We start from the raw sequence: 72,089 nt of genomic DNA, 5'->3' as shown, positions 1-72,089 counted from the left end.
GCGTTAACCCTTTCCGCCTCTGCTGTCTTCGCAGAATGTGGGTCGTGTTCGAGAGTGGCGGGGCGTGTTGTAGACGCTTATGTGAGGACGAGCTCTGGGGCGAGCAACACAAAACCAACTGAGGAGAAAAATGCTCTGTTTTTGATCGGCTTCTTTCCGGACGGCAGTCCCCCAGGACCCAGTTTCTTGCATCATATACTGGAGGATTTGTGCCATGGACTCTTGTGATGCACCACCGGTTCTGGTCCATGAGACACAGGCTGGTGAGGTAGGAAGTGGTTCATAGCCTTAGAGCTCTTCACCGCTTCCGAGAAATGCTCCGTGATTGTGCCCACCGTGTCACCAAACAGGCCGGATGGAGAAACAGGCGTGACTGTGCATGACCACCATGAGTGGTCTTCTTGGCCCTTAGCGTGAAATCCGTAGCCATTCTCAGATCCCTGAAGGTATTTAGATCCGTGCTGCCCTCATCTAGAGCCTTAAGCACCTGCGCCTAAAAGATCTGTAGGACCGCCATAGTGTGCAATGCAGACAGAGCCTCTCTCGGCGCGGGTATGCTTTTTCGGACTGGTGTGCTGTCATGAGGCTTCACTACCCTCAAAGCTGTGCCACACCATCCAAGGAAGTGGACAAGGGGCAGAGGTGAGCAGCCACAGCGTCCTTGATGGGGGGAATACACAGGTAGCCTACCTAAGAAAAAAAATGGGGGGAGGGGTAGCCCACGCTTTGGTGACTTTCCTCCAAGCATCAGCGGGGCGGCCTGAGTGAAGAAAACAAAAGTCAAGCTTGCTTCTCTGGGGTTCTTGTGGGGTGCTCCACTCAATCTCCAAGTCCTGCACGGCTTTGAAGAGAATGCGCACCAGTTCCTTGTAGAAGGATGGCTGTGTGTCTGATGCACCACGTGGAGCCTGGTCCCAGTCTCCATCCAACGCTGTCAGAGACATCTCATCTTCCTCCGCCGGAAACCCAAAGGAAACAGACCTGGCGGCTCCTGGTTCAGGACACAGGCTCTCGGCGACAAACTGAACCGGTTGAGCGAGGGGAGGACGACCACCAGCGGCTCTTTGCCGGCAGAGCTCGTGTGAATTGGGTGGGTCGATCAGACCTCCGCACCACAAGCAGATTTGCGACATCCCGGAACACAGAGAGGGCTGCTTACATTTCAACCTGAATTCAATTTTGCTGCCTATGAAGTCTGTCCTAAAGCATTTCTCGGAGCTGCCATTATGCAGCCAAAGTCATTGTCTCATAAGGCAGCTAGGGAACAAGTCAGCTGTCTAAAGTTTCGGATACAGCCTCTCTCTCTCTCTCTCTCTCTCTCTCTCTCTCTCTCTAATCGAAACAGATACAGAATGGTAAAAGGTCATCATATCCAGCAAGGAAATATTTTTCATCTAATTTACACAAATGTTTTGTGATATCCAGCTGACATTAGCTGGCCATTTCTCAATCTGATGGCTGCAGCCTTCAGAGCTCGCATTTGTAGGCAGCATATGTCATCAAGACCATCTTATTTCAGTATGTTAAATGCATAAATGGGGACTTAAATATGACATAAAGGAATATTAATATAAGCCTTCCTGTTCTAATGTTTTTTCTTTAATATTTTTTTCAAAGACTACATAATAAAACAGTTTTGAACTTGAACGCATGATGCTGTAAATATTATCAGACTTTCTACTTTAAAATTTGTTTTTAACAAAATCTCAGGCTAGTATACGTATTCTCATTACCGAAATAATTAACCTCATTTCCGAAACCTATGTATCATTACCGCAACAGATGCTTATTAAATGTTAATTTTATTAATAGAAGCATAATACTTTGATTTTAAATGCATGTGCAGAATCTCTAAATTATGTTCTTTCAGGTTTGTCATGTCATTTTGAAAATGTGTCAGGTTTCTTCGAAATATAAAAAAAAAATAGTTGTAAATTGTGGAAGGTGTTGCGGTATATGAGCTAAATAAAACAAAATAAAAAAACGTTAAATTTAAAATAAATATTATTTCAGAATTTCAATTTACTGTGCATGACTATTAATAATCAATTTTTTAAAATGTGAAAATTAGGGCCGGGACTCGATTAAAAAAATTAATCTAATTAATTAGAGGCTTTGTAATTAATTAATCTAAATTAATCGCATTTTAATCTCATATAAATATTTGACCTGAGAACATTAAGAAGTATTTTTACATGGATTTTTATGAATAATGACTGAATACATAAGCTTAACAAAATATTGTTTATTTTTGTTCAACCAAGTCGTTGTACCCGGAGTGGGGCTAATGTCCACGCTAGCTGCTGTATGTTTTGCATTGAGATGATACTTGAGGCTCGATGTGCTGCGGTGATATGTGAATTCCTTGTTGCATATCTTACACACAACCATGCTCTTATCGACGCTTACCAGTGATGCGCGGGTCAATGTATAAACAACCCGCCCGCAACTCGGACCGAAAAGAAAAAAAATATATATATTATACCCGACCCGCTTCCTGGCCCGCATTTCTTAAAGTAGTCATTTGTTTAATAATTGCAGGGTTCGGGACTTCTCAGGTTTTGACTGTCTGTGTTCTGGTACCTATGTGCGCGGATGCCCCACCTCGCGTATAAAAACAACAAAACATAATATACTATATAGCCTATATTAAAATTAAAATATATAAAAATGTGCATAATATATTTTTTAAGTTGGTTGCACATCGTTTATAAGTTTCTTAAGTGGGATTCGGATGTGAAAAGCGCTGCATAATGTACGCGCCTTTAGTGTTACCATTGAAACTTAACTAAATAAAAAAAATAAGAGGTGATATATAGCTTTAGCCTACATAAATGCTTATTGCTTTAATGTTGCGAGTTACTCTTCAGCTTTTCTTGCTGTTATGTTTATAATAGTTCATTGTTCAGAGTTCATATTGATGATCTTATAGTCAATTTAAAAATGTTCTTACAAACTGACTCTATTCGTTTAACTTTTTTCCTTTACCTGCCGTCGCTGTTCTCTGTGCATGTCCTCCGTCAAAGTAGCCTATTAAAATTAATATGAAGTTGATTTTTAAAAGTCTTAAGCACACCGCAAATCAAACGTGCTGCTACATTATGCTCTTGCGCGTGTAAATTTAACTTCTGGGCACTGCCAGGCTGATTTTTTGAAAAGTAAGTGATATAGGCTACTCACTGCATGTTTTGGCATTCGGTAGCATATGCATCAATGAGATGCACGGTGTTGCTTTTAATGTTCTTTTTAATTTATATTCACAAAACCTAACAACAAAACATTGTTTATAATTACGAGACAAATTATTTGAAACGAAATTCGTTTTAAAGTAGCAAACAAAACTTAAATTAAACTCGTAATAAACTAATTAAATTGAAACAAAACAACATTACAACAATATTTAAACCCAACAATACTCAAACATTAACATATAACAGACATTAGGATACATGTTAAAATAATCTGTAGTTTGTTGGTAGATGTTTATTGGGCAAAACCTCCGTTGCAAACCTCCATTTACCAGAATAAATCATTTTTACTTTGAAATTGATGCGTTGTCACGTTAAAATCAGCTGTTCGTTTAGGTTCCGTCTACTTTAATTTACACTGCATCACAACCCCGGAGTTCTCGAACTAAAACAGGGTCTGCAGCATTTACGAATGACTCTATTAATAAGTGCGATTAAAATGCGTTAAAATGTTTAACGCGTTATTTTTTGTGTAATTAATTAATCTTAATTAACGCGTTAAAGTCCCGGCCCTAGTGAAAATATATTAGCTTTTCTAACAGTGTTGATGTTTTCTGACTGTTGCGGTAATGAGATTTTTTAGGACTTATTTTTGAAATTATGTTACAAAAAGTGTTAAATGATAAGTAAAAGTTTTTAAATTAATGTTCCCATATACTTCAGACTTTGTTTCTAATGTCTGGTGGGAAAAAAAGTAAATTTAAGCAATTTTTACATTTTCATGCTTGACATTTCTACAACCAAGTTTTCGTGAGAATCACCCATATAATAAAACATGAAGATATATTGGGCTTGTCTAAACCAAAGTTCTTATTTAAGGAGTTTAACCAAATAAAAAATTGACTTCGGACAATGCACCAGAAGGGCTAAAATGCTAAATCGCTTCCGGGTTTTGCCTACAAAAATACATCATTGCTGCTGCACTGTATTAAACTCTGTATTAAACTCGTCTCTGTTGTAAGTGAGAATCACTTATAGCTTGTAATGCTTTTGTGCACATGACTTTTGTTTTGTTTGTTTTGTTTCCAATATAGGGTTAATCTCTTCCCTTAAAACTGCCAAGAATTCAAGTTATATATATATATATATATATATATATATATATATATATATATATATATATATATATATATATATGAAGAGTTTGGTTCCAAAACGCAATAAACGCCATTTTTGAAAAAAATGAGTTCCTGCCAGAATCAGTATTATATCAGGTCAGTATTAAAAAGTAAATTCTTAATTTTACGCAAAATCCATTATCCGCCGTGTTATTCTGTCATCTTTTCTCCCTTTTTTTCCAAAATGCAATAAACGCCACTCCTCCTTTTCTACAGAATGCCATAAATCCACTCCACAGATTGCAGCGCACCATTCACGCAATGTAAACAAACAATGAGTACACGGAATCCTAGTTATCCTCATCTACTATGTACTTCGTGAACAAACAAACAAAAACAAAATAATACTTTAATGGCATTGATAAACCTGTGATGGTTTTCTGTGACGGGAAAGAAACGTAAGCCATCAACATCTAATAATTTACGCAAGAGACGGGTGCTTGTTTCCCCGGGCCGACAGCATCAAGCTTCTGTCATGCTAACACTTTGACCCCAGGGGATCTTATGAAAAACTTTCCATAATTTTACTCAAAGTCAACGAAAATCGAGCAGGACCAAAACATTTTACAGCTGATCGCTGTGAAAAACGTTAAGCCACGAGGTCAAGTATAACCGCAGCAATGACAGTGTTCTTAATATGACAAAGTAAGTGTTTTGATTAATGACATTAATGTTTATATTTTTAATTAGTGTGTACAACTAGACAACTAAATGAATATAACATGGCAAAGATGAATGCACATTTATATAGGCGATTGATTCAATAGATTTATAGCACTTTGAATAAAAACTTGTCATGGATTTATTGCATTTTGTGGAAAAAATAATCAGTTTTTATAATAAATCTTTGAAAATCAAGTTATAGATTTGAATTTTTTATGTTTTTATAACCTAAAGATGCTATGTGAAAGTTTGTAACAGAAAATAGTGGTTTTCATCTTGTCACTTTCTTGGTATAGAAAACATGTTTTTACCAAAATTTGTCAAAATGGATTTATTGCGTTTTGGAACCAAACTCTTCATATATATTGTTCTATTTGTGTGTGTAAAGTTATTTATAATAAGTGAAATTTACTGTTTAGTGCATTGATTTCAGACTCATTTCAGATAAATCAAGTTTATTGTTGAATTGTTAAACACCCTGCCTATATTAAATATCTTTGTCACGTCATTATAAGTGTTTGATCACAACATTTGAGTGATCAGTGCAAAACATTTATTTATTTATATACAGTATATTCTGGTTATGTATAGACCGTTTCAGCAGAAACAACATAAACAAGCGGCTGTCGCGGTCCGCACGTAACTTCCGGTAAACTCCGTTAAGAATAAATAACAACAAAGTTCTTTAAACATAGTTTATTTATATAACAAGCAAAAAAAACAACACATAGATTACCTAGGAAACCAAAACATTTGTTATTTTCGACGAGGCATTCGTTCAAGAGATCAGTTTAGTAACTAGTCAGACCATTAAAAAAACGAAACCGGAAGTAAGGTTCGGATCCAGACGTGTATCACGTGCGTCCGATGAAACCGTCTATAAAGTGTATTCAATGTACAGTACTGAATTATAATATACACATAAAGAACATTGGATAACAACATTGGTCGTTATCTGCCTTTATTACACGGCTCTCTGGAATGCTTGATTCTGATTGGTCAGTTGAGACATTTGCAGGTTCGTTCTTTCCAAATAATAACCGCTCCAAAATAATAACGCATAGCCGGTACTACTTGTAAAATCGCTCCACGCCAATAAAGATCAATAAAGATTACTGTTTGGCGCTATCTTGTGACAAACACTCGACAACCACGACAAGACACAGACAGCTTACTGAGACTGAACTTGACAAAATAGAGCATGACAGCTACGAAGCCAACACAAAAAAATACAGAATGGGCATTAAAACTTCTCAAAGACTGGCTAAAAGAGAAAAAATGGAGACAAGTATGAAGCAGAGGATCTTAATAAGGTATTACGATAATTTTATGCATCTGTGCAAGTTTCGCGGAAGGATAAAAATGTTAATTTAAAACAAATATGCCAATAAAATGTTTCAAATTCATATTCATGTCCAGTTTTTTTTCTTATGTGGCAAGTAGCCGTGTAATAAGCGGGATAATGTAGAGGCAGCCGGTATAGTTATTGGGAAATAAGCCCCTTCAGTGTGATACAAGACCCTCCGCTTCGCATCGGGTCCTGATCACACTGTCGGGGCTTATTTCCCAATAACTACCGGCTGCCTCTACATTATCCCTTACTTAATTACTCCCTCATATCTGTATCACCCCCCCCCCAATTTTTTTTTTTTGCATAACGGTCGGGCTCTACTCCGGGTCACTGTATTATTGCTTGTGGTGTTTCTTCAGTTTAAAAAACTTATCATACTTATCACCCTCTATCAGTTTTTAAAGGCAACAAAAACTGAGTCAACACATCCGAATGCCATCCATTCTGTGAAGCTGATCTTTCTCCTGCAAGGCCTGTTGGATTTCACAGTACTGTTTACTGACTGACTGCATCATCGCAACTTTATTATTTCATTGGGTTTGCATTCCTGTGTCACAGCGTTTGGGAGCTGTACCACATTGCCAGTTTTTTATCTCGTATCTCACAAGACTTTTGCACTCTTTTAGTGATATCACTCATGTTACACATGTATGTTGTTGGTGTTGGTGTGTTCTCTTTAACATCAAACATGTGTTTGAGAGCGATGTTAATGACATGACCTGTGCAAGGCATCCACTTGTAGCAGCGAAGGGCAGCTGGTCACTTACAAACATTACTTTAGATATGCGTGCAGTGTCAAAACCAAAGTCATGCAACTCCTTAATGATTTGGTTGTGGATATTGTGCACAGTCTTTTTGAGAATAGAGTGAATTTCGGCTACAGTATGGTAATGACATGGCTCTCCAATTTCCAGTCATCATTAATGAAGTGACCAGTAAACGCTGTCAGAATGCCGTTTTTTGAACTCATCAGTCCATGTCAGTGGTAATAGCTATGCCACAATCCAGAGTTTTATTTGTCTTCTTTGAGAGGGTTTATTTTTTTCTTTGGCTCTGTTTCAAACTGTTTGCCTGAACACTGATGGCATCCACACACCCGTAATGTGAACCTACGTTAATTAGACACTGGGCTTCGGTATGAAATCCATCTGCAGATACTATGTCGAAGGACCGCAGATCTTGACAGCACAATTCAACACAAACGTCTGTCACCACGGACTTGACATGTGCTGGTACTTTACTTTTGAAGAAAGCGGTAATTTTTGAGACGTCGTCCTTTTTCTTAGACCCCCTACAAATATGCCTTGACATGCTGGAAGTGCCTGTTTTGTGGCTCTAGTGTTTGTATATTTTTTGTTGCATTTAATGTAGACTATACTGCTGTCATGCCATGCCAATTCAGGTCAATGTTCTGGTTTATGTTTTTGTTAATAAAACTGCACTTGGGTCCATTTTACTTGCCTATCAGTGGATTATTATTACAAGTATATGTCTAAAACATCTCTTTAAATGTCCAGTAATGAGTGCAGAGGCGAAAACTACAGGAGGTGTTAGTAGTTGAGAAAAGAACTTAGGGCGGCACAGTGGCTCAGTGGGTAGCACTGTTACCAGTTCCCAGGTTCACAGCAAGGTTCCCAGTTCCCAGGTGGCCTTTCTGTGTGGAGTTTCTGCATGTTCTCCCTGCGTGGATTTACTCCGGGCACTCCGGTTTCCTCCTACAGGCCAAAAACATGCATGTTAGGCAAATTGGAGATATCAAATTGTCCCTCCCCCAACTTGTGTATGAATTAACTTGTCTGAATAAAACTTGTGTATGGATTACCTGGTTCTCGCCATGAATATAGCCGTAGATGCTGGAATGGCGTTAAGAAATAAAGGAAGAAGAAAAGAAATTATACTGGACACGGGCTTCACTTCTCGTCTGGCTACACAGAGTAAACATGGCATCAGTGCAAATTAACTAAGGGTATGTTTACACAAAAGAAAGTTTTATTCTTTGCAATCTTGTTTACATTGATCTGTGAAAATGACTAAGATGCTGTACATTGCATGCCAGGTCAGTAGTTAGCAATGTCATGTGCTGTCTTGAGTGTATAATAATACATTTTTGTCATGTACACACAGGCACTTTTTAAAAACGTGTGAATAAATGAATAAAACATTCCTGGTTTTATTTGAAAACCATGTCATGTAAACGGCCCCTAAATTCTGTACAGTCATTTATTATCTTGAAAAGATAAATAATGCACATGAGGATAATTTATCCTCCTTAAGTCTGTGTTACAGTTCCATTACTGATGGTGAATGTTGTGTTAGTGTGTACTGTGTGTGTCTGTATGAGAATTGATCTGCTTGTGTAATTGGGTTACTGTGATGTCTTGCTAAAGATAGTGTGTCAGTTTGTTACAGTGATGGACCATAGGCAGAGATCTGCAATAAATGTCACTTACAGATCAATTCATTCAAATTCAATCATATGGATGATGATAACATTATGCTCTTCAGTGTAACGGGTCGCTTCAACTACTCATAATGTATATCACAAATACTTATGTGCTGTCAATAAAATATTATTATTATTATTATTATTCCATGTTTGTTTCACATTGTGTTTTGTACAGCTGCTTTGCAACAATGAAAAATATCATAATGTCATGGATCATAATGGAGTAATGTCACTTCAAATACGCTTATATATGGACATCATGTCATAAGATGTGTGGGTAACTCGACTTTTTTCTTTTTAATTTTATGGAAAACTGAATATTACTACACCAAATGTAACAGAAATAACAGATTTATTTAATTCTAACAAATAAAGCATAAATATATGTGTGGTAGCAAAATAAATAAAGGAAGAAATTATATATAAATACTGGAAAAAATAAAAAAAGAATATTAATTGGCTAACTTGTTTTCATTATTGCAAAAACAAGTGCAAACACGAAGGCTGCAGGTGATAAGAAAATAGTCCTACTCGCAATAGCATGTAAGGATAAAACCTTTAAAATGTCTTCAAATAAAATATCCGAACATCCATATGGTTTGGTAACCATGGTATAAGTGGAATAATTGACTCTGGTTCTTTAAATTATCTAAGGAATAATTGATAACAGGCCATTGAATTATAAGAAAATAACACACCCAAGGTGGTAATGTGGCACAACGCGAAATGGGTGTGCATTATTTTCCAATCATTCAAAGGATCGGAGTCAATTATTCCGCTTATACCACGGTTACCAAAAACATTGCTCTGGTGTCTATTTTTAAGACATTTGACAAGTTATGTGTGCGATTTACAGAAAAATAATCTCAGCCAATCAGAATAAAGCATTCGCACCTCGTGCAGAGCCGGCGCCAGACCATAACTAACAGGGGGGCACTTGGCTTCCAACGGGGGGGGGGGGGGGTGGCACGCAATAGCAACAATAACTTGCAAAAACAAAACATTAAAACAACAAATACAGTGCAAGCACACACTCATACAACTTGTACAGACTGTCAGCTCATTTCCCGTATAAAGTGCAAAAGGCCACAAACTACAAAAAGCGTACAAATGACACGCAGTGTGATTATCGTGCAATAGATACGCCAAATTCCGATTTTGCGTGCACATGATACGCCAGTCCTTCCCATTCACTTATATGGCGAATCGTTTCGTGACGTTTTATTTATTGTTTTCTCATTTGTTTTCTGTTTTTATACCATTTTCGCTTGGGTTTAGGGTTAGAACAACTTTTTGTTATATAAAAATGACATCCTAACCCAAACCCCAACTCTAACCCCAACTCCAAGCGACCATGGCTTAAATATAGTTAAAAACTTAGAGAAACCTGTATATTAAATAACCTGCTTAAACAAATGTGAAATCTAACCCTAAACCCAAGCGAAAATGGTTTAAAAAACAGAAAACAAATGAGAAAACAATAAATAAAACGTCACGAAACGATTCGCCATATAAGTGAATGGGAAGGACTGGCGTATCATATGCACGCAAAATCGGAATTTGGCGTATCTATTGCACGATAATCACACTGCGTGTCATTTGTACGCATCTTGGTGAGAACGGGTAGCGCAAAACTATTGAACTTCGACCGCGGCGTGAGCGCAAGCGGAGCTCCGCTGGGCTCGCGCTTTGTTCGCCGCAACAACAAACCGCCCTCGCGCGGCGCAAGCCATTGAAATGAATGGGTTTCATAGCGCAGCGCACACCGCGTCCTAGCTTTAAAAAGACCGCTTTACCACAATCACGTCGTAATGCTGTTAACGGTCAATAGCACACTTCACATGTAAGCTTATGTAATTTAAAACAACACTAACTTACCTTTAAAATAGCTGAAGACGGCGTGTACAAACATTAAACTTCCTTAAAACAGTGTCCTGTAGATTTGTAAATTCCACCTCGACCTCTTATCTCTGAGTTTGAGCAAATGGGTGTTTGCATGAAGTCAGATGAAGCAGGCGGTGCTGGTTCGTTGTAAATGTTCTAATATCCATATTTTACACGATCCATAAAATGCAGCGAAAAAACACGTTGCTAGTATCAAGTCACAAATATGCTAAAGACGTAAGACGGGCAATACATCCAATCAGAGAAACTGGTCTATTTTAATTAAAGAAAACATATATCAACTATATTTTCCTCATTTGATTACATTGCAAGTCATGAAACATTTAATGTTTAATTGTTTAATTTATTTTAATTATTCTTGATATATATTAAATTAATAAAAAACCTTGTAGGGGGCACAACAACCTGTTTGGGGGGGGGGGCACTGCCCGCGAATGCCCCCCCCCTTGACGCCGGCTCTGACCTCGGTTGTGCAATATTTATAAATAAATTTAACGGCCCGTCGTCAATTATTCCTTATAGTAGGCTATCCTTAATGAGTTAAATGAGGGTGATTTGACTTGTGTTCATGAGAGAAAGAGAGAGGTATATTGAAAACCCACTGAGATTAAGAGCTGAAATAAATGACCAAGGCCATAAATAAATTCATTCATTCGTCACAGAACAGAGTATCACTATTGCATCACTATTTATTGGTGAGTCTAATACACATCAAGATATTTTTACACAATTCTGAAAACAAAAACTTAAATGAGTTTTCACTATAAACCTGTAACTATACATTACTATCCTATGCTAAACCCACTGATCTATATAAATGACTGGATTGCGCATAGAACACTTAACGTAACAGCGTGAGGTGAAGCCAGTGCAGAGTTCGAGCGGCCATCTTGGTATACCCAACCGGCAGAGGGCGTCATTGACTTCCATTCAAAAACACGATCTAATTTCATACACAAGGTTAATTTTTCGGATATGTGTACGTAAAAGAATAGTTAATTTTGGTGTTATTTGCAATGTTTATGTTTAAATCGGGCAGGATAATGGATTTATAAAAAAACGTTAAGGTGAGTGTGTCTGCTGCATTCTGTTAATGACACGGGTATAAATAAAGGTTTTTTTAACATTCAGCTACACGGTCAGCGTTATTTCTCTAAATATGTTTAGGTAACTTGTAAAAATAACATTATTACAAAACCAGCAAATTATGGTGTGCAATGTCAGTAACTATGTACATGCTTAGGAAGTTTGTGTGTAATAATGTACAGTGAGACTTTAGATATAAAAACAGAGACAAGTAAATTGATGTTTTATCATTAAAATCTAATAACGTCCATTGAATTAATAGAATGGTTGGGTATACCAACATGGCGGCGCGGTGGCTTCACAGTTGTGACTTCATGCGCAATCCAGTAATTTATATAGATCAGTGGCCAAACCCCAGATCATTTTAGCAAATTAATTGTAAAGGTCTCTTTAAAATCGCACTTAAAGTTCAATAGTGTTACAATGAGTCAATTCAATCACTCATAGCCACAACTCACAGGACCCCAACAACTTATTTGGAGGCCAAAGCTGACTGAATGAGGACTTAAATGGTTAATAATGTATCTTTTCATTCTTCACACAAAAGCTATCACATGGCTTCATGTCACCAATGTTATGTTATTAGCCTGTAACCCCTTGCTCACCATTGACTTCCATTGTAAAAAGTTTGGTCAGTATCGCTATTTCAAGACAAAGACAGCGGTTTCCTCCTTGTTTGAAAATATTCAGCTGCACACAAGCGGGTTGGAAAGCTTACCACTGACCTCAGTGTACATTTCGAGCAGAGCTTCTATTGTAAAGGAGGCTTATATCAGACTATACCGAAATAGATGCTATTGTCTCTGAAAATAACACTAATATATTTCCAAAACTCAATATACCATCCCTAGTGTTTAAAAGCAGTCAACAATCTGCTAAAGGTTTACACATGAAGGACAGTCATACACATATGGAACACACAAACGTAAGTAAGTGCAGACCAAATATAGATAGACACAATTTCTTTAATATGGTCTGTTATGGTCTGAAATGTATAATTTATAATGCATGACAACAGATTAAGATTTTTCTTTACTCTGTACATGAGTTATGCTGTTGAACGTGAGTGCTTGCAGACCAAACTAAAACACAGGGACGATTTTAACCACACTGTGAATCACAGCACAGAGCCGTGTGTGTTTGGATATGTTGTTTGAGATGTCCTGACATAATGTTTCTTTTCTGTGGACACCAGTCATATTTATTCATGCGTTACTGCTAAATTATGTACTGGATTTACCTTTAACGTCTACATGGCAGATATAATGCCAAATACAAGGTAGGGCAGGATGGTAACAACACCCGCCAGCAAGGTTAAATATAAACCTGATTTGAGTAACCCACTTCTAACCAAACAAAAATTGAATTATTGTTTTTGCCAAAATAATTTGTGAGATGTTTGATATATAATGCAAGCAAAGTCAACAGTGATTATCAGCTGTTTTTCTTTTTTAATTTACAGGTGAGTTATGGTTAGACATCTAATAAATTTTCCCTGACAGTCCAAATTTTGCCTTGTTTTAGCCTATAGACATCTGGGCTGTGTTTGGATGGCTATTAGATGTCTTTTAAGCACAAAATTGCTTGCTGGGGCAGGGTCTTGTGTTCGATTCCCAAGGAACACATGATTTGATAAACACCTGAATGTACTGTAAGTCACTTCGTATAAAAGCGCTTCCCAAATGTGTAACTGACAGATGGGGTCCACGTGGTTTACAACAAGAGTTCATCTTGTTTGTGGAAATTACTGCACCATAAAAATTATCTTTCGATCTGATAACATCATTGTGACGTTTGTCCGCTTTGTGTGAATGCGTGTGTCTGGAGAATTGACAATAGAGAGAAGGTAATGGGCTGCTGTCCCCACATCACTGCACAAATCCTGATGGATTGTACTTTTATGCACCCGTGTAGATGACAACATTACCATAGCAACCAGTTTGCTTCTGTTACGGCCGTGAGGTTCAGGTTCACACACACCTCGTCCTTGTCTAGTGAGAATAATCTTATCAAGTCAATAAAAAGGCACCTCATTGATCAAAGACAGATAGCCCGTCAGTTTACATAAGAAGCAGTGGACATTTAATCTATAGACTTCCGCATACTGCAGGCCTGATTGTGTTTGTGTGTGCGCTGTGACCTGGGAAGAGTAAGAGTCTGTCGACAAAAAACCAATGAAAGACGCACAGTGCGATCAATCAGTAGTCTTGCTTCTATAGAGTTACTCATTACAGAGCATCACGAATAGCACTGGGTATTGTTGTCCTGCCTGAACAAACATCTTTATATGATGATCTTTATAAAAGATGATTCATGTATCTGTTGTGAAGACACCGGCTCGATGAAACATCAGCTCAACATCGCACAGATGAACAGTGTAATTTACCGGCTCTCTCTGAATAGTGTACGGCAGAGTTTCATTACAGGCGGTAAACCATAATAAGGGTTTTATCTTTGTTTAAGATTTCATTGTATAAATAATTGCGTACAGTTATTTAAAAGCACTTGTACAGTGTGTGGTTCATCACATGCTGCACAGAAACGAAATACGGCATTAATAGTAGTGTTGTAGTCGAGACCAAGACAAGACCTAGACTAGATGGTGTTGAGACCAAGACTCTAACTGTGGGTTCACACGAGATGCAAGTTCAACGATTTGCACGAGTAGATTACATACAAAGTCAATGCAATGACCTGATCCGACGCGTCCTTGTGTGGGGAGATGCGAATGACACAATATGGGTCGTATATTGCCGCAAAACACGCGCTTTTCGCCTCAAACCCGTCTTCGCCCAAGTTGAAAATATTCAATTTGAGCGAAAAATTTGCATGACACGAAGTTAAAACCCGCGAGTAATCTAGAGCAAGTAACGCGATGCCCCGCGTTTGGTGTGTACGTAGCATTAGGTGCAAATACCAAGACCGAGACCAAAGACAGTCGAGACCGAGACTTTCCAAATGTATGAAATTACATTTTGGATATTTTTTCAACAGATTTCTTTTTGGACAACACCCCCATTCATCTCTTACCAGTAGAACACTATCAAAATAAATCAATATTGAGAGCAATACAGAGTTTGAATGAGGATTTCAAATAACCTAGGAAAACCTAGATTTCAGATATAAAATGCAACAGATATCAAAAAAATAATCTATGTTCTCGTCCACTGCAATCGTTCCTCTCTTATTGAGAATCATGGAACGCTAGGTTTCTGAAGAAAAAATGTGAGTGGTGCTTGCTGTGGCAAATCTTGGGACTCGATGGGCTCTATCTTACACCCGGCGCAATGCGCGACGCAAGTGTCTTTCGCTAGTTTCCACCCTAATTTTCACGTTTAGCGCCGCGTTGTTTAAATAGCAAATGCATTTGCGCCCCCTTTTGCGCCCATGGGCGTTCTGGTCTGAAAATGAGGTGTGTTCAGGCGCATTGTTGGCGCGTTGCTATTTTGAGGCAACTAAAATAGACTACGCCATTGACCAACAAAAACCTGGTCTAAAGTCTAAAGTCAATGGCACAATATGTTTTTTGTTATTTAAAGAGTGCATTAGTAAAATGCGCCTATACACGGGAGGACAACGCGGGTTTGCTTATCACAAGGTACATGAATGCGCAGCAGCACAAAAATGCTTTTAAATATGAAAGCCCAAAATACTCCCATTACAATAGGACCTACCCTTTTCAACCATGCGCTCGGCGAAAAAAACATTTTTCCCGTCGTTAAATTTGCAAAAGTGGATTCGGACACGCCCATTTAGACGTTGCGCTGTGCGCTTTAGACAATGCGCTTAGATCGTTAAAATAGGACCCGATATGTTACAATAAGGTTAATGAGCCAGAAGAGCCTACTCCCATGTGATGTTCTGATGCAGAGATATACATCTTGCAAAATGGTTGCTAGGGTATTCTCACTGGTTGCTAGGAAGTGAATTGGCATTCACCAATGATTATACTTCAAGCCATGAAAGGAATAATCCATGATGACTCATGATTTTAGATGACAGTTTGCAGTAGTTTTAAGCAAAAATACTGTAACCTTTTTCCTATCGCAAGACCCCTAGGTGGCGCTTTGACGTCTTGACTATGATTACATCTAGTTTCATACTATACACTTAAGTTTAGTGAAGAAACAGTTGTATTTTTTCAATTATAAGGTCAACTAGTGGTGCAAGCATACCATCTTTTTTTGTGTGGCCCCAGACTTTGCCCATATATCAGCTTATCAAATCTTGTGAAAAAAATCTAATTTGGTTGCAGCGTTACAATACACACAAAATAACGAATGTAAGCTTGTATTATCTTTTCTATGGTGAGTCGATTAGAATCATGCTCGCAGATGTATTTGCAATGTTTTTTTAAGCGCTATTTTGCAGGGGCGTAATGCAAAACCTGGCATGTTTGATATAACTGGACTCGGCAACAATTCAGGACTCCAAGGAAACATGTCTTATAAAAATATGTTTACCGCAGCTAAAGTTATAAACATGTAATCCATGCGCTGTGATGGAACAATGCATTCACCCTCAGTTCCTGACTGCCATCACAAGTGTCATGCCAATAAGCATAAGTTTGGCAAGGACACAGCCTCAAATCTATTTTTTCTCCCTCTACGTAAAATTTCTTGACGCAATATTCGAAAAAGTATTGGCTAATGAACACAAATTCCATAACGTTTTGCCTTTAATGTCTCTAGATGCTACACACCGATTTTTACACAAATCAGAAAAAAGTTCTGGGAGAAGTTCAAAAAGAAAGGGTTTTTTCGAAACATTTAAAATGGCAGAAACAAATTGTATTATGGAAAGTGACGTCATGAGCCAAGGATTTTGTTTCTACGACCTGCGCATCAGAAGTTATAAGCAAAAACGTAAGCGAAACTGTGGACTGTTGATAGCACTAGGTTTTAGACAGAGACTCCCTTCAGGGCTTGTCTCCTAAGAATAAGTCAGTGATGGTTTTTAAAGCCAGGAGTTTTTTATCCAATTATATTAATGATTTTACACATACTTTACCTCATCTGTCAACATGATTTATCGTTCCCATCTGATTGATGGCCATCAAGACAACAAATCCCATCACAATTATTGTTTTGATCATGCGCCCTCTAGCAGCAGATTCTACAAATTGCACCTTTAATTCAAAGAAAATGTTCTTACCCAATTGGCAGATTTTTTTATTTTAAGCACAAGTTCACTAAAATGTTATCTTTTTGTCTAAAAACTAGACTTATTTTCTAGAAGGGGTCATATTATGATATTTTGTGTAAAATAAATATTTGTGGTCCCCAGAGTACATATGTGACGTTTTAGCTCAAAATACCACATAGATAATTCATTATAAAATTGCCACTTTGTAGGTGTGAGCAAAAATGTGCAGTTTTTGGGTGTGTCCTTTACAATGCAAATGAGCTGATGAAACCACCATGATGGTTGTTTGTTAAAATTGAAACTCAATTGTGTTGTCAATTATTATTTTTCTCTCTCTTTCTCTCTGCACTAAATGGCTGTGCCATGGTTGGATAGTGCAGATCAAGGGGCGGTATTATTATAATAAGATCCCCTTCTGACATCACAAGGGGAGTCAAATTTCAATGATCTATTTTTTCAAATGCTTGCAGAGAATGGTTTACTAAACTAAGTTACTGGGTTGTTCTTTATCACATTTTTTTTAGGTTGATAGAAGTACTGGGGACACATTATAGGACTTTAACATGCAAAAAGTCCGATTTTCACGCTATGACCCCGCAAGAAAATGCATCTTAATTTAAGAGTTTTTAGATATTTGTACTGAAAACAACACAAAAATACTAAGAAAGTTATTTTTTGAATGTTTCACATGATGATGGTTTATGTTCTGGTTTATTTTCTTTCCTAGTTGATCAGTATTTGATTTGATGACTTTTCTGTACTTGATTCACGTTCCAATCCTGTAGCGATAAATAATCTTACAGTTTTCTTATTTGATGATCGTATTCTTTGTCAACTAAACTGAGAGCAGCAAATTCTTATTATTGTAAGACAGCTGTTTCCGAGTCAGTGTGACAGACAGCTGTTTCCGAGTCAGTGTGACAGACAGCTGTTTCAGGGTCAGTGTGACAGACAGCTGTTTCAGAGTCAGTGTGACAGACTGTTTCAGAGTCAGTGTGTGACAGACTGTTTTAAATGTGAGCGCGCGCACACTCTGTCGCGCGCACACTCACCTATCAGTGCGCTCGTGCGTATGTGATGCTCGGGATGAGATGAAAGTTTTCTTCAGATCAGCTGAACTCCGGCAGTGAACACACAGACAGAAAGTACTCATCGTTTTCCTCGGACAGATATTCACGGGTTAAAATGAGGATTTCCGTTGCTCTCGCGGCTTTACTGCACTTCACATCTCACGTGAGTTAACACGCAGCAGTGGGAAGTCTGCAGATATTAAGCTTCTGTCAAACTTTATTTGTTATGTTTGTTATATAGTTACCATATGCAGTTAATGTTAATGCATTTGTGGACTTTTTGTTGTTCTCTAAATTCCATTTTTCAGCTGCACTGACGATTATTGTCATGGTCTTGAGTGTAAAAAAGCTTTGAGCATTTGCAGAAAACGTTTTTAACGATTAACAGCTGGGCATGTTGTCTCATTTTGAAGCATTCAAAGCCTTATTCAGTAACATTTATATGTGTTAAACAGCAAAAAACAGGGCAGTCAAAATATTAACGGCGATTAACCACATACAAAATAAAAGTTTGTTTTTGCATAATGTGTGTATATTGTATGTAATTATATACAGAAACATATGTAAATGTTTATTAAATACATACATGCATGTGTGTGTGTATTACAAAATAATTACACACAGTACACACACATATATTATTCAAAAACAAACTTTTATTTTGAATGCGATTAATCTCATTAATCTTTTGACAGCTCTAGAAATTACACGTGACCTCTTACCACAACTTTATTTATAAGCACTATCTTTGTCTGAACAGTTGTATAAATTGAACATCGCCTTATATCCCGGTGTAGATTTATTGTGTTCACTAGATAATCCAAAAGCTATAAGGCTACAATTCAATTAAAGAAAATACAACTCACAACATGTTTATGTTTTAAGACAGCTTGACAAGAATTTGTAGAACTGACTCAAAACACGATAGTTACAAATGTACAACATTCCTATTGTGACAGCTAACCCTGTTCTTCCCTAAACAGACTAGTTTGTTCACTTTAAATATAATATAAATAATATAAATATAAATATATCAATGAGTATAAATCTAATATCATATATATATATATATCATACAATCTCTCTGTTTGTGGATTAAGGTGGGTGCCATTCCTCCAGAATGTGATCCAGATTTTGTGTTGCTCAAAGAGGAGGAGAGTTGCTACAATATCATCCATCAAGAGAACCTGACAGAGATCACTTCCACACACACAGGCAAGCCATTAGAGATGCTCTCTCTCTCTCTCTCTCTCTCTCTCTCTCTCTCTCTCTCTCTCTCTCTCTCTCTCTCTCTCTCTCTCTCTCTCTCTCTCTCTCTCTCTCTCTCTCTCTGTCTCTCTCTCTCTCTCTCTCAAACGCACACACACACGGCAGATTGAGTTCACATAGAGGGCAATGATTTTGTGGTGCCCTAAATGAGTTCTGTAAGCCATTCACATTTGTGCACCTGTGTGTATGTGTGATAAGTGTTTACTGTATGTGTGTTTCTAAGTGTTGTAATGTAATATCAGGGGGAAGTTTGGAGAAAGGCTTTCATAATTCAGATTCCATAAATCACACACTTATCAGATTATAAATAAAACACCCTGTACAGGGAGGGAGTTCACAAACACACACACACACACACACACACATAAACACACACACACACACACACACACACACACACACACACGCATGCACGCGCACAGGTGAGAAACACTACAAAAATTTAGACATTACGCAACTAACACAACTCAGTGGAGCAACTCAATGTAGAAACAACCAATAGGAATGAGGAGAGCAAGTGTGATGCGTTTCCTGTGTAAGAAACATGGAGAAGTAAATGTTTCTCTGATCAGAGGTATAACAGCCGGGTCATGCTGTCTGACTGAAAAATGAATGATCGTAATTTAAAAGCAGATGTTTACCTCATCAGCAGTATCATGGGCAAGGGTTAAATTCCCAGGGAACACAGATTAATAAAGGAACTAGCTTGAATGCATTATAAGCATTTAAATTGTTAAATACCCAAATGTAAAAGTAAAGCTGCACTAATAAATAACTGTGACTGTATATACAGTAGAGGGCTTCCCACTTCTTTCTCTAAATGTTGTCAATCGTTGTCACACACAGGAAAGAGTCAGATGAGAATAGCACTGTACAGATCTCCTGTGATTCTCTCTTCCACTCAACCTCTCTCACCTCTCTCATCAGTCTTTCATTGGAGAAAACCAGAAACACAGAGACAAACATTTACAAACCTGCAGCACTTTTCCTGCCGTTCATCAGACCGACCGAGAGTCTGAGAGACAAAACACTGTGCCGTTTATCAAAGAGAAAAAGAATAAAATACGACCAGAGATCTGCACTTCTCTGACATTATCCTTAGGGGGCGTGCACACCAAAACTTTAAAACATGTCTGAAAACGCCTAGAGGACACCAATTGCGAGCTGTTTATTCAGCTGAGCAGCAGCTTTCTTCAGCTGAGCGTATTGGTAGCTGTGATTCTTGAGCTGTGAACTGGTTGGTGGTTGTGATATTTGTCCCGCCCTTCCTCCACTGTGATTTGACGGCCGTGTGAGAAGTGAAATTGACAAGTGGGGCTTTTCACTCAAAGTTGAATCTCTTTCAACTCTCGGCGCTCAGTGCGAAAAAAACGCAAGGGCCAGATTTCAGTGCGGAAAAAAAACACTAGCTGCCGGCTTAATTTGAAAAAAGGCGAGCTTCCATTGGAAACAATTTAAAACATGCGGCGATCGTGGGCGTAAAAGCTTTGGTGTGCACGCCCCCTTAGGGTTTGTTAAAGCAATAAGCCCCAAGAAGCAGTGGGTTACCAGTGCATTTTATAACAAGCCACGAAGCAGAGTGCCTAAAACCCCCTTAGCTGTTATAAAATGCACTGTAACACCACTGCTTTGCGGGGCTTATTGCTTTTATAAAACAGTTATTTCAAATGCATAGCAGGATTTTATAAATTAAAACACAGGAAATAAGTTGTAATTATAGTACAAATATTACTCTTCCCCCAAACAAAGTAGTTCCTCAGAATCAAGTGTGGTTGCAACAGAGCGCGGTTCCCAAGAAACACAGACAGAACAAAGACACAATGAAAATATGATTAAAGACTGTGGTGTTTATTTTCCTAAATCAACATTCATCTATTTTATACATTACCTTTTATATCGTGCAACTGTAGTCCTGATGAAAAAAGAAATTTGCATCTCCATAAAGTTGGTCAGCAGCAGGAAGCATGAAGTGCTCTAAAACTTCCTGGTGTACGGCTGCGTTGACCTTGGACCTCAGAAAACACAGTGGACCAACACCAACAGATGACACGGCACCCCAAACTATCATTGACTGTGGAAACTTTACACTGGACCTCAAGCAATGTGGATTGTGTGCCTCTCTTCTCTTCCTCCAGACTTTGGGACCCTGATTTCCAAAGGAAATGCAAAATTTACTTTCATCAGAGAACATAACTTTGGACCACTCAGCAGCAGTCCAGTCCTTTTTGTCTTTAGCCCAGGCGAGACCCTTCTGACGCTGTTTGTTGTTCAAGAGTAGCTAAACACAAGGACCAACTTCATGAAGGCGCAGATTTCATTTTCCAACAGGACTTGGCACCTGCACACAGTGCCAAAGCTACCAGTTCCTGCTTTAAGGACCATGGTATCTCTGTTCTTAATTGGCCAGCAAACTCGCCTGACCTTAACCCCATAGAAAATCTATGAAATATATCGGTCTGTGTGAAATGAATGAATATAATATACAAGTTTCACTTTTTGAATGGAATTAGTGAAATAAATCAACTTTTTGATAAAATTCTAATTAAATGACCAGAACCTGTATCACATGATTCTCGTCACAGAAACACGCAATGCAATGGCCTCACACATTATTAAAGGGGTCATAGTGTGAAAATATGACTTTATTCATGTTTAATGGGGGAATGAACCTGTCGATTTTAATGTTTTAATGTTGTCTGGGGTCTACTTATGATGTTTGCGTGTTTTTTACATTCAAAAACATCAAAAGCAATAAGTAAAGGTATATATTGTAATATTAGTGGCTCTCTGGAGAACAGTGTTAATTTTGTTGACGAAGACGATGACGAATAATATTCGTCAACGAACCTTTTTCACGGACGAAACTAAATAAAAACTAAATAAAAGTCAGATATGATGACAAAGACTGTAACGAAATATAACTGACACTTTAGTCAACGAATAAAAATAAGATGAAAATGTTAGGGAGGGACGAAAGGAGAAGAGATCCAATCAGAGCTACTCATTTTGTGGGGCAAGTTGTGAAGAAATCAAATCGGAGCCAATCTTTGAGGGTAGGTTGATCTATGCAGGCAGCAGAGGCATTTTAAAAACCTGTGGCAAAGTTCGTTTTCACAACAGGTTGTTTACATCATATTTAGTACAGTCTTAGTTACCCACCCACCAAACATGGAACGTCTGGGAGACATTCAGATCATGTCTGTATAACGTCCGTTAGTTCAGACCCACTTTTAAACGTCTGCTGGACGTGCAATAGAGGGTCAGTGTCTGGACGTCACTCTTGCACCCCTTTTGGATGTCTGTGAACATACCAAAAAGGTTCAGTGTATGAACGTCAGACTATGACTCCTTATGGATGTCTGTGGACGTGCAAACAGGGTCAGTGTCTGGACGTCACTCTTGCACCCCTTTTGGATGTCTGTGAACGTACCAAAAAGGTTCAGTGTATGAACGTCAGACTATGACTCCTTATGGATGTCTGTGGACGTGCAAACAGGGTCAGTGTCTGGACGTCACTCTTGCACCCCTCTTGAATGTCTGTGGACGTGCCAAAAAGGTTCAGTGTATGAACGTCAGACTACGACCCCTTATGGATGTCTGTGGACGTGCAAAACAGGGTCATTGTCTGGACGTCACTCTTGCACCCCTCTTGAATGTCTGTGGACGTGCCAAAAAGGTTCAGTGTATGAACGTCAGACTACGACCCCTTATGGATGTCTGTGGACGTGCAAAACAGGGTCATTGTCTGGACGTCACTCTTGCACCCCTCTTGAATGTCTGTGGACGTGCCAAAAAGGTTCAGTGTATGAACGTCAGACTACGATCCCTTATGGATGTCTGTGGACGTGCAAAACAGGGTCATTGTCTGGACGTCACTCTTGCACCCCTCTTGAATGTCTGTGGACGTGCCAAAAAGGTTCAGTGTATGAACGTCAGACTACGACCCCTTATGGATGTCTGTGGACGTGCAAAACAGGGTCATTGTCTGGACGTCACTCTTGCACCCCTCTTGAATGTCTGTGGACGTGCCAAAAAGGTTCAGTGTATGAACGTCAGACTACAACCCCTTATGGATGTCTGTGGACGTACAAAACAGGGTCATTGTCTGGACGTCACTCTTGCACCCTTCTTGGATGTCTGTGGACGTGCCAAAAAGGTTCAGTGTATGAACTTCAGACTATGACCCCTTATGGATGTCTGTGGACATGCAAAACAGGGTCAGTGTCTAGACGTCACTCTTGCACCCCTTTTGGATGTCTGCGGACGTGCCAAAAAGGTTCAGTGTATGAACGTCAGACTATGACTCCTTATGGATGTCTCTGGACGTGCAAAACAGGGTCAATGTCTGGACGTCACTCTTGCACCCCTCTTGAATGTCTGTGGACGTGCCAAAAAGGTTCAGTGTATGAACGTCAGACTACGACCCCTTATGGATGTCTGTGGACGTACAAAACAGGGTCATTGTCTGGACGTCACTCTTGCACCCTTGTTGGATGTCTGTGGACGTGCCAAAAAGGTTCAGTGTATGAACGTCAGACTATGACCCCTTATGGATGTCTCTGGACGTGTAAAACAGGGTCAGTGTCTGGACGTCACTCTTGCACCCCTTTTGGATGTCTGTGAACGTACCAAAAAGGTTCAGTGTATGAACGTCAGACTATGACTCCTTATGGATGTCTGTGGACATGCAAACCCACATGGAAAGAACCTATATGAGGATATATGCACATATATGAAACCTGCAGCTTATATGCACATACAGTATATGCTGCATATACATGTAGGCAAAATTGAGGTGCATATATGTGCATATACGGGCCATATTGGTCTCATGTATTGCTTATAAATATCCACATATAAGCCCTATACATACAAGATATGTCTCCTATATTGCTCATGGCAGGATCTGTTCATTTTGTAGCTAATACCTCACATTGGCATCTGTCATACATGATGCCTAGTTCATATTTTCTATTATCAAGGCAATAACGAGGAACTAACAAAAAAATTATGTAAGAACTTATGTATGAGCCAACACGTGAAATTGGTATCACATAATTGGCATGTTATGGAATTTAACCTATGATGTCTACACGTTTTCCTGAAACATTTACAAGGCCAATTCTTTCTTGTATGAAGATAGTAGATGTCTATGGCTGTGCCAAAAATATTAATTATCTGAACATCTGACCAGACACCGATATGAACTCATATGGAATTTTTTTTGTAAATCAAGAATTTATTGTCAGATAGTCTGGAGAACTGCTATTTAAAAACAAGAAATCACATGAAATTGGCACATGTTTATATATATATATATATATATATATATTTTTTTTTTTTTTTGCATTTTTTGCATTTATTCATCATTTCTACATTTGTGTCCATATTAGTCCATTGTCTGTTGGCAAGCAAACCTCAGGACTGACATAAACTAACAGCAATGAAAGTATGGGAGCATGACACATGAAACGTGATAAAAATAAGGTTATTCCATCAAGTACAATTGTTCCTAAAATACATCTAAAAACATTGTTTATAAATGAATATGACACCAAACACCAAGGGTTTTTTTTGCTCATCCACTGTATTTTTTCTGCCTGCTTTAGCATAGAGCCTATCTTTAGATTCATATCCTTTCCCTTAAAAATGGCCACTTGTAAAACTGATTTTGGAACCAGTTGTACTTCCCACTACCTGTTGTTGTAGGTGTGGCTCTTATTACACTCAAGTCCAAATATTGCCTCCCAGCTCCCCTTGGAACATCACAGAACATCTTTTAAACGTTAGACAAAGACATTGTGACTACTTGTTTTAGACGTGTTTTTGCTCAGTGGGTTCTCTGGACAAATGCAGATGATATTTCTGACTGCTACAGTCTGTCTGGAAGCTAAAGGGAAACAAAGTATTTTGCCTTCTTTTTTCGTTTCAGTTTTCTGCAAAGACATGTATAGAAAAACATATACTTTTTCTATGTACACAAAAGGCCTATTTCTCATAAATATTGTTCAGAAATCTGTGTAAATCTGTGTAAGTGAGCACTTCTCCTTTGACAAGATAATCCAACTCACAGGTGTGGCACATCCACATGCTGATTAGACAGCATGATTATTGCACAGGTGTGACTTAAGCTGGCCACAATAAAAGCCTTGGCTCTCCAGCACCTTGTTTCCAGCCGGGCTCTGTGTCTGTCTGGTTACATCTCAGGCTCTTCCGCCACCGTCTGCAGCTCTGTGTCCATCAGTCGGCACCCTGGTCTCCTCCATGATGGTTCCTTCCACTCCTCCATGGCTTCTCATGCTCATGTGTCACCTTGCTCAAGGCCCCATCCTGGACTGCATCTTTCTTCCTCCTCCTGGCAATCCATCTGCCTCCAGACCCTCCTCCTACTCTTCATTGCTCTCCACGGCGCAAGTTTGCAGGGATCGTCTGCTCTCGCTCACTGGACTACATTACCCATAATCATTTGCACCCCCTCAACCACCATCTTTAATTGTTTTATACACACACATGCTTACCATTGTCTTTATTCATTGTCGGTTCTTGTCTATGTTATGGGTATTTACCCATAGTCTGTCAAATAAAGTTCTGTTTAGTGTTACCTGTCATCGTCCTTCTCCTTCTTACATACTGAGACCCATATTACAAAATGGCTCTGCCCACCTAAAGTTCTTGGATAGGTACATGTCAGCCAAGGGGATGGGTATTTAATATTTTAAAGCAGTAGGTGTGCACACGGTCAACATCCAGTACCTGAAAAAGTGTTAATGTCCAAACCCTTGTGTAGCATATTTGGTGATAAGACCATTTTGAACTGTGGCCTTAAGAAGTAAAATTGTACACCTGGTTTAAATGGAGGTCAACAGGGATGTCTGAAATTAAACATAATTAAAAATTGTATGAATGTCTTTTAGAGGTCTGCAAAGACATCGAAAAACCCTGTAAGGATGTCACCTGGATTTCAATAATGAACATTTAAAAAACATCCTTTAAAAGATGTCTTTTAAACGTTTAGCAAGCATGTCAGTAGGATGTCTAATTTCAACACAAAAAAGACGTTTAGAAAAGACGTTGCAAAAACTTTCATTCTGGATACTCCATGGACTTCTTTTGAACGTTCAACAAACATGTCAGTAGGACGTCTAATTTCAACACAAAAAAGACGTCTAAAAAAGACATTAAATGAACGTTGTCTCTGGCTCCCCACTGGACGTCTTTTAAACATTCAACAAGTATGTCAGTAGGACGTCTAATTTCAACACAAAAAAGACGTTTAAAAAAGACGTTGAATGAACGTTGTCACTGACTCCCCACTGGACTTCTTTTAAATGTTCAACAAGCATGTCAGTAGGACGTCTAATTTCAACACAAAAAAGACGTCTAAAAAAGACATTAAATGAACATTGTCTCTGGCTCCCCACTGGACGTCTTTTAAACATTCAACAAGCATGTCAGTAGGACGTCTAATTTCAACACAAAAAAGACGTCTAAAAAAGACGTTGCAAAAACTTTCATTCTGGCTACTCAGTGGACGTCTTTTAAACGGTAGACAAAGACGTTATAATGACGTCTTCTGGACGTGTTTTTGTTTAGTGGGCAGCTTTGGCTGATGTCAGTTGACTTCGCTCGTTAGCAACACGCTAACGTTTTGCAGTACAGATTTTGCATGAATCTGAATGTGCTGTTCTCTCATTATTTTAACTTGTTTGTTTCTCAAGGATGTTCATTTCTGTAAATTTTCCTGACAGACAACTGTAGCTTGTTAACCGAACATTAACCGTTAAAGGAAAACCCCACCATTTTCAATATTTTACTATGTTCTTACCTCAACTTAGATGAATTAATACATCCCTATCTTTTTTTCAATGCGTTCACTTCATCTTTTTACAGCGCGTCATGAATATGTTAGCATTTAGCCTAGCCCCATTCATTCCTTATGATCCAAAAAGGGATGAATTAGAAGCCACCTTTCATGTTTTCCCTATTAAAGACTGTTACATGAGTATTTACACGAATAAATATAGTGGCATAAAATAAAACGTGGAAATGTTTTTAATGGATAAAAAATTAGAACTATATTGTATGGCGGAAGCGCACTTAGTTTGCAGCATTTCGACCTTGGCACGCAGTAACATCATTACTCCTGCCTACTCCTCCTCTCTATCAAACTTTGATAATATTACTGCGCCCGAGGTCGAAACGAAGTGGTCTTCCACCCTAATGATGACACAAATTATGACTTTACCAGGGCAGCAATGCTTTACTTAATTTACAGGCCATTCACAAATGAAGGATATAAAAGTGGCGACACGTTTGTAGGCACGTGTTGACGCACCGTGTTTCTTTTAACTGATAATATTAATCTGTCATAAATTCTTACCTTCAGTTAACAGTTAACTGATCAATATCTCATGGACAAAATATAAATATTTATTAATGTTCATATTTACCAATAGTGAAATAAGTATTGTTTCAGGCTATTGTTGTAGGTAAGGCAGTCTTTTATAAATACCAATAGTTATCATCAACATTTAATGCCAGTTATTGTTAAATAAAGATTAAGAAATGAATAATGATTTACCATTGGCGAACAAGAAGCTCTGTATAGTGCACTGTTATTGTGTTTTCCCATTTGTAATCGGTTTTGTAATTTGATATTTTGTTTGGTATGTTTTTCGGGCTCCCCACAATCCACAGCAGACTTACATTCATCTCTGACTTCATTCTGATGTGAAACGCACAAAATACATCCTTATTCATGATCAATCTTTTTTCACACTTTAGTGCGGGATATTAGTGTTTAATGAATCTGATTGAAAATGTTTATTGATCGAGGTGCTGCTGATGCAGTGTTGAGAACAGCAGTGAAAATTGCAATTATTTAACAAAAATACCTTGTTTTATAATCTACAATTTTGCATAACTTAGGCTACATTCACACTGCAGGGCTTAATGCTCAATTCCGATTTTTTAAAAAATTAGATTTTTTTTTGCAAGGCCGTTCACATTTCCAATTAAATGCGACCTTTTGTGATCTCCTGTGTGAACGTGAAATAACCCAGAACTGACCCGCATGCGCAGAAGAGTACTAAACGGTCAACGAAGTCACTTGTTGTTTGCGGAAGTATCTAACATGGATGTCAACAACAGTGTAGTCAACAGCGGAGCTCTTTTTGCAATATTAAATTTATTTTGCCAACAGAGCCAGCACAATTACAATCTTCTCGTTTTAAGAAGAAAATTAGAAAGAAGGAGGAGAGCAAGGTTTTTGGCCATGGCGTTTTGTGGAGCAGTGTAAACCGCCCTGTTCCGATAAGAGCCCTCGAGTTTGGCCTGAATAGAGCTGTCACCCCAAATATTAATTAAATCTGTGACCTGGCTTCCCTTCCATTGACTGGTCTCAGCAGCATCGTCCGCCACGGTTGTTGTTTATCTTCTCGTTCCCGCCTACTTCAATGCAGAATTATGACGTTTGTAGCATATCAATGACGTACGGGTCCGATACATGTGGCCTGGCTGTTCAGACGGAGGTCGCATTTCAAAAGATCAGATACGAATCAGATTCAGGACCACATACCCAAGTGGCCTGGGTCACATTTGAAAAGATCGGATTTGGGTCGTTTCAGCCTGCAGTGTGAACGTAGCCTTACAGATTCTTCCATCTCACACAGGTTGCAGTGTATTATGGGACCATCTGAATTGTTGGCCTGCTGCTCAGGTGGGAGAGACCGTATCCCAGCCATGCCCCAAAATCCTTAGGGTCAAAGGTCAGGCAGACCCCAAGCTTTAACATTGAAAGCTTCTTTAATTTTCATTTTATTTAGTGCATAGCTAATCCGATAATGGGTATCTTTTCACGTATCTTTTAATTGTATAGTACCATGACAACAATTGAAATAAATGTTATTTTCTGATATTTTTTATGTTTGGTTGTACTTCTGTTAGAAATGCTGTTATTTCAGTATGAGGTCCTCAGATGTAATGTTGTAATGCTGTGTGAAGGCAGTAATTTCATTCTTGTGTTTCTCGCCTGCAGCAGTTGTAATGAGAAACTGTTCTGAGAGCGGCTGGTCAGAAACATTTCCTCCGTATGAACTGGCCTGTGGCCATACACTCAACGACAGCTTTCATTCTCACAGTGACTTGGTAATATTGATAATCAGGTTTCATTTCTGTATTACAAAACAACATGACATTTCACATTAGGAATGAACAGATTAACAAACTAAAGACAGAAAGAAAACAACCAAGGGTTACTCCAGCATTATATTTAACCCATGATTAACTCACCCTCAAGCCATCCAAGATACATATGACCATCTTCTTTTAGACAAACACAATTGAAGTTATATAAAAAAATCTTTGCTATTTCAAGCTTTCTAACGCTAGTCATATAGGATCAGGGAACAACTTCTTTTTAAGACCAGCTATTATGAAGCTATTATTATAGTTTATAAAGTTTTAAATATGGATATTTTTCTTACAAAATCACATGAATTATCCTCAGAAGTCCTTTATTAAGCCACTGGAGCCATGTGGATTACTTCTGTGAAGGATGGATGGACGTTTTTTGGGCTTCAAACTTATAAAGCTTGAAATAGCAAAGACATTTAAAAAATATATATAACTTTGATTGTGTTTGTCTAAAATAAGATGGTTACTTTGATTGTATCTCGGATGGGTTGAGGGTAAGTATGATATTTGGCTGAAGTATCTTTTTAAAAACATCAGTAGATACACAAAGTAAAAAAAGCAAAATAATAAATTTATTAAATATAAATACACTTTAATCCATATAACAGAATGAGTTATATCATAATGTGCTTATCTCTGTTTTCAGCAGGTGTTCGTTTCACACGAGTATTTCTTTTACGTGAGGATCATGTATTCTGTTGGATACACCATCTCTCTTGTGTCACTCAGCATTGCTCTCACAGTGCTCTGTGTGTTCAGGTAACAGATCACCTGTTTGTGTGAGTTATGTGATTTACTGGGACATGAATAGTGTTTAATGACATGTTTATTATGCTATAAACATGGTTTACAGGGACACAGGCAGTGTACTAATTGATACTTTTTCATTGATTAAAGACGGCCAGTGTGTGTCAGATGACCCTTTCATCTTTTACCTTGAGGCATCAGCTAATGAATTTCACCTTAATATAAGAATGATCTAAATAGATCATTTATCAAATAAGAAAATATGTAAGTTGGAGGGAGTTTGTCATTTAATTTATCTGAAGCATTTTGTGAGATTCTGGCTAACTTTAACCTTTAACTGTATTATCAACACAAGGAAGACACCGTTGTAATAAAATGGAATTTATTAACAAAAGATAAACAAGAATAACTAAAACACTCCTAAATGATACTAAAATACTAAAGAATAATTAAGATGGAGTTGAATTTATGGCAGAAAGTTTTCTGTTTCTAATTAGATGACAACCGTATTTCTCATAAAACAAATAATTAAAGAATTATCTGTTAAACATTTCAAAATCAGTTATGCAATATTGAGAATCATCTATGGTAAATAGTTACTGAATCAATACACCGATGCCAAGGTCTCCGGAAAGAGGTTTGGTAAGTGCTATTTACGTTCTCTGCAATCGAATGAGCAGTCTGGTGGTGGCATGTCTGCCATGGGTCAGGCTTTTCCATGTTGCAAATGGGAAAAGAGTCAGGTTTAGTTTAACAGCCTTGAACATCCTGGCAATCTAGAACACAGGTGAGCCGGTGCCGAAGGTCCATAACAATCTGGAACAAGCAGATGAAGGTCCCATGATGTAAAGGTTTGCTCTCCTGAACTTTACCTTGTTGCAGATGTCGGTGGTTGCCTTTCTGGTCGAGAAGCTTGTAACGTTGTTTGATCTGCTTAGTCTCTGGACGTACTACTTACCATAGATTCATAACGTGCATAAAATTTTAAAATGTTTAAAAGATCATTCTTTAAATATTTGTGTTATGAGAAAAAAGGTTGACACCTTATTAGAAACAGAAAACATTCTGCCTTAAATTCAACTCAGTCACCACAATTTTCTATTCTTTGCACTTTAGTTTTCATCTTTATTATCCTTTATTATTTAAGTATCATTTAGTAGTGTTTTAGTTATTTCTTGATTATCTTTTGTTAGAAGAAAAGATTGGGTCTCATTCACTAAGCATGCGTACCCACAAATTTGTGCGTGAGATGTGTGTACGGATGTTTTCACAAACAAAAACGTTTGTATCAAAAAAATTCTAAATATACGCAAAAGTTCAAATGCAGTAATCACGTATAATCAAATACTATGCTATAATTATAATGTCTATAATAATGTTGATATATAAAATTTTACATAATTATATTTTATATTATAATATTTAAATTTCTGTTAAAATGCACAAACACTGCTAGTGAAATCAAGTATTTGTTTATTTGCATTTTTGCCTCCCTTTGACTCTTTAAAGTTACTAAAATAGCAGTTTTGACAATTTCTACAATTTTGCAAAAGTTTACAATGAAAAACCTGTGTAAATCTGTGTAAATGCTCGTTCAGTGCAGGAGAGCGCAGTTGTTTTCTGTCAGATCAGGAGCAGAGAAACTCTGCTCTGGTGCTTGTTCGGTTAATAATAACAATCATAAATCTTCTGAAAAGACCTTAAAATTAAAATAACCGTAATTCTAAATGGGAGATGGAGAGTGTGTATAAATGTTATGAAGGTTACACTACACTGTGCCTAAACCATAGCCCTGCTGCACTGCATGACATCAATTCAGCCATTCCAAGTTTTATGTGGCAGTATCTATTCATGCTGAGTTTGTAAAAATACAAGTGATTAAATTTTTTGTAGCTCTATTTATAAATTCAAAAGGGCCGATTTCATCAAGCACTTTTGAGTTATATTTTTTTATAATAAGGTTATAATCCATTCTTTAACTCTTTCTCTGTCTTAAACCTCCAGGAAGCTGCACTGCACACGTAATTTTATTCATATGCAACTTTTTACATCTTTCATCCTACGAGCCATCTTTATCTTCATCCGAGATGCTGCACTGCATTACTCACAGGAATATTACCACTGCAATTCCCATCCGGTACACACGGTCAACACACATACACACAAACACAAGAACACGCACACACAAACATGCATGCACACACTCAGACACATTATTTTAAGTGATAGCAATAATAACAAATAAAAAACATCTTAGGTATGTATGGGAATTACTCAAAATGAGAAACAAATTAAAGCACTTATAGTTTAGCTTCTTTAAAATAGCCTTGCTAGCACTCTTGATCCACTGTTTTATTACAACAGTATTGAATGAGTTACCACGTATGCTGGTCATTTATTGGCTGCTTTAAAGGTGCAGTGTGTAATTTTTAGAAGGATCTCTTGACAGAAATGCAAAATGATATACAAAACTATATTATCAGGGGTGTATAAAGACCTTTCAAAATGAACCGGTATGTGTTTATTACCTTAGAACGAGACCTTTTTATCTACATACACCGAGGGTCCCCTTACATGGAAGTCACCATTTTGTGCCGCTATTTTTCTATAGAAGCCCTTAACGGACACATTTTTTTACTAAGTTGTCTGCGATGATGACATGTTTGTCTGGTGGCGGCTACCATAGCTTCTCTGTGTGTTTCAAAAGCGAGGGGTGAGCAGTGGACTGAGCCGTTGGTTGCAATTCGTTACCTCACCACTAGATGCTGCTAAAATTTACACACTGCACCTTTAAGGAAATGTACTACTGTACTAATATCAAGGATGTAAGTATGAGCTCATCAATAAACATTTCACTACGGTGTCTCCAAATGTTTCATGGTAGCGCAAATATACAAATAAGGACACATGTGACATACTGTAGTATATAAAAATACACATTTACAGATGATCTCTGTCAGCTGACGCATTTCCGTTGTTTTTCAGCCTGGTTGCAAAGTTGCACTGTTCCTGTCTAACTACTGCATCCTGGCAAATTACAGCTGGTTGCTGGTGGAAGGTCATTATCTTCATAGCCTCATTAACCTCTCTGTACATTCACAGAAGAAACGTCTTCACTTCTATACACTGCTTGGCTGGGGTAGGCTCTCTCTCTCTCTCTCTCTCTCTCTCTCTCTCTCTCTCTCTCTCTCTCTCTCTCTCTCTCTCTCTCGCACATAGACTACACGTGACTCTATTGATGATGTAAAGAATCATATTGTCACATGCTGTTCAAATATGAAACACAGTCAGGATCTACATGCATATGAACCAGTGTTTAATAAATCATGGTCAAAGGTTTCTTCGTTGTATGTTGCATTACTTTGAATGAATGGAAGTGATTTCAACATAACCCTTAAAGCTTGTTTTTGTTCTCACAGGGATTCCAATGCTCATTATTATCAGCTGGAGTTTAGCCAAATACATGCATCAGGATGAAGGGTACGTTCACACATTACACATATTAAATGCAGATCTAGTTATGTTGGTTTTGATATTTGTAGCTGTGCTATACTAACAATCAGCAAAATATGTCAAGCTATATATATTTATGCATTTGGCAGATGCTTTTATTCAAAGCGACTTACAGTGCATTACAAGCTATACATTTTTTTAATCAGTATGTGTGTTCCCTGGGTTCAAACCCATGACCTTTTGTATTGCAAATGCAATGCTCTACCACTGAGCTTCTATAGTGTTCCTATAAAGGTGCACAGTACACTAAACAGATGTTTGTAAACATTTGGTTAATATTACTGTGTGGTAATACTATTACAAATTATTTCACTTTGACAAACAAAAATTACTCTACAGGTCTAAGCTTAATAAGCATCAATATTATATAATTGTTATTATGGCTGGGAATCACAAATAATGAAATGGAGAAATTAACCTCATATGGAGTAAAGTGAACAGTGCTTCATGTTTTTCTGACTGGTATATAGTTTTTAGGTACAGAAATAACATAAAGTAATGAATTTAAATATAGATTTATCATTTAAGCAGCGGATTCAAGTGCAATCCGGGAAAACAGGACAGGACACAGGAACCAAACCATTACAAACTACAAAGACTGACAAAGGACAACTGAGACACTGGGCTATTTACACTAGGGGTAAAACGAGATGACAAGATACACATGGGGCTACAATTAACACACCGACCAATGAACAAAAAGACTACAAAACATGGCAGACAGCACAGAACTTCAAAATAAGAGTACAGGACTAGGGAAACACAGAACGAGACCATGACGAGTACCTTAGTATTACATCCTTTATTCAGAAGGGTCTTTAGTATTATTAGATTTAAAAGACAGATCAGCTCAAGAGATTGTTTCTGGAAAAGCACGAGACCACACAAAGCACACACAACACACACAACATTATCCCACTATCTCTGGGTTACTTATGATTCACTACATGTTTGCATTATATGCACTTTTGCTGATTGCCAACAAAACACACACATTTAATGCAGTTTTACTTACCGTCTGCGATTCATGAACCGGTTGGCCATATTTTAATGAACACACACGCAAAAACACCATTGCTACCCCGGATAAACAAACGATATCTATTGTTTCCATAAGGCTGGTTTGGATTACTTGGAAAGCTAAACAAGGCTTTCTTATCCTTACATCCAAAAACACACTTCTTCTTTCATGCCATTGTTGAGTCTTAAAGAGCACCAATGGTCCAATTCACATTTTTTTTCATTTCCTTCGGTGTGTAAGTGTGTATTAGTACATGTTAACGATATGCAAAAAGTACAAACTCCAAAGTAAACATGACGTGAGTTATCGTCTCCAACGTAAATCTCTTTTTTTGGGCTACAACAAACACACAGATTGTAGGCAACAGTTTACTTCCTCGGATTGGTGATGTAGATAGAATCGACATTATCATAATTCCTCCCGTTTTGACTTAACTCCTGTTAGCATTGCATTGTGAGCGAATCTTTCAAACATGGTAAGGAGCGTCACATTTCCTGCTGATGTCTGAGGTATTCAGGCTAATCACAACGTACAGGTGTGTGTTTCCCAAAAGCATCGTTAGCCAACTACTGTCGTAAGTTACGTCGTTACTGACAAAGTTCAACGATTTGGTGTTTCCCAAAACCATAGTTCAAACGAACATTCGCAAGCTGCATCGCAAACTTATTTGGTTTGAACGACAGCTCTTCACCTGTCATTAGAAGCATAGTTCCTTGTTTTTATAATATGTAGACTTACGTTGATCGTGCTTTTCAACAAAATAAGCAAAAAACTAATAATATATAAAAAAATATTTTACGTCTTTATGTTTGTAAACAGAATTAAAGAGCTGCATTTGAAAACTGAGCATGTGTGCAGTCCTACAAGCTTTAAGACCCTGGGGAATCCCTGGGAGGAGTGAAGTTAGAGGAAACTTGCGCATGAATTAAATATCTTTTAAAAACAACAGATAAGTAAATCGCGATAACAAAATCAGTTGTCCGGTGTATTTATATACAGCAATAATCTGACATTAAATCGATTTGCACAGATTAATTAGTAGTGACATCATCAACTATGTTGTTAAACCAACATGGTTCAAACTACGAATGTGCGACAAAGTTACTATGCTTTAGGGAAACAGTCGTGACAAGCTAGTTAGTATCTCCAACTATGCATCGTACTATGGTGGTTCAGCAGCGAGTTATGTCGTTGTTTGGGAAACGCACCCCAGATTAGCTGGCCAATCAGGGACAGTTTTTTACAAAATCCATGCGTTTCATGAAGAGAGGGAAATCTGGAGCTACAAATATGTACGCTATATGAAAAATAATGTGTTTTATTAACCATAAACCACGCAAACACATTGTATTATACCAAATACACAAAATAACGTTGTTTTAGCAATGAAATAGGTGCACTTTAATATAAAAGACATCTTTCGTGTGCAGTGATGCCTCTGACTCCTAGCGTCTTCATAGTTCTGCTGATTGACGTGTGGGCGTGCTGAAAAAACAAAGCCATGTGCTTCTACACGAAAACACGTGGGCTTGTCATGATCCTCAAAATAGCTTAAAAACTGTGACATTAAGACAGGATCATGACACAGAGAGCGTCAGGTTTATACTGTCAGTTTAAGAGTGCACAGACCAATTTAATATACATCACGTGTTTTATTTCTCCACTCACATTCACTTTTATAGTTTAGTCACGTTCACAAACCTTTACATAGCTCTTCTCTACTTTCAGCACAGCAGTGAATTTCACATTCAAAATGTGAACTATCACAAACACGTCTGAAATCAAGTCATTCTTCAATAACACTAGAATTGTCACACAACACCAACATAAACACTCATAAAACACTAACAACAGGTGGCATTACACAATGTTTTGTAAATTATTTTGTAAATCAAGGACATGACACCTCTTTACTGTTAAACATTCACTGTGATATATGAATCAGACATGCATTCTCTGTCTGGGTTCGTGTTTACATTACAATATAAGTCTTAATTTGTCCCCTTTTATATGGAAATGAACTTAAAAAATGTAATGTAGGCCTACTGTATGGGTTCTTGTCCTCCCTCTCTCTCTCACAAAAAAATCTTCTGTGCTGGAACAGTCAATAACACAGACCATTCAGAAAATAAATGACTGAGTGCTTTGTGTTACATCAAACCATCATCAGACAGAGCAGCACACGTTGTGATGTTTGCTACTCTTTGGTCTGACACATTCACGGTAGTTTTTGCCAGGTTGAATGCAGTTTCATGCACTGTGCAGTTCACCTGGCTTCAATCACTATTGCTCTCTAAAATACTGACAGTTTTACAGTAATTTATATTATGCCTAACTGTGTGTGTACCCTGTTTGGTTACTGAACAGACATCTTTAACACTTTCACTGGTATACACTGGTATGGTGTACACACACTTCATCTTTATTTTATGTTTCTCTAGGGTTCTGGCTATTGTCATTGTGCTTACTCTGTTGTCGGCCAATACTCTGTCCTGAATTTACCTTCGTTTTATTGCATTGTCTGCAAATCTCTCAAAATGTGTCATTTTCTGCACACCTGAAAAGATTTGGTCCGTATTTCCTCTGAGAGGCAACCTTTGCATTTTAAAACATAAACATATTATAAAATCTATACTGTAGTTGAACAAAATTTATACTAATTGTAATTTAATTCAAATGTGTCCTTTTTTTACATTTTAAGTGTTTTGAACCCCTTAAGTGATTCAGCAATAACCTCAACCAGGTGCTTCTTGTAGCTGTGGATCAGACCTGCACATCGTTGAGGAGGGATTTTAGCCCATTCTTCTGACAGAACTGCTTTAGCCCTGTCATATTCTTTGGCCCTTTTTAAGTCAATCCATAGCATCTCTATTGGGTTAAAGGAGCATTTCACCCGTAGAAACATTAATCTTTATTGAAAGTGTGTTATATTTGTAGTTGAAATGTAACATACATTTAGAATTTGGTGCCTATTTGACAGAGAAAAGGGGTGTTTGTAGTCTCACCCCTCATGATTTTTACATCATTGAAAGAAGGAAGTGCACTGAAATCTGTATTTCTCCTGTCTCAGCGGCAATTGAGGAAATGATGCATGACCATTCAAAAACATGACTGGGGTTCTAACTATACAAAGCTTAATGCAAATGGGTGAAGTGTCCCTTTAAGATCTGGGCTCTGACTTGGCCACTTCAAGGGCGGATTTTGTTTTTCTGAAGCCATTCTGTTGTGGACTTGCTCTTGTGTTTTGGGTCGTTGTCCTGTTGCATCACCCACCTTCCACACAGTTTCAGCTGACTTACAGACATTCTCACATTATCCTGAAGAATTGTCTGATATACCTCAATGATTGCAAGCTGGCCAGGCCCTGATGCAGCAAAGCAGGCCCAAATCATGATGTTTCCTCCACTATACTTTACAGTTGTGATGATGTTTTCATGATGATATGCCGTGCCCTTTCTACGCTAAATATAGCGGTGTGTTTTTTCAAATAGTTCAATCTTAAACCTCATTCACATAGCACTTTGGTCACAGAAAATCCCCATAAAAATGTCAGACAGGCTTCTGTATGGACGCAAAAACGTCCCGTAAATGTTCTAGCATCGCTCCCGGAAAGAGGACCTAGTAACACTGCCGTAGGATACCTGAAAAGCCCTCTATGTGAATGAGACACAGAAACAATGCCGTAAGGGGCGTGCCGTAGTGAGGAAATGGCAACATGAAGTTATGGTTCAGCTCTTTGAAACAAAGGGTTTATATGCTGATTAACATTCACAACGAGAAATGTCGGCAAACTGGACTGAAGCAGAGATCATGGAGCTTGTGACTATTCACTCGTCTATGCGTCTTTTCAACGACGTCACTCGTCACTGAAGTGGAAATCTTTCAGCAGCATAAATAATAGAGCATAATGCGCTCATATGAGCTTATAATAAAAAAATGCATGTGCGTCATCGCAACAAGATATTTCATTCAACTCTTTAAACAAATGCACATTAACATTCTTTATGAGAAATATCTGCAAACTGGAATAAAGCAGAGATCAGGGATATCCACTCTGAAGCATACTGGTGAAGATTATAAACAACAGATATAAATGTGTTGACAGATAAACTATGAAGCTTATATATACACAATTACCACGATATATGGGTTGTGTATGTTTTCAGGTGGCTTCAAGTGTTTTGATTGTAAGTAAAATAAAAAGGTGCTTCATCCTATAAATGCTATAAATACTACATTTTATTTTCTATCAATCATCAATATGGGAACAAACTATTTCTACATAGCAATGTGCCAACTTGACATTTCTGTAAAATATCTTAATTTAAACTACTCTTCTTCATAACATTTATTCTGAATGTTGGACAACAACATACTCACATGTATCTGCTTGTAAAAGACACTTAGCTGTGCTAGTTCAACAGTCATGTTCTTCTTTATTATGAAACTCAGTTCAAACTAGCTTGATTTTGTTTGATCATTGTGTTGTCAGGTGCTGGGAGACAAGAGATCATGGATGGATATGGTGGATACTTAGAGTTCCAGTCATCATTTTTATAACAGTAAGCAAGTCATTTTAAATATAAATTTGATATTAAAATGGCCCTGCTTTGTATGCATACCTTGTTTTAAATGGTTTATTTACATGTCTGCAACAAAACTAGCAGCAGTCTTTTTGATATCTGGAGGGAATTGTTTTTCAGGTAAACATGCTGTTTTTCCTTAGTATTATTTGGACATTAGTGGGGAAATTGAAAGCTGCAGACATGCATGGAAATGAGTTGAATCATCACAGGTGAGTAGCTAACTCAAACTTTTCTAGTAATTCATAGTTTATCATAAACGGTTTGGTTGCGTTAGAAAGTACAATTTCATATTATTTAATCATTTTTTTACTGAGTTATATACAGTATATATAGTGCATTCTTGTATTTGTCTAGTTTTTATTGTGCAATTCTCTTATTTCATTGATCACGTAGGAAGCTGGCGAAGTCTACATTCCTGCTGGTGTCACTGTTTGGCCTGCAGTATGTCCTCTTCGCCTTTTTTCCAGATAGAGTAAATGTCCTAACCTTTAAAATCTGGAATGTTATCGAGCTTGCACTGGCATCCACACAGGTGATATTATACTCATACACACCAACAGATTTAGTTAAAAATGCATTCATTTACACTGTATGCAGGTTTAGACGGTTGCTGGCCCATAAAAACAGTTCCCTTTCAATACGGTTCACTTCGCATTGCGTCAGTTGCTGACGCTATGGGGGGAAACTCCTGTTTACTCCCTGATTAAAGCCTATTGGTTAACGTCTGTAAAATTTACAAACCTATGGCGTTCGAGCCCGCCAAAGGGGCGGGGCTACGCTCTTTATAGTCTGGGAGAGAGCGCCATGAGCTCACTTGCATTCTCCTTCAGCGCGAACCTCTCGCTGCTCCGAAGAAGAAAGAAGCCTTACTCGGATTCAGCGGATTCAACGCCTGGCGTATTCCCCTGCCGCTTTCCGGATGAGATTCCTAAATTATCTAAAAGAGCAGAAGCCCATTGAGATAATGTCGCTTCATGTGGCTCATGCCGAGCCCCTTTGCCCGTGGAGGATTTCCAAGATGAGTGCGTCCTCTGCCTGGGTCCCGCCCATGCTGAAGCCATGCTCAACGAGGCGAGCTGCGCCCACTGTGAGCTCCTTCCTCTCACCGTGCTGCGCTCTCGCCTCGCCGCTTTCCCGAGGAAGGCTGCCCATGCTCCCCCTTTAGTTGAAAACGTAGTTCGGGTACGGGTTGTTGATCCCGCGCATCACTGTTCCGGGTTGTATAAGTTGAGGAAGAGCACCACCTGGTGGATAATAGCAGTATTGTGGAAAGCCGGAAATACTCGACATTGGCAGGGAAGCGTTTTCTCTTAATTGAGGAGATAACTCCTTACTGGCAGAGAAAGAGTAAAATATATTGGATGTTTATATATTTATAGAAGAAAATTTTCCTGGAAAACTATTACTATTTTTATTGCACTCATATTGTGTTTACTTTGACAGGGCTTTATTGTGGCACTGCTGTACTGTTTTTTGAATAAAGAGGTGAGGCATATTCACATCCAGGTCTAAAAAGCAAAAATAATAATATTAATAATAATTTTATGAGTTAATAATGGTAATAGTGCTGGTAGGTTTTACTTCTTAAAGCTGGAGATCTTACATTCAATCTTAAATCTTGGCACAGGTCCGGTATGAAGTTCAAAGACGATGGAGAAGGTGGCGCCTGAAGCAACATTTCCATGGTGATCCCAGAGTGCATCACAGCTCTGTGAGTCAAAGCGGTCTGCCACTGACACAGGTGTCCCTGCTGACACGCCCAAACACACAGATAACATAACCACAACCAACACAAAACTTAACCAAAACATAACCAAACATCAATCAAAACAAACCCAACCACAAGCAACACACAGTCAACACAAAACCTAACCACAACCAACAAATAACCAAACAACAACCAACACAAAACCTAACCACAACCAGTCTTCACAGCCTAACCATGACTGAAACACAACCTAACCACAACCAACAAATAACCAACACAAAACCTAACCAAAAACCTAACCACAACCAACACACAGTCAACACAGCCTAACCATGACCGAAACACAGCCTAACCATGACTGAAACACAACCTAAATAAAACCAATATACAGCCTAAGTACAATCAACACACAGAAAAACACAAACATAACCACAACCAAACAACAACCAACACACAAACATAACCACAACCAACAAATAACCAAACAACAGCCAACACACAGTAAACACAGCCTAACCGTGACCGAAACACAGCCTAACTTGACTGAAACACAACCTTACTATGACCAATATACAGCCTAACCACAACCAACACATAGTCAACCCACAACCCTACTGAAAAATCCAGCTAAGACCAGCATAAGCTGGTAGCTGGTTTACGCTGGTCCTGCCAGCCTGACAAAGCTGGTCATGCTGGTGGGCCAGCTGGTCTTCCAGCCTGACCAGCTAAGTCCAGCTAGACCAGCTTAAAAAGTGACCAAAACACAGCTAGACCAGCTTGCTACACCAGCAAAACCAGCTTCATTCACCAGCAAAACCAGCTAAAACCAAGCTGTAGACCAGCTAAAACCAGCTCACCAGCTTATGCTGGCCTTAGCTGGATTTTTCAGTAGAGAAGCATAACCACAACCAACACACAACCAAACAAGAACCCACACACAAGCTAACCACAACCAACACACAGTCAACACAGCCTAAACATGACCGAAACACAACCTAACTAATACCAGTATACAGCCTAACTACAACCAACACACAGTCAACACACAAACATAACCACAACCAACACTTAACTAAACAACAACCAACACACAAGCTAACCACAACCAGCACACAATCTAATCACAACCAGCACTGCCTAAACACAACCAACACACAGCCAACTCACAGTATAACCACAACCAACACACAGTCAATACAAAACCTTAATCACAAGCAACACATAACCAAAGAACAACTAACACACAACCTAACCACAAGCAACACATACCAAACAACAACCAAAACAACCCAACCACAAGCAACACATACCAAACAACAACCAAACCAACCCAACCACCACCAACACATATTCAACACAAAACCTAACCACAACCAACACACAGTCAACACACAACCTAACCACAACCAACACATAACCAAAGAACAACTAACACACAACCTAACCACAACCAACACATACCAAACAACAACGAAAACAACCCAACCACAAGCACCACATATTCAACATAAAACCTAACCACAACCAACACATAGCGAAAGATCAACTAACCCACAACCTAAACACAAGCAACACATACCAAACAACAACCAAAACAACCCAACCACAAGCAACACATACCAAACAACAACCAAACCAACCCAACCACCACCAACACACAGCCTAACCACAAGCAACACACAGTCAACACACAACCTAACCACAACCAACACATAACCAAAGAACAACTACCACACAACCTAACCACAAGCAACACATAATCAAACCACAACCAAAACAACCCAACCCAACCCAACCACAAGCACCACACAGTCAACACACAACCTAACCACAACCAACACATAACCAAAGAACAACTAACACACAACCTAACCACAACCAACACATAATCAAACAACAACCAAAACAACCCAACCAACACACAATCAACACACAGCCTAACCACAAGCAACACATAACCAAAGAACAACTAACACACAACCTAACCACAAGCAACACATAACCAAAGAACAACTAACACACAACCTAACCAAAAGCAACACATAACCAAAGAACAACTAACACACAACCTAACCACAAGCAACACATAATCAAACAACAACCAACACAACCACCACCAACACACAGTCAACACACAGCCTCACCACAAGCAACACATAACCAAAGAACAACTAACACACAACCTAACCACAAGCAACACATAATCAAACCACAACCAAAACAACCCAACCACAAGCAACACACACTCAACACACAACCTAACCACAAGCAACACATAATCAAACAACAACCAAAACAACCCAACCACACGCAACACACAGTCAACACACAACCTAACCACAAGCAACACATAACTAAAGAACAACTAACACACAACCAACACATAATCAAACCACAACCAAAACAACCCAACCACAAGCAACACACACTCAACACACAACCTAACCACAAGCAACACATAATCAAACAACAACCAAAAACAACCCAACCGCAAGCAACACACAGTCAACACACAACCTAACCACAAGCAACACATAACCAAAGAACAACTAACACACAACCAACACATAATCAAACAACAACCAAAACAACCCAACCACAACCAACACACAGCCTAACCACAAGCAACACATAACCAAAGAACAACTAACACACAACCTAACCACAAGCAACACATAATCAAACCACAACCAAAACAACCCAACCACAAGCAACACACAGTCAACACACAACCTAACCACAACCAACACATAATAAAACAACAACCAAAACAACCCAACCACAAGCAACACACAGTCAACACACAACCTAACCACAACCAACACATAACCAAAGAACAACTAACACACAACCTAACCACAACCAACACATATTCAAACAACAACCAACCCAACCACCACCAACACACAGTCAACACACAACCTAAACACAACCAACACATAATAAAACAACAACCAAAACAACCCAACCACAAGCAACACACAGTCAACACACAACCTAACCACAATCAACACATAACCAAAGAACAACTAATACACAACCTAACCACAACCAACACATATTCAAACAACAACCAACCCAACCACCACCAACACACAGTCAACACACAACCTAACCACAACCAACACATAACCAAAGAACAACTAACACACAACCTTACCACAAGCAACACATAACCAAAGAACAACTAACACACAACCTTACCACAAGCAACACATAATCAGACAACGAAAACAACCCAACCACAAGCAACACACAGTCAACACAAAACCAAACAACAACCAACACACAACCTAACCACAACCAATACATGGGTATTTAAAATGAGTAAGTAAATGAATTAAAACAGCACTTCATTTGATCAACTGACTCGTCCTCCTGACTAAACACCACTGAGAACAAACTCACCTACACAAACTGTCAGTGTGTTAAATGTTTATGATCTGAACAAACAATCAGACTGTTTAAGAATTAGCATCTTGTCTTGTTTTGCTGTAAGGGTTGTAATTGTGTCACTGCCCACTGTGCTGTTTAATGTCATTTAACTGCTGTAAAGGGATTTTCTGCTCTGTGGTTTTAACCTGTTATTAATGCCTGTCTGTCTATCTTTCTCCGTGTGTGTGATTTAAACTATATTATATAAAAGCAAAATAATATTATCAGGTAATAAAGCACAAATTGTCACTGTAATACTTGTGTTCTTTCATGTCCTTGTTTGGATATGTAAATAGCTTTAAGATAACTATGATAATGGCTTATGCAGTATATACTATTCACTGGGTATTATAGAGTCGTGAAATCTATAAAAATGAGCTGTACAAACAAGATATTTATATTTACAAAAGAAGATCAATTTATTACTGTACTGTAATAAATGTTCAATTATGAGATTGCTTTAAAAAAAATCTGTAAAGGCATCTTTATTATCAAGTCATCATGTTTATTTACAGAAGTCTATTGTAGTGGTGTTCTAATAACATTACATGCAAATAAAACTTAATGTTTAAAAAAGAAAACAATGAATCATCCTTGTTTGAAAGCACTATTTAACAGAATGATATCTTTCAAATATTATGCTGAATAAATAAATAAAACACAGATCATCAGGATGTTAACCACTAGAAACAAAAATCTCTACACTTTTTACAAACCATTTTCCAGAATTATTACAAATGTTATTGACAGTGTTTGTGATAGTGTTATGTATGAATTCGATTTTTTGTAATTTATAGACAGAGGCGTCATGCCCATGTGCCCCCTCAGTTTCTGATTGTGCTACTTTATTCAAGCGGCAAGCCCTGGAGACACAACAGCACAGTCCAGACGTCATCAGCATCTAATCGCGGTGACAGGCTCCTTACTGCTGCATTTTGCAATTTGATTAATTAAAAGAAAGTCGTCAGAAAGGCTTATTTCATTTCCAAACCCCAGTACGGCAATATGCAGTTAACCTCCGCTGCGTAGAAAATGTATGGTTCAAAGTGTGACAGTCTCAAGATAATATTAGTAGATTTCTAGATTCATCTTGGTACAACGCCAGAGTTCGGGGGCACAGAGCCACATATACTGACATATGATATAACTAAGGTAACATTTTGTGCAAAAATCCGTTCTTCTATAATTTAATATAAACATGTTTTTTTAAGTTTTTAATATTTGCAATTTTAAAAAAAGTTTACAAAAAAAAAAAATGTGTATATTACAGCATTATTGCTTTTGCAGCGTTGAAAATTAAAATAAATTACGTGACTTTTGCTTATGTCATTTTCATTGTTTATATACTTTATCAATTTAAAATCAGTGTTGGTGTAACTAGTTACTAAGTAATTAGTTACTGTAATTTATTAACTTTTTCTTAAAGTAAATTAAGGGATTACTTATTTTTACAGTAATTTAATTACAGTTACTTCTGATGTAATTGAACTAAATAGATCAAATATATATTATACAATAATGGATTTAACATCAAATTTGAAGTCTAAGGTCAAAATGATGTTTTTATATCCTTCTCACTTTAAATACTTTGGAGAGTTAATAAGAATAATGGTAGCACTCTTGTGTAGTTTACTATTCTCACTAACTGGTTGGTTATTAGCATTTATATTACTGAGATATTGTCTGTTTATTAAAGGACAAGTTCTGTATTTTACACTTAAAGCCCTGTTTTCAGATTGACTTGTATTAGATGTGCTGATATGTACGGTATTACTCCACGCCGGGAACTTTGTTTGTATTCTTGCAATTGGCAATGGCGGATTAGCGCCACCAACTGGGCTGGAGTGTTTATAATTCAAGCTCTCAACGGAAGAATGTACGGATGTGAGGCGTTTGGAAAAATAGGTCCACAAGTTTACAACGAATGCTAAAACAGCTGTTGGAAAGCATCTTTTGCAGCCATTTTTGTGTGAGCATATCAGTGAACGCCCCTGACCACTCGGTGAGTTTCACGTCTTTGTAAATGAAAGTTTAATGCATTTTAGGAAGGATTGTTCCAGTGCACCTATGCAGCCATTATAGTGGTGGGGGCTGATACAACAAACACCCAAAATTAATCGGGCCAGCACCATATGTCCAAATTTCAGTCAAAACCGTTTTATTTCATCACAAACAATCTGAAAACAGGGCATCAAGAGTAAAATACCGAACTTGTCCTTTAAGACTTAAAGGCAGGGTGCATGATTTTTGAAAAAAACTTGGGAAAAGGGAGTCTGGCCCAAAACCAAAACACATTTGTAGCCAATTAGCAGTAAGGGGCATGTCTGCTAACCGACATTGTTGCCTGGGTTATGTATGTGTGGGGTGGGTTTATCAAAGGGGCTGTTTACACTTGGTATTTAGATGTGTTTTCATAGATCGGATCACAAGTGGAAGAGAGAGACACATCACGTTTACACCTGGTATTTAAATCTGTCTCTTTTGTCCACTTTCGACCGCTTCTACCTGAATACTGTGAGGGGGTGGTCTGTGGCGAATGTGGGCGAGGCTGTGGTTTAAACACGAGTGGGAGTACTGATGAATTTTTATCACCCCAAACTAATATTATGTCGCAGTCTGCTGCTTGTGTTGTAAGTAAACATGCTGCACACTGTTTTGTACATGTATACATTAAAGATTTCTCTGATATTTCAGCGCAATTGATGAAATAAGATTGCGCAACTTTCACACACCTGCAAAATAAAACTACGTGGAGATCAACCACTTTAGTTTTATCAATGAAAGCCTAAAAATAGAGATGTGCATTGTGTGTTTGCGCCAGAAGTCAGAAAAGACGTAAAACATTGTGTTCAGTACCTCAGATTAGATAAATAGGCGGGTGATTCTCACGACTGTGTCTTGTCAAGTCTAGTCGCTTAGAGTTTAGTGTTTAGTCTATTAATTGTTAAGTGTCATCCAGTTCAGTGTTTTAGTGTAGTTTTGTACCTTGTCCAGTTTAGTGTTCTACCATTGTTTATAGTTATCCTGTTTATATTGTTTTGCCCCCTCGTGGGTTTTGCTTTCTGTTTTGTATAATATACATATAATAAAAGTCTTTAGTTGGTACGTGCTGTCTGCATCTGGGTTCCTCCTCATACAGTCCACATAACATGAAAATGTAAAAATTGCTTAAATTTACTTTTTTTCCCACCAGACATTGAAAAACAAAGTCTGGAGTAAATGGAAACATTAATTTAAACACTTTTACTTATCATTTAACACTTTTAGTAACATAATTAAAAAAATTAGTCCTAAAAAAATCTCATTACCGCAACAGTCAGAAAACATCAACACTGACATATTTTCAAAATGACATGACAAACCTGAAAGATGCACATGCATTTAAAATCAAAGTATTATGGTTCTATTAATTAAATTAACATTTAATAAGCATCTGTTGCGGTAATGATAATCAAAATGTCGTGTAAGCATTCTGACAAGACAATATTTCAAATTAACTGTAAAAAAATGATCTTACCTGGTAGCCATCTTGAAGTAACTGGTCCATGTGCTTGGTCACTCAAAATCAAACTTTATTAAAATGCTGTATGTGTGCTTAAACTGTTCTCAAAAAGTGTTGCGGAGGATGAGAACATCAGGCATGGACACATAATTTTCCTAATTTTTCTTCATTATTATTATACATGAATATTCAGTAAATATTTTTTCTGTCATCTAAAGTAGTCTAGCAAAACATCCATTTATTTTTTTTCTAAATAGTTTTGTGTTAATTTGATTAAATTACAACATAACGCATGTTCAAACACAGCCGGACACATTGCGGTAATGAGAATTTCAGCAGAAAATGAGATAAAATTGACAAATTATAATTATGTTGGCTTGACAAAGCCAACATACTGTTCTTCGATCTAAGCTTATTATTATTATTATTATTATTCTTCTGGTCCACACTTTTTCTCACAGTAACTCCTCCTAGAGCTTTCAAGCTACACCCACAAAACTTTACAAAACTTTTAAGACTGGTACGTAGATTGGTGCTATGACTTTTCTAACTGATGGGACCTACCGAATTCCTAAACGGGGCGCTCAAACACCCCAAATTTTCCATTGACTTAACATTGCGACAAACTTTGACGGGTCATAGCTGCAAGCGAGAAATTTTTAGAAACTTGTGGGTTACCACATTTGAAGAGGCTGGCAGGCTCTGTAAGAACATACATCACATTGGGGTGTAAGTTTCACCCTTGGGGTGTAAGGGGCACCCAAATTTCCCCATTGACTTATAATGGGGCAGGGAACATGCCCATATAAGGGAATAAAAGCGTCCCAGATGGAATATCTTCACTTTAGAGTGTCGTAGAGACATGGGGGTGGGCTCAATTTAGTCAGGCATCCAATCAGTCTCTCAGGATCGCCCCATTACTATTAAGCCACGCCCCTAGCAACCATTTTTGGGCACCCTAGCAACATATCCCATAGACTGCCATTATAAAATGCCCAGATGGATATCTTTGCAGCACAGTGTCACAGAGACATGGGGGTGGGCTCATTTTGCTCAGGCATCCAATCAGTCTCGGAGGATTCTTATTGAGGTATTAAGCCACGCCCCTAGCAACCAAATATGAGCACCCTAGCAACATAATAAACAAAGCCTTATATCTCTGGATCCGAACATCATAGAGACATGGGGGTTGGGTCTTTTGGTCATGTTAGCCTTATGCTAGCTCCATGCTAAGTCATACTAGCTTCATGCTAGTTTCGTGCTAGCTTTATGCTAATTTCATAATAAATCTTGCTAACTTCATGCTAATCATGTTAGCATCATGCTAGCTTAATACTAATTCATGTTAGCATCATGCTAACTTCATGCTAATTCATGTTAGCATCGTGCTAGCTTCATGCTAATTCATGTTAGCATCGTGCTAGCTTCATGCTAATTCATGTTAGCATCGTGCTAGCTTCATGCTAATTCATGTTAGCATCGTGCTAGCTTCATGCTAATTCATGTTAGCATCGTGCTAGCTTCATGCTAATTCATGTTAGCATCGTGCTAGCTTCATGCTAATTCATGTTAGCATCGTGCTAGCTTCATGCTAATTCATGTTAACTTCGTGCTAGCTTCATGCTAATTCATGTTAGCATCGTGCTAGCTTCATGCTAATTCATGTTAGCATCGTGCTAGCTTCATGCTAATTCATGTTAGCTTAATGCTAATCATGCTAGCATCATGCTAGCTTCCTGCTAATCATGCTAGCATCATGCTAGCTTCATGCCAATTCATGTTAGCATCATGCTAGCTTCATGCTAATTCATGTTAGCATCATGCTAGCTTCATGTTAATTCATGTTAGCATCATGCTAACTTCATGCTAATTCATGTTAGCATCATGCTAGCTTCATGCTAATTCATGTTAGCATCATGCTAGCTTCATGCTTATTCATGTTAGCATCATGCTAGCTTCATGCTAATTCATGTTAACATCATACTAGCTTCATGCTAATTCATGTTAGCATCATGCTAGCTTCATGCTAATTCATGTTAGCATCATGCTAGCTTCATGTTAATTCATGTTAGCATCATGCTAGCTTCATGCTAATTCATGTTAGCATCATGTTAGCTTCATGCTAATTCATGTTAGCATCATGCTAGCTTCATGCTAATTCATGTTAGCATCATGCTAGCTTCATGCTAATTCATGTTAGCATCATGCTAATTCATGTTAGCTTCATGCTAATTCAAGTTAGCATCATGCTAGCTTCATGCTAATTAATGTTAGCATCATGCTAGCTTCATGTTAATTCATGTTAGCATCATGCTAGCTTCATGCTAATTCATGTTAGCATCATGTTAGCTTCATGCTAATTCATGTTAGCTTCATGCTAATTCATGTTAGCATCATGCTAGCTTCATGCTAATTCATGTTAGCTTCATGCTAATTCATGTTAGCATCATGTTAGCTTCATGCTAATTCATGTTAGCATCATACTAGCTTCATGCTAATTCATGTTAACATCATGCTAGCTTCATGCAAATTTATGTTAACATCATGCTAACTTAGTGCTAAACATGCTAACATGGTAACTTTTGGTATCATGTTTACGGAAAGTTATATTACTAAACTAAACTTGTTTTAAATTTCTCTCAATCTGTTTTAAACGTTCAGGCTAGGCTTTGTCAAGCCAACATAAAGTTTGTCTTCAAACTTTTCTATCTAGTTCTTATGTTGAAATCACACATTGTGCAAGGTAGAACGCAGTATTGTGTTAATTCTGATGCTTTTTAATATTACTATATTACACATTTTATAGCTAAAATCATTAGTGCCATGGTGTTTCAATGGTTTCGTGAGAATCACCCAGGCAGAGAGAAGGCAGTCCGTGTGGCTGTTCGAACACATTCAACCACATGTGCGTTTACACTAAAAAGGCAATCCCATCGAAAGGGGTTTTAACAACCTCTGAATGTGGTTGAAAGTGGAGCCTAGTTTTGAAAACTCTTTACACCTGGCATTAACGTCGTTGTTATCCGATCAACGAAAATGCATGTTAATGCCAAGTGTTAAACAGCCTCAAAAGAAGGTCCAGATTCTATTGGGGTAGGTGCGTGTTTGCTTAGGTGATTTGAAATGTCAGCATTGGCTTTCAGAGATCGTGCACGCACCTTTAAAAAGCACAATGCATGATTCTGCAAAACCTTGCTCTACATCCTTAATCCTACCCAATTCCTACCAATACTTAAACTTCACAACTACTTTACTATTCATAAGCTGTAATTAGGAGAATATTAAGGCAAAAGTAGTTAATAGTGAAAATTGGACCTTTAAATGTGACCAGAATTATTTACTTGTGATTTATTTGAGCCATTTAAGCCTATTTTTGTATCTTTTACTAAATAGGATTTAGAGAGTAGCCTAATTAAGAAATAGGTAATTGAATACTTTTCAAAAAGAGTCGTTTGTAAAGTAATTTAATTACATGATTGAAGATTTAATTTACTAGTAAATAATTGCTTTTTTTGAGTAACTTACCCAACATTGTTTAAAGGTTTAAAATTACATAAATTTTATAACATAACGCAGTTGTTGTGTTAATGCATTAATGGCACAATTAAACAAGTCATTATACAGAACGTAAATAAACAATGCAATTTCAGATGTAAATATGATACCAATATGTCATTATTCTGATTAAATAAATTGAGTATTTGACATAAAAGTTAGTAAACACATTTATTTTGGTGGTTTTCACATGAAGGCAGATCCAGATTGTTAAAAATGTAAGTGGGAATGCCACAGAAAAGACTGTGAAGGCTCCATAATATTTCTTTTAATGTCTGTTTATGCACACATTTTTGTGAGCTGTGTACGTTGTGCCACCTTAAAAATAATTGGTGCATGACACCCCTGTTTATAACGTTTGTATTTTTGTTAACACACACACATTTTCTACATTTAAAAATGATTTAGGGTGTATAGTTGTGTTTATTTTACTTTTTGTGACTGCACTACTGTTGTATGCAGATAAACTTTGTCACTGATACACGTGTTTAATCCCGTGTAGAAGTCCTCTTGTATCCTTGAGTAAATGATGCAGAAGTAAGAGTTTCCCTGCTTGATGTGGTCATGACAGACAATAAAATTTTGTTTTTTTATTATTCCACAAATGCTTAACTTACAAAAAAAAAACACTATTGATGAATGTTATTGCAGCTTATTAAAAACCAGTAGCATCTTCTGCAGGTTTTACAACAAGAGGGGTTTATAATTATAGTTGTGCATGGCAGGACTCTACAGTTTGTAAGGTTTGCCACTAGGGGGCAGCATTGAAATATTCTGGATGTGCCGCGCTGCCATTGCATTGAGAAAGAAGAGGAAGGTAGCAGTAAACTGGCACCAGAACGTGAGGGTAAAGCCAAGGAGTGTCGCATACGACCCAAACAGCAGCACAAAAGTTCCTACCCCTCCTGCAGACATCAGAGCCGCAAGCAGCACAAGTTTTGCCCCGAGGGTCCAGCGGCGACTGGAGTCACGCCCTTCGCTTGCCTGTGACATCACAAGCAATTCCAGTCCGAATATAGCACTGACCACAGCCAGTGTAATCACTGAACGACACACGGGCAACCCTGAGCCCGCACCGGTCACCCCTGACTCTTCCAGATGGGTAGTGCAGTTTGAGGACACATTAATGCTCTGCTGGTCTTCCAGTGAACAGAAATACCACAGACCAAACATGCGGTGTCCGGCACGCAGCCAGTGACCATCACACACAGCAACGGATGAGAGAACGACCGACAGTGACGTACACAAGATAATAAGACTGCGACAAAATAAATCCAGAAAAACAGGAGTGGGCTTCCCCCGTGGAACAGATCCCACCTGGACAAACACAAAGTGAGGGAGACAGACAGAAAGTTATTAGGCATATGGACCTGACAGCATGAGGACTGATGGAGGACAACAATAAACTTTCAAATACTTTAGCAGACTTAAAAAAAAACATGCTACTGTATTTCACACAAACAGTCAACAACCTACATTATAAGCACTTTAACTTTTAGTCACAATTTAATTTCAGCGATTGCATTATGGATAACATGAACAACACGTACATTAAACATTAAAAAAGTATTACCCTGATTTTAATCGATGTCATCCTTCGACTTGCGTTACAGCCAACAGCAGAAGCGAGATCGACGGCAGACTGAGTTAACTACAGTCGAAAGTACAGTAGTAAGATTTTAGTGTAACATTAACTGACCTGAGTTCAGTCTTTAGACACGCAGATCACGAGCGTGTGTGTGTTTAGTTCTCTAGTCACGGAGGTTTTCAGTAACCACTCATAAGATATTAAACCAGAGAGTTTAACTCGGAGGAGTGAAATGTAATGTCCCTTTATATATTTGAAGTTACCAATATATATATATTTTTTTTAATTTAATTGTTGGTGACAAATATACTAGGCTGGTTTAAATGGTACTTTGATTTTAAAATCTATAGCTAATGTGTAATTTCTGGGACCGTTTGTATTTGCAATCTATTGTTATGATTGCTATAGGCCTATATTGCACACGTTTTAGTAAAAAAAATCACGCCCACTTGGTTTCATTTTTAATTAGATTTTTTACTAAAAATTTGTAATTAACCATTCAAATAGAGACTTTTGCTAGTAATGTAAGGGGAAAACTGTCATGAAGTAGTTTTGAGGAATGAATGTTTGTTCATGAACACATATGTTGTATCTGTACAGATAAACTGTCTGTTATCAGCATTATTGAGTGTTAAAGTCTCTCTGGGTGATTATCAGACTGTGACCCGACATACAAAGTGCTTGAGAAATCCAAAGAGCTCCGCAGCAAAAACACTTTGACCTCTTAGAGATAAGTCATCATAAAACACAAAAGTAATATTTCAAAGTGAACATCAAAATCTTTCTCAGATGTTTCACCCTCAATCCCCCTGACTGATGGACTTCCTTGTGCATGTTTAAATATGATTGCATTTAACTGCGACTGTCAGGACGATAGATGATAATCTCACGCACTGGCAACCTTTATTGTTTATTATCTTCTGATCAGTATCATAGCTATTAGATTATAGTTCATCAAGTTCAGCTCTGAACAAAAACACTGAATTATCTTTTAGATGCAGTGCATGGCTGACATCATCATCACAGCTGCCTATTTGACAAAATGAACGATTAAAAACCTACATGGTTTCTCTTAAGGGGATAGTTCACCCAAAAATAAAAATTCTGTCATAATTTACTCAACCTCACGTTGTTACAAACCTGTATAAACGTCTTTGTTCTGATACAAATGAAGGAAGATATTTTGAGGAATGTATGTAACCAAACCGGTCAGAAGCCTCATTGACTTCCATAGTATTTCCATAGTATTCTTTTATCCTACTATAGGGCTTCTGATCGGTTTGATTACAAACAACCTTCAAAATATCTTCCTTTGTGTTCAGAATAAATAGTTTTTTTTACAGGATTGAGTTGATGACAGAAATTTAATTTTTGGGTGAACAGTACCTTTAAACTTTCTTTACCAAACCTCTTACTTTTGTCTTACACAAGGTTAAGCAACCTTTCATACACAAAAACCAATATTCATACAACATTAAAAATCACTTTCAACCCAGCATTGGGTCAAAAAGGGACTCAGCCATTGGGTTAAATTAACTCAGAAAATGGTTATATTTGACCCAAACAATGGGTTAAAACAACACAGCATTTTGGGTTGAAACAACCCATGATACCCAAGGGGCTGGGCTTGTCCCTTTTGGACCCAACACTGGGTTGAAAATAACCCAGCACTTTTTTAGTGTGTACCTGCATTTAATTTATCATTAAATGATAAACTAATGTTAATCCAGGGAAATCCTACTCAGGGTCAAACACAGAAAACAGGTTTCTCCTTATCAGCAAATGTGAAGTAAACACAATGTTAACACAGATACTTTTTTTTAGAAAAAACATGATTTTATGGCATCAAATAAATTTGCATTCAATGGATCTTTTCACTACATGGTTGCCGGAGGACGATTTCTCTTGGCCTGCGGGAATTGTGCTTATTCTCTGACACAGAACAGATTGTGCTTATTACAGTTTAAGTGTAACACCGTTATGAGGGGGACACAATGCAGATCATAAGGCATTTAACTGGAGATGTTAAGGTAAGGCAGGCTGGTCAGTAACGGTCGGGTCCCCATCATTAGATACCGTACTTCCCTTTCAACTCCTCCACCTTAGCAATGTAAGCTTCCACAGCAGCTTCTTTACTGATACCTGAGAAAAGTTAAGACAGTTGGTATGTACATGTTTACATGTTAGAGACGGCAAATAATGTCTAATACAACCTTTAAACTTAAGGAAGTAGAAGCAGATAATATCAAAGGAGTTTTCTATAAATAGCAAAAAGGTATTTAGTTTTAATCACAGACATAACTCTAAACATACCTTTCTTTGCCTCCCATGCGTCCCACTTGGCCTTGCCAGTAAAGTCTAACATGCCAGGTCGAGCTAAAATAAAAAAATGAACACAATCTTTAACAAGTTGCACCTAAGTTTAATTATTGTTTATCAAGCTTAACTTTTTTACTTTGTACCAGTTTATGGGTTTGAGAAAAAGCTCACCTGTGTTTACATCTCCTACGGTGGCCTGTTTGTACAGAGCGTAAATCTCCAACATCTCAGCATCCGTCGGTTTCGCTTTCAGCTGCTTGACCTCCTCTGCCGCTTTCTGAAATGCTGCCTGCAAAAACAACCAATCCACATCAGAGAGACGACTCTCACATTGTGTTTATATTACAAAACGGTGAAGGTCAGATTTTCAGTAGCAATGGTTAAAAAAAATTCTGTTCATTTTGTCAATTGAAATGCCATAGAAAAACACCATCAGATACCACCATAGGTCTGTCTAGACAAGTCATGAATTATGGATAAAAATCAATTTCTCCATGTTGCAGCTGCACTTACATGGTTTAATAATGTATATGGATAACAGGGCTGATACAAGGCCACCATCACCATCTAAAAGGAAATCTGCTCTCTTTACACAATGTGCAACATTAGGTTGCCAAACACGCTCAACATTAACATTCATTCCTCTTCTGGCTTCACAGTGCTGGTAGGGTTAACGAGTGCATGATTTGTAACCACAGTACATCATCCAGCACACAAAAGAGACTTGAGCCTCTGCATTAACTTACTCTCACAGATACTGAGCTTTATTTGCATGTTATTTTCCTTTGATCTTATTATCAGATAAATGACTACTCGTTTTGGTGGTAGTATACTAGGCGTGTTATCTATAGCAACATCTTATCAGATTTCAGGAAATTTACATGTCTTACTATAGACTCACAGTTTCTCACATATAATAACGTCCATTACCATTTGCGTAATTTATCTATTTTTGTGGTGGACTCAACTCTCGTGGTGCAACTGTGCTTCTCAGTTACTAAGAATGTAACGTTATGTCAACGGTCCGCTTTTGAGAAATATTGGCCATACGGGAGCGCTAACAAAGGGCAGGACGAAACGCAACGGTACAGACAAGCGCGCAGGTGCTACTTTTGACACGTGACTACATACAAGAACACCAGCAATTCAAATAACACCAAAAGACACGCATCATACTAAAAAGCCCACAGTGCAGGCTCCGTTTACGGTCACGGCACACCCACGCAGCCATGGCGATGCAGTCATAAATTATTTATTGTGCCCGTTCGACTTCACGCGACTATGCGCAAACCTATCGACCAATGAAATCAAAATCCCGCGAGAGCATAATGAAACAAGACTATTGGTTGTGCTTTCGAATCGCTCTCGCGGTATTGAACGTCATACGCCGATCAGTGTGTGCAGTACCGAAAAATGTCGAGCACACCTACTATGTCCGTTTATAATCTCCAGGGTCAATCATTAATTTTAAAGATGAGCATTTTGAAGCATATCAGTAATACATACAATGGCTAACAACCATCAATCAAACCCAAATGCCGTGTTATGTACATGCCTCACCAAAAAAAGAAACGTACATCTTGTCTGTGCGTTACATTACAAAGCTCTATGAAAAACGAAACGCAATCAAATGTGAAAACATGCAGATTTTTATTAAAACTCTTACCTCAGACATGGCTGTAGATATTTCAGTCCGCTAAACTGACGTGCTCCGGATACCGCTGTGAGGGGGAAGAGACCCACGCGCTACCGTAGTGTCAACTGACCACGCCCCTTCCATGCTATTGGTGCTTAAGAATGTACCGAGCCAACCTGTCCAATCATATTCACATTCTCTTAACTGGGCCACGGGTCAAGTGAGGGTTGCCAGATTCAGAGGAATTGCAACATATTTACATTGGATTTTATTCAAACAACTGCCCATTGTATCAACTAAAGCAACTGTGAGTTTTTTCTCTCTCACATTGATCAACGTGTCCTATCCTCTGATTAATGTCAATAGATTTGCATTTAGATATTTTAACAAAGAAATGTTCTTTAATTATCGTCTTTTATTGACAGAAAATGTCAGGAATCAAAGTTTTGCAGCTCTGTACTGTAAATGTAAATGTACAGTGAGGTAATTTCTATACAGTATGGTCTACAATAAGTTATCAATAATTTAACACTTTATGCACAATGAAAGTTCGGAAAGTACAAATTTGCCAACCTGAAATAAAAAAGGCTGATGCAAATTTGCAAATATAAATTAAGATTTACAAATGTCAGCCAAAACCTTAGAATTTAAGCACACATGCAAAGGTTAATGCCTTGACCTCACAGTAATCTTGTTAAGTCAGGACATAAGTAACACTGTTTCTGGGTCCAAGCTCCACTTATTTCAAGTGAGACTATCTCAACGACTGTTCATGAGTGCTATTGATTTAAATAACACATTTAAGCTAAGCTTTTGTACATTCACAGTGTACACTACATTCTTCAGGCATACAGCATCCCGGACATCAATAATATAATGTTAAATAAAAGATGATTCACTGTCTGACCATGTTGAATTTCAATATAGCCCAAAAACAACTAAAACCAGCCTGACATGGCATTAAGATTTGAATATAAAATTTCTTCCCATGTTTTCAGTAGCACTTTCTATAGATGCTTTTGACTTATGACTTATGAACCTTACGATCAAATGGTTCCCAGAACAGCTCAACATTGATATTTTTCACCTTATACTGTAATGCAATGTCCATACTTGAGTAACACAAGCGTTTTCAGTTTCTTGAGGAACAAATTAAATTGTATAAGGATTTTAGTCTCATACAGCATGTTTTAAATATATGCTAAATATATTTTGTAGAATGTAAAACGTAATTAAATATATTTTTGAATTTGAAAATATATTTAGGTTTAACCTTTATATATTATTTTAAAATGTATGTCAGGGGCAACAAATACATTTCTAATTTTGCAACCCATACGGCAAAAATAATTTTTTCCTGGCCCAAATATAAAAGTTTGTATAAAATGTATAGTATATGTATAAAATGTATAAGTGTGTATAAAATATAAAATAATAAAATGTATTTAATTTAAATATTTTCGAGTTTTTCTTCCAATGCAACTTGAATATAAGTGCTTAAAAATATATTTATTTTTGAAATATATTTCAAATATACAAAAACTTGACAAAAATATATTGGTGAAAACATTTCAAAATATATTTCAGTGCATTTTGTTTTAGCTTCGTTTTGATAATTTAATTTTAGCTAACTTAAAAAACCGTTAATAAAACGCCTTAGAAACGTATTTCTTTAGTTAGTTTCTTTCTACACAGAGGGGAGGATATTAAACATCGATCGATTATGCTGCAGATCTGTTGCTTTCGTCTGTTGCTGTTTTTCAATGATCGATGTAGCGACTTTTTCTGTCTAGAATTTCTCTTCTCAGATCATGCTGGAAATAGTGGCGTATTTCTTATTAAACACAAAATCACGCTAAATATCGAAGTGAGCATTCTCTTAGTTGGCATTTAATATAACAAAGTTAAAACTCTGTATGTCTGTGTAGTTTGTAATGTGATGAAGTGAAGCGGGTCGGGATGTCTGATCAGGCGGTTCTGACGGTTCGCCTCATTCGGTCTTTCGAGCATCGTAACTTTAAACCAGTCGTTTTCAAAGGAGTTAATTTAGAACAAACAGTGGAAGAGTTCATTTCATTTGTGAAGCAAGGTAAGATATGATTACAGATGAACTGTAACCAGAGTTTAAATGATTCATGAAAGAGGGTTGGGTAAGTTACTTTAAAAAGTATGACTCATGTTTACATAAAATTATTACATTAACTTGCTGCTTAAAAATCCTGTCCACATGTACTATAGAAATTTCACTCTTTTAAATCTACAAAGATTAACTTTACCTTAAAATAGGCTAAACGTTTCCTTTAACAACATGACATAAATATATTTTATATGAATTTCAACAAAATGAACACATTTCTAATGCATTCCCTACTGAAATAAACAGCTAAACCAACATAAGATGGTGAGCTAGTTTGGCTAGTTTCTCAGCTTGGTTTTAACTATGCAGCAAGCTGATTTAGCTGTGTTTTGGTCACTTTGGCACTAAACTGGTCAAGCTGGGTTAGCTGGTCTGGCTGGAAGGACCACCTTAAACCAGCTACCATAGGTTACTAACTCATTTAACCCAAGCTCACCTACATTTAGATATTATATTAAATATTGTTTAATACAGAATTGTTGGAAGTATACAACGTTTGTAGTGAAAGAACATAATACGTAACTGTAATTAATTAACTTTTAAAAGATGAGCAATCATTTTACTTTTCAGGAGGAGAGTAATTCAGTTACATAAATTAATAACTTACAGTAGTAATCCATTACACCCAACGCTGTTCATGATTGCCAAATCTCTGCTTAATAGTACACACAGTGATCAATAACCAAAACCTATTTTCTTTTTGAAGATGCTTTGACAAGAGCTGGTTTGCCTCCCCCCTTTAAAAAGTTTGACTATGGTAAGTATGCACTTGCCAACCCAGTCTCACAGAGTTGCGTATGAATAGCACCAAGTGTGAAAATCGTGCAATATGAGTTTAAGTGAAGGGGAAGGACTGGCGTATAATATGCACGCCAAATTAGAATTTGGCATTCATATGATACGGCAGTCTTTTCCATTCACTTAAACGGCTCATCTTTTTTTGTCGTTTTATTTATTGGTTTCTCAATTTTTTGCTTTTTTACCATTGTCACTTGGGTTTAGGGTTGGAACAACTTTTTTGTTACATAAAAATGACATCCTAACCCAAACCCCAATTCTTACCCCAACTACAAGCGACCATGGCTTAAAAATAGACAAAAACATGGAGAAACCTGTACATTAAATAACCTCCTCAAGCAAATCTCAAATCTTACCCTAAACCCAAATGGTTTAAAATGGCGAAAATGGTTTAAAAGACAGAAAAAAATTGAGAAACCAATAAATAAAAAGACAATAAAAGATGTGCCGTTTAAGTGAATGGGAATGGTATTCACGCCAAATAGGAATTTGAATAAGTACACTTTGTGCTATTTATACGCATTAGGGATACGCCGATACCACTTTTTTGGAATACGAGTACGAGTACTTGCATTTCAGTACTTGCTGATACCGATACTGAGTACTTAATAAAAAAAATGATTCAAATTTACAGGTAACAGCTTTAGTCATATAATTTAACAAAAAAACAAGTGACTAGTTTTCCAGTTTGTTGCAAACTCTGCCTCTTTGGACAACACGAGGCATTAACCCCTTACACGCCACTCAAACATAGACATTTCTCAGACGGTGGTATCGATTCCTGGTATCGGGGGACTTTTAACGAGTACGAGTAATTTAGAAAATGTGGTATCGAGGCCGATACCAGTATCGGTATCGATGCATCCCTAATACGCATATACATGAGACTGGGTTAAGCACTTACTGACCCTTTTAAGAAACATGTTTAACAGCTCCAGTTGTGACCTTCTGTTGATGTTTTGTTACAGACACAATGAAAATCATCCATCAGGCACATGGAGCAAAGGTAAGTTAACATTTATATAATCTAACAGTAAGATAGTCTGGTACATATAATAATTATTACACAGCACAAATGTTGTACTTTGAAGGGACACTTCACTTTTTTTGAAAAAAATGCTTATTTTCCTGCACCCCTAGACATCATCATCAGAAATTATTAAAAATAAATTATTACTGTATTGCATTCATACATTCCCTACTCACAATTTAAATAGTGCATTATCAAATGGTACCTGAAAGAGACTTTGCCATTAATTCAACGTATATTCAATGGGCAATTATTCCAATGATTGATGGCACGATAAATAACCGTTTTCTTTAAATATCAGCTGGTCATCATCAGCCGACGGAGTCAAATAAGAATGAACCTGATCACACCTTACAATTTGGTTATATAAGAACACTGGTTCAGAAGAAAAGACAAAAATTTCATTGTATTGAAAACCAGCCTTTTCTCCACCGTTAACCACATGAGTCGATGGTGCATACTTAAAGTGTTTGTTCTTATAGCATTTACATGCAACCAAATAATCTGTTTGTAATCTTATTGATGGCTTAATCGTATTGAAAAGCCTTCATGTAAACACCTTAATCAAAACGATTTAAATGATGCGAGTTAAATATAACAGGATTTCGTTGCTTAGTTATAAGTATTTGGGCTGTCATTGGGATGCTTTTGGGATAGTTTTTGAATTGTTCTGATTGTGAATCGTCGTAACCTTCAATCGTATTAAATTCAGTCGGATTGACACAATTTTGTGCATGTAAACGTACCTAATGTAATACTAACTTGGCTGCTCTGTTTTGGGCAGTTTGTAATTTCTTTGGTTGAACTTTAGATGTAGATGACCATACAGGGGCACAATAATCCAGGTGATATAAAAATAAAGATTTAGCCACCTGTCCCACGATGTGTGTAGAGACATAAGAAAGACATTTCCTCACCATTGCGATACCACAACCCATCTTCTTCACTATGGTATGATATGTTCTGCCCATGACAGCTGACTATTTATTATTGTGGCCAGCAATTTTACTTTATCTACCTGTTCTATAGGTTCCCCAGACAAGTTCAAACTCATCTTTGGTGTTAATGACAATTTATGACTCGATCCCAAGATAATTGATTTGGTTTTCGAGATGTTCTGCACCAACTTATTTATTTTTATTTTTATCTCAGCTGATAAAACATTGTCCAGTTCTGTGACAGTTTTTGTAGCATAATACAATGTGGAATCATCAGCGTACATTTGTACAGTATCTTTACCCAAAACTAATGGTAAATAGTTTGTAAAAATGGCGTATAAAAGTGGTTCAAGGCAGCTCCCTTGCAGTCCAAGACCTTAGAATGAGACCAGCTGTCGGTGTAATAAACCCTTTGCTTCCTACTTGTGAGATAACTCTTCATAAATTGAATGGCAATTGGACTAAATCCATAGCATTCTAGTTTACCGATGAGTAGATTGTGATCTATGACATCAAATGCTGCACTAAAATCAAGTTATACTGGACCAATAATCTTTAATTGATCAATTTCCTTAAGCCAGTCGTCTGTCATTACTTTAAGGGCTGAACAAGTTGAATGGTTATGTCAATAAGCATGTTGGAAATCTGTGTTCAAACTGTTACATTTAAAGTATTCCTGTATTTGTGAGTGAACTATTCTCTCCATTAGTTTACTAAGAACTGGGAGAATAGTAATAGGTCTACTGTTTTTCCCAGTGAATGCTAGTCTACCCTCTTTAGATAAGGGAATAATTTTACCTTCTTTCCAGATAGTGGGAAAGACACCTTTCATTAAGCATGCATTTAATATTTGACATAACAGACCGCAAAAATAGTCAGCTGCCAGACCAAGTACTTTACTGTCCAGCATGTCAGTACAACTGAGCTTTGTTCGGGCAGGGACTTTAACAACGTCCTTCCTTTGTGACACTATTAAACTTAAGTTGAACGTGCAACTCTTATCTAACATCACATTATTCTTTATGAGCTTTAGATAATCAGAATCAGTATTGTCCATATTCTGAATTTATTTATGAAGAAATCATTAAAATATTTGCTATATCAGCTGGTCTGGTCAAAAACTTGCCTTCTGATTCCACAAAGGAAGCCCCTCCAGTTGTCCGTCTCCCCATTATTTCATTAAGGGTTTTCCAGAGTTCTTTCCCATCTTGCTTTACAGCATTTATTCTCTGCATGTAATATTTATTTTTTCATCAATCTACCCAGGTGAAAAAAAAGTGCACTAAAATACACTTTATTTAAGTACACTTAGTACACTTTTCCACAATATACTAAAAGTGCTCTATTTTCGCACACTAATTTTGAACTTAGTATACTAAAAAGTAGTATTTAGTACTTCTTAAGATGAACTTAATACCATCTTAGTGTACTCAACTGTGCTATTTTGAGACACCATGAAGTTGAACTAAAATGTATTTTTAACATACTAGGTCTGTATTTAAAAAAAAATATATTTAATTATAACTTGAAGTACACTTGAACCCACCTTTAAGCATTTTTAAATATACTTTAAAGTATACTAATGGTAAGTTAAAATAATATTCCAAATGTATTCCCAGGTGAAAAAAGTTCACTAAAATACACTATTTAAGTACACTTTCCACAATATACTAAAAGTGCTCTATTTTCGCACACTAATTTTGAACTTAGTATACTAAAAAGTAGTATTTAATACTTCTTAAGATGAACTTAATACCATCTTAGTGTACTCAACTGTGCTATTTTGAGACACCATGAAGTTGAACTAAAATGTATTTTTAACATACTAGGTCTGTATTTAAAAAAATATATTTCATTATAACTTAAAGTACACTTGAACCCACTTTTAAGCATTTTTAAATATACTTTAAAGTATACTAATGGTATGTTAAAATAATATTCCAAATGTATTCCCAGGTGAAACAAGTTCACTAAAATACACTATTTAAGTACACTTTCAACATTATACTAAAAGTGCTCTATTTTCACACACTAATTTTGAACTTAGTATACTAAAAAGTAGTATTAAGTACTTTTTAAGATGAACTTAAAACCATCTTAGTGTACTCAACTGTGCTTTTTTGAGACACCATGAAGTTGAACTAAAATGTAATTTTAACATACTAGGTCTGTATTTAAAAAATATATCTTTAATTACAACTTGAACCCACCTTTAAACATTTACGAATCTACTTTAAAATATACTAGTAGTATGTTAAAATAATATACCAAATGTATTCCCAGGTGAAAAAGTTCACTAAAATACACTTTAAGTTCACAACCTTAAGGTACCAAAAGCTCTTTATTTTCGTGCAGTAAATTGTGCTTAATATACTAAAAAGTAGTATTTAGTACTTGTTAAGACAAACTTAAGACAATCTAAGTGTACTCAACTGTGCTATTTTCTAAAATTGTATTCAGTTACAACTTGAAGCACATTTGAACCCACCTTTTAAACATTTATAAATGTAATTTAATAATTTCAGATATAATAATATAACATAAATAATATAGCATACAAAATGAAATAATAATATATTGCCCACACATTTGTATACATAAAATAAATCATTTCTAATGTACTGTATGTGACATTTGAATTTCAGTCAAGTTTACTATTAGAATGTTATACATGTACTATTTTACCTGCATGTTTGCCACCAAAACATGTTTTAACTCATTCTAAAATGATACCTATTCTGTATTCATACATACGAACCGGTTTCTTCCATCATTAACAACTAATTAAATGTCAAAGAAACAACTAAGTATGTACTCACTGCCATTGAAATGATTTTACAATATAAAACAAAGATCAATGAAATGCAATGAGCTACTTTTATCAAATTGTGGAACATTAATACATCAATATGAAAAGTACACTATGAATATGCAACCATTGAATAATTATATAATCATAATGATGTAATTCTCTAAACAAAAAGTTACTGGACAAATGCAGAAGTGCATTTGAACTTACTCGAGATAAACCTACAAATGGCTGAACCAAAACACAGAGCAGTTTAAATGTCACGTTTAAGTGGAGGGTCACTTCTTCTTGCCATTCAGACACTGAAGACTTAATCACAAGGTCTGTGAAAAGGAAACAGAATATATACAAAATTAACCAATAATTAATGAACATATGCATTAGAATTTTGTTAACTTCTCAGTTTACCTTTTAAAGCTTTGACTGTGTCCTCATCAAGCTTGACATGAGTGTCCGTTTGATCCGTCGCTACATGGCACTCTACAAGTTACATTGAACAAAGGGTTATAGGAGGCTTAACTCACTGACACTGATATAATGCAACCTGTGTGTATTACAGGATATTCTTTACTTTGATAATTGTGTTTTATTTTAACCAAGGGCATTTTCCATTGGCATGTCTATTGTGGTCTTGCTTAGAAGAAAAGTTCACCTCTGTTTAAGGAGATTTAAGGAAATCAGAAGTCATGCCAATGGACTCTATGCACGCTTAACTTCCACATTTGACTCAAGGCTGCTCTTAAGTTTCCGATGCAGGAGATTTAAAGCAGAGTGACAGCAGAATCGCTAAAATTACTTGTTTGCTGGATTTACCCAAATTTACAACCTATGATGTGTGAAGAATTGTCCAGATGTGCAAACTGAGAAAGGTTGCAAGTTTTATGTGTTGTTTTATCTCTGTAATCATTAAGATATATTCAGCTAGCCTGTACTAGCAGTTACTAATCACGTTAGTAATATATTATTGTCTTTGTAATGTTGTCTAAAAGTGTCCGGTCCAACATCCAATAGGAAAATTCAACTGCAGTACAGGGCTCAAAATTAACTTTTTTTTGGTAGCACTGGTGCTCACAACTTTAAAGAGTTAGGAGCACCAGCAAAAATGTAGGCGCATCCATCCAAAAATTAAAAAGCACCACAACTACAATGTATATGTTAATAGATTTATTTTATTAAAATAAAATGCAACCACCAGGCTTTACATATCCTATGGCCAGCTTTTAAAATTTGGTCTTTTATTTTATTTTTTTTACTGCATAGATTCCTAAATTAATACCCAACTGCTTTTGAAATAGTATAGCAATAATAATTTACCAATTACAGATTACAGGTAAAATGATTAAGATTACAATAGAAAATCTAGCAAACACGTAAAACACTGATTAATTGGGACATTTACAAAAGTGACCTTAATATAGAAGGCTAATATTGGTATTGATAACTGCATTACCAGGATGCTATTACTACTAAATATGTTTTAAAAAATATATTTTTTTATAAAAACATACCATCAACATTGTCGTGTTCCACATCAACATGGACCACAAGGATGTTTGTCGGATGTCCATTCACCAGCGCATGCGCAACATACACTATCAAACACTCTTTGATAGACAAGTCGGTGTCTCCATCAATAATGAACACATTTGTCATGACACTATTTGTGTTTTTGGCACTTTCGCCATGTTTAAGCAAGGTCTGGCGCTTAAAATGTTTTGATTCCGCCACCAACGCCGTTTTACAGGATTTACAGTAAACACATTAAGTTACATCGAGCCATTTTCATAGCGGAGACACTCGAAATCTTTAAGCCACTCTCTCTGAAAGGTTTAACGTCAAGTCTTATTTTCCGGTGGTGGAGTCGCATTTGAATCCGGATCGTCTGATTAATTACAGTAGTAACATTGGCTGTAGTCGGCTTGTTCTCGTCATGCTCGCAGTGCATCTCATTTTCGCGCTTCACGTACCAACGTAGCACGGCAACAAGGAATGACTGACGCTCATATTAGCCAATCTGCGGTCTTCATTAAAACGTAAGAACTTAATGGTGAAATTTGATTGGTTATGTAACGTTGGAGAGAACACTGAACCTGGGACAGCAGCACGCAGCATCACAATCTAAATCAAGTCGCACCACAACAAAATGGGCAGTCGCAGAAATGCTCCCAAATATATTTTAAGATCGCACAGATTAAATTTCGGTCGCATATGCGACCAAAATATTCGCAATTTCGAGCCCTGCCAGTAGCCACCGTTCAACCTGAAGAGGGCAGCACTCAGACGTTTTTACAACATATATTGTAGTATTGAAACACTTTATATCCATATGTCAAAAAACTTACACTAATAAAGCATCATTCTTACAGATCATTAACTAAAAAAGTTGGTTTAGGGTTTAGTTACTCTTTAAACATTAGCATTAGAAAAACGTAAAAGTTATCTAAATGTTATACAAATACTGTAGAACTAAAAACTTACCACCAAGAATAAGTATTTTTACGGGCTGTATCTTCATCTGTTCATCTCTACTTCGACTTATTAGATATTCTCGGCTCTGATTGGTCAATTTGAATGCCGCTGTGCTAAAAAAAGACAGGCTGTTATGATTTCTAAAATACAACAAGAGAAATGAAATGCCTAACTTTACTCACAAAAAAAATGTAACGTTATGTTCCAAAAGCCACACAACATACACACTTTAAGAAGCTGGGTTAAAATTAAGACATACTGTAATACTAAAAGTTCTACTTATTTAATAGTTCACTAAAAATAAAAAGCAAAAATCTGTCATCACTTAACTTACCCTCATGTTCTCTCATTCATCTTCAAACAAAAACCGATGTACTTTAATGAAATCCAAGAAACGTATATTTCCCCACGATGTCAGATCCACTTGATAACCTACTTAAAAACTGCTCACATTTCAAAAAGTTAATCGCAACAGCAATAAAAAACATCGCCGAAGTAATCCATGTGAATCGCGTTGTTTCACCCAAGTCCTCTGATGATCACTATATATAATTTAACAGTTTTAGTTTCAACTTTTAATCCACATTTACCAACGATCACGCACGTTGTGTATCGAACAACTGAATCAGGAAGCCAATGTGACGTACTGAATCCCAAGAACCAATGAGGTTTAGTCAGGTCCGTCACGTGTGTTGTTTGAATATAAACACTAACAAATTTATGTGGACTAACTTTGTGAAATCAATATATAATGCAAGTTCAATGATATGATGTTGAAATTGCAATGGCCTATTTAATAGCCTATTAAAATTAATGTACATGTTTAAAAAAAAATATGTTTTTTTCTAAATACACTAAAACCTCTGTAAAAGTATGCTTGTGTTTAACATACTTTTTTTTTAAATGTGTAATTAAACATATATTTTTTCCCAGCGTACCTCTAGTGCTCTTTTTAGAAATACGTTAAATGTATGCTTGAGTTTAGCAGACTTATAAAAAGTGTAAATAAAAATATATTTATTACCAGTGTACCTCTAGTGCACTTTTTAGAAATACATTAAAAGTATGCTTGAGTTTAGCATACTTTTTAAAAGTGTAATTAAAGATATAATTATTACCAGCGTACCTCTAGTGTACTTTTTAGAAATACATTAAAAGTATGCTTGAGTTTAGCATACTTGTAAAAAGTGTAATTAAAAATATATTTATTAACAGTGTACCTCTAGTGCACTTTTTAGAAATACATTAAAAGTATGCTTGAGTTTAGCATACTTTTTTAAAGTGTAATTAAAGATATAATTATTACCAGCGTACCTCTAGTATACTTTTTAGAAATACATTAAAAGTATGCTTGAGTTTAGCATACTTATAAAAAGTGTAATTAAAGATATATTTATTACCAGTGTACCTCTAGTGCACTTTTTAGAAATACATTAAAAGTATGCTTGAGTTTAGCATACTTTTTTAAAGTGTAATTAAAGATATAATTATTACCAGCGTACCTCTAGTATACTTTTTAGAAATACATTAAAAGTATGCTTGAGTTTAGCATACTTATAAAAAGTGTAATTAAAGATATATTTATTACCAGTGTACCTCTAGTGCACTTTTTAGAAATACATTAAAAGTATGCTTGAGTTTAGCATACTTTTTAAAAGTGTAATTAAAGATATAATTATTACCAGCGTACCTCTAGTGCACTTTTTAGAAATACATTAAAAGTATGCTTGAGTTTAGCATACTTATAAAAAGTGTAATTAAAGATATATTTATTACCAGTGTACCTCTAGTGCACTTTTTAGAAATACATTAAAAGTATGCTTGAGTTTAGCATACTTATAAAAAGTGTAATTAAAGATATAATTATTACCAGCTTACATCTAGTGCACTTTTTAGAATTACATTAAAAGTATGCTTGAGTTTAGCATACTTTTAAAAAGTGTAATTAAGCATATATTTATTACCAACGTACTTTTAGTACACTTTTTTGAAATACATTTAAAAGCTATTTAACATATTTTTAATACACTTTAAATAAGCACGTTGGGAATACAAATGTACTAGAAACATATTACTTAAATTTTAAGTATATTTTTAATACATTAAATACAACTTTTTTTTCACCTGGGTATTCAGTTTTGTTGATTTCTCAGTTGACAGTACTTTAATCTGTCCTCCACCAATCCAGTCTTTACTAATATAGATTTAGCTTCATCTCTTTCCTTCATGAGGCTCTTTATAGTCTTATAAGGCCATGGGGCTGGTCTCGCTTTTACAATACACTTTCTAATGGGGGCATGCCCATCAACAATCTTCATGAAGCTTTCCATAAAGATATTTAAGGAAGCCTCTTTTAATTACACCATATTTAAGGAGTGCCCCTTTAAGTTATTCTGGTTTCATTATTTTATTTGTCATAATTACATAAAGAATGTGAATCAATATAATGCTCATGAAGAGCACTTTAAAGATGTAAGGAAATATAAATAATAATTAACTATAATATATTGTTGTAATTTCAGGCAAATGAGCTTGTGATGAGTTTAGAAGATGATGAAAAATTGATTCTCTCTGGTGGCTGCAGGTTACGAGCATGTGGTGTTGGTATGTAAAAGCAATATATACATACAAACATTTTGTTGGTGGGAGATCATTAAAACTGCGCTGGAAATTAAAGGAACAGTATGTAGGATTGTGGCCAAAACTGGTATTGCAATCACAAAACGTGTGGCTAAAACTGGTACTGCAATCGCACAGCTGGTGGCCAATATACCAAACGACAACATAAACATCAGTTGAGGGCTGCAACTCCACTTTTTAAATGACAATATCCTGGCTGGAACGCTGTTGTCAGTGATATAAGTATTTGAAATGAAAATGATTTCTTAATGTCTAGTGACATATCAGGACCATTTAATGATTAATTGATATAAATTTCTTACATACTGTTCCTTTAATGTTTAAGGTTTATAAGAAACAAAAAAGAATCTATCCATGAGTGGGAATGCACTCCTTCTGTATGTAGTTTCTCTTTAGTTAAAATCTGTTTTAACACTTTTCTTCTTGTTACAGCCAATGAGACAGAACTAGCCTTGTTCAAAATGTCCGACTATGAAACGTTTAAGGCCAATCCCCAGATGGCGTGGTGAAAATGGTCATGATGCAGCACAAGAGTTTTTGGGAGTATTTATTTTCTGTCTGGATTGAAACATCTATTTTAGGTTATTTTATAACTTGTTTTATAATGTAATCTTATTATATGATATTATAAACATTTCAGCATAGTTTATGTAGCTTTGGTAAGACCTGAAGGCCGTTTTTATGTTGTCATAGAATAAATTATTTGTTTTTGAACAAATATTCATTCTTTTCAATCCTTTTGAAAGCCAAATTATGTGTTGAACATGAATTGTGTAAGGTTTTCCGATTTAATATCTTACCTTGACACCTTTGAAGTTGATCTTATTTGGTGTTTTCATTGCTGTTTTTGTTCAATAAAGTCAGATATGAATTATGCGTTCAAACAACAAACATTTAATTAATAAATCAACACATATTTTCTATAAACAGTCCAAAATACTTGCTATCAGTCGTTCAGACTGAGGAAGTGAAACATTTAATAATCTTATCACAGCAATCCCAACATACTGTAAAACATAGACCATAATGGTATAATAACAATATAAATTCCATTATCTGTGGCTGAGTGTTAACAGAGTAAATGCCAAAAGAGGAAGATGATTTGAGATAACTGTAATGTGATAATAACATAAGCAACAAATTACAGATTTTTATTGCAAAGTGAAGTCCAGTCGAGTTAAAAGTTAGTGGAGGCTGTAATACTCTCCTGGTACTGCATGGGAGCGGTGATCAGATTTCTGTCAGTCAGTCCACAGGTAAATTCATATTAACGTGAACGTGTTATAAAAACACTGATGTATTTTTAAAGCCTTTGTATCATAAATGTAAAACATGGACATTAAGAGCACATTTGCAATCCTGAGGTTCTGTAAACATGACCAAAGCTCTGGTCTGTGTGTTTCCAAATGTGGATCTCTTAGACATCTCAGTCATTTACGTTTCAACTTTTAATAAACGGTTTAAAAAGTTTTCTGTGGTGATAAAAAGGTATACAGGTTTGGAGCGTTATAAAGACAAGTGCATGATGACCCTCTTGTCATTTTTGGAACGGATGATACGTTCAGACGTCCTGTGATGTTCCATTAGCCACCACTTGGTGACGCTGTAAAACTGGACAGCTGTTTCTGCTCTCCCATCCGTGGCGGATTCGTGCCAGTCTGTTGGAGATGCAGGGGAGTAGAAGGAAACAACGGCAAACCAGAACAGTGCAGGGTAGAGCTACAGCTATAAGGTAACTTGGTGGCATGTAGAACGAATAGGCCTCAATGTGAAACGCAAAATCCCAGCCAAAAAACAGCGTGTGCATGATGGCCAGCATCAGTGCAGAGTAACCCAAACCAGACTGCAGAAGAAAAAGGAGAGAACTTTATTCAAAGTTTGTAAAATGAAAAACTGGCATAATACAGTAAATATGTTGATCACACGGCCTGCTGCCACGAGTTAAAGGTGCCAAAGAATGCATTAAAATAATTGTTAAATTTTTCTCTGATATCTACACAGAAGTTATGTGGCATTATTAAGTGCAAAAGAGACGGTTTTACATGTCCCTAGAATTTGCCGTCCGTGGTCTGTTTCACAGAGCAGCTCCTTCAGTAGCTCTGTGTGTGTGTAAACAAACCTTATGTTTGAGTCTGTATCAGACGAAAATACAGATTTTGAGGA

At 36.9% G+C, this 72,089-nt stretch overlaps 5 protein-coding genes and 1 long non-coding RNA gene across 6 annotated transcripts in view; 2 read left to right on the top strand and 4 right to left on the bottom strand.

The window, feature by feature from the left end:
• Positions 1 to 18,013: 18,013 nt before the first annotated feature.
• sctr (secretin receptor) lies at positions 18,014 to 42,418 on the top strand. The gene is made up of 13 exons (XM_065293161.2): positions 18,014 to 18,195; positions 19,133 to 19,247; positions 28,973 to 29,068; positions 29,338 to 29,447; positions 30,142 to 30,254; positions 32,247 to 32,379; positions 33,228 to 33,381; positions 33,662 to 33,722; positions 39,269 to 39,338; positions 39,480 to 39,571; positions 39,756 to 39,894; positions 40,806 to 40,847; positions 40,990 to 42,418. The coding sequence occupies exons 1-13, from the start codon at positions 18,148 to 18,150 to the stop codon at positions 41,140 to 41,142; spliced, it is 1,326 nt and encodes a 441-aa protein (XP_065149233.1). The 5' UTR covers positions 18,014 to 18,147; the 3' UTR covers positions 41,143 to 42,418.
• A 9,301-nt stretch (positions 42,419 to 51,719) lies between these two features.
• On the bottom strand, positions 51,720 to 53,415 carry tmem37 (transmembrane protein 37). Its single transcript, XM_065293159.1, has 2 exons — positions 53,136 to 53,415; positions 51,720 to 52,879 (listed from the first exon to the last, which is right to left on the bottom strand). The coding sequence occupies exons 1-2, from the start codon at positions 53,154 to 53,156 to the stop codon at positions 52,292 to 52,294; spliced, it is 609 nt and encodes a 202-aa protein (XP_065149231.1). The 5' UTR covers positions 53,157 to 53,415; the 3' UTR covers positions 51,720 to 52,291.
• A 621-nt stretch (positions 53,416 to 54,036) lies between these two features.
• dbi (diazepam binding inhibitor (GABA receptor modulator, acyl-CoA binding protein)) lies at positions 54,037 to 57,255 on the bottom strand. Its single transcript, XM_065293158.1, has 4 exons — positions 57,136 to 57,255; positions 55,641 to 55,758; positions 55,464 to 55,526; positions 54,037 to 55,292 (listed from the first exon to the last, which is right to left on the bottom strand). Exons 1-4 carry the CDS (start codon positions 57,142 to 57,144, stop codon positions 55,219 to 55,221), a joined length of 264 nt encoding a protein of 87 aa, XP_065149230.1. The 5' UTR covers positions 57,145 to 57,255; the 3' UTR covers positions 54,037 to 55,218.
• A 1,608-nt stretch (positions 57,256 to 58,863) lies between these two features.
• Positions 58,864 to 70,644, top strand: c15h2orf76 (chromosome 15 C2orf76 homolog). Its single transcript, XM_065293157.2, has 5 exons — positions 58,864 to 59,194; positions 59,949 to 59,999; positions 61,009 to 61,046; positions 69,809 to 69,890; positions 70,359 to 70,644. The coding sequence occupies exons 1-5, from the start codon at positions 59,065 to 59,067 to the stop codon at positions 70,433 to 70,435; spliced, it is 378 nt and encodes a 125-aa protein (XP_065149229.1). The 5' UTR covers positions 58,864 to 59,064; the 3' UTR covers positions 70,436 to 70,644.
• LOC135782695 (uncharacterized) lies at positions 64,189 to 68,044 on the bottom strand. The gene is made up of 4 exons (XR_010545466.2): positions 67,621 to 68,044; positions 67,296 to 67,399; positions 65,226 to 65,297; positions 64,189 to 65,140 (listed from the first exon to the last, which is right to left on the bottom strand). It is a non-coding gene; the product is annotated as an uncharacterized lncRNA (long non-coding RNA).
• Positions 70,645 to 70,804: 160 nt separating the features above from the next.
• Positions 70,805 to 72,089, bottom strand: part of steap3 (STEAP family member 3, metalloreductase) — a 7,630-nt gene continuing 6,345 nt past the window's right edge. Inside the window, exon 5 of the mRNA XM_065293156.2 lies at positions 70,805 to 71,769. Within this exon, the coding sequence (XP_065149228.1) occupies positions 71,488 to 71,769 (282 nt within the window). The 3' untranslated portion in view covers positions 70,805 to 71,487. The remainder of the gene's footprint in view (positions 71,770 to 72,089) is intronic.

This window comes from Paramisgurnus dabryanus, chromosome 15, assembly GCF_030506205.2.
Source record: "Paramisgurnus dabryanus chromosome 15, PD_genome_1.1, whole genome shotgun sequence".
In the NCBI taxonomy this organism is placed as follows: Eukaryota; Metazoa; Chordata; class Actinopteri; order Cypriniformes; family Cobitidae; genus Paramisgurnus; species Paramisgurnus dabryanus.
Note: the sequence above shows the minus strand (reverse complement) of the source record. Positions and strands in the feature narration are given on the sequence as shown.

Bases quoted from the DNA above. Each gene is read 5' to 3' on its own strand.
- sctr (XM_065293161.2), top strand. From the start codon at position 18,148: ATGAGGATTTCCGTTGCTCTCGCGGCTTTACTGCACTTCACATCTCAC. The intron at 39,339-39,479 runs GTAAGCAAGTCA...ATTGTTTTTCAG, and splicing joins CAGTCATCATTTTTATAACA to GTAAACATGCTGTTTTTCCT. The intron at 39,572-39,755 runs GTGAGTAGCTAA...TTGATCACGTAG, and splicing joins AATGAGTTGAATCATCACAG to GAAGCTGGCGAAGTCTACAT.
- tmem37 (XM_065293159.1), bottom strand. From the start codon at position 53,156: ATGACATCGATTAAAATCAGG. The intron at 52,880-53,135 runs GTAATACTTTTT...GTGTTTGTCCAG, and splicing joins TGACATCGATTAAAATCAGG to GTGGGATCTGTTCCACGGGG.
- dbi (XM_065293158.1), bottom strand. The intron at 55,527-55,640 runs GTGAGCTTTTTC...TTTTTATTTTAG, and splicing joins CGTAGGAGATGTAAACACAG to CTCGACCTGGCATGTTAGAC. The intron at 55,293-55,463 runs GTATGTTTAGAG...AACTTTTCTCAG, and splicing joins CGCATGGGAGGCAAAGAAAG to GTATCAGTAAAGAAGCTGCT.
- c15h2orf76 (XM_065293157.2), top strand. From the start codon at position 59,065: ATGTCTGATCAGGCGGTTCTGACGGTTCGCCTCATTCGGTCTTTCGAG. The intron at 59,195-59,948 runs GTAAGATATGAT...TTCTTTTTGAAG, and splicing joins CATTTCATTTGTGAAGCAAG to ATGCTTTGACAAGAGCTGGT. The intron at 69,891-70,358 runs GTATGTAAAAGC...TTCTTGTTACAG, and splicing joins GTTACGAGCATGTGGTGTTG to CCAATGAGACAGAACTAGCC.